Here is a 72,089-nt window from a genome sequence, read left to right as displayed (position 1 = left end):
CATCCCAAGTATGCTGCTCAGTCACTTCAGTCATGTTCGAGTCTGTGCAACCCTATGGATGATAGCCCACCAGGCTCCTCAGTCACTGGATTCTCCAAGCAAGAATACCGGAGTGGGTTGCCATTACCTTCTCCAGTCTATCTTCCCTACCCAGAAGTTGAACCTGAGTCTCCTGTGTCTCCTGCACTGGCAGGTGGGTTCTTTACCACCAGCACCACCATCTGAAGTGCACACGGCACTGAATTGCTTTCTGGTGATTCTTAAGTTGGAATTGGACACATACACAGAAGAATCTACACAACCTCTAACTTCAGGTTGAGAAAAGGTACCTGAGCTGACCCAGAACCCCAGGGTTCCAGATCCTGAGAGACCCCAGACTCAGACACCCCCCAGGCTCTCTGGGACCTTCAGGGCCACGGAGCACACACAGGGAGGCAGAGCTGCCAGGTGACTCCCTGACTGCACGAGCTCTGGGCGCCCGTGTCTCTTTCACTCTGTTCCCGGGAGCCCAGGACTGGGGAGGGTGGGGCCGCCCGAACCTCTCTCTGCAGCTGGTGATGAACTAGGGGTTCCCCTTGCTGCCTTTGGGGGGTTGGAGGGCAGAGCTTGGTCCTGCAGAGGGAGATGAGGAAGCCCCCAGTGGGGATCTTCAAAAGGAACACGCTGCAACAGCAGCTCCTGGACTCCTGCACACGGTGGCCCCACAGTTCCCCAGCCTCCCTGCAAATGTAAGAGCTGCCGGAGGAGCCAGCCCAGCAACCTCGGGGGTGTCTGTGGACGGGACCTGTGCCCTGGGGAGACGTGCTAAGGGCATCCTCCACTCATCAGTGCAGACTGTTACCACCCTCTTGTCTCCACTTTTGTGGTCACACTCAGCAGCAGACCCCAGGGTTTTTGCTCATGTTTCTGAAGCACCAAGTGAGCTGGGGTCATGATGGAGACACATGCCCTCGTCTGCCTCACCTTTTCAACTCGGGCCCCACGTTCACACTTCCTCCTGGTCTTTTTCATCATCACTGAGGACATTTTTGCCATTCTCCAAAGAGCTGATTAGAGAGTTGTCTGATATCTGGAAGGAAGAGATCAGTCAGGCAGGTCCCAGAGCAGGAAAGCAATCATATGGAGTAGCTCAGGGCAGTGCAGACTTCATGGGGCTCCTTCAGCTGTGTGGGTCCAGACCTGCTGACTACAGCCTCAACTCCTGCTCAGGCCACTCAGCAGGTGACAAAGCCAGGTTCAAGGGTGTAGACGTGCGGTCAGGAGCCAGGGCAATGCTAACAAAATGGGGGAAGAGGGCTGCAGACAGATTTCATAGATTTTATATAAGCTTCCAGAACCCTAAGTGCCTACAAGAGACCAAGTCCTCCAGAAGGTTAATCACAAAAAGTTGGAAAGAGGAGATGGGGAAGGGTTACAAGGAAGAGTCTATGGATCAGAGAAAGATAAAATTTTTGAAAGATATGAAAGAAGAAATAAATGACCTCAGTATTCTTGCTCACCGTCTCTGAATCTTCATCATCTGCCAGGTACTCGTCTGGTGTCTGAGGGCAGCAGTCATATAGAGAGGCTGTGGGAAAGCAAATGGGAGACTTAGAGTCAGGATATGACCAGGGGACCCTGGTGCTCCTCACAGCCTGGCTTTGGGACCCCTGGTGTACTTGCCTCAAGGACCTCCCAGGGCCTCAGAGTCTCACCTCTGCAATGAAAAAATGGGTCTTTGACCTCCAACATCCTGTTGCCACCCTCAACTTGTCTACATGTGACCAGAAATGAGGCCAGAAATGTTCCTCCTCCAGGTGGTCACTGTCTCCATGCATCTCTGCCCATGACCTCGCTTGCCTCTTTCTCCCACTATTTCCTCTCTCTTCCTTCCTCATTTCTCTCTTCTTGTCCCTGCTCCTTTCCTTCCTCCTTGAACCTCCACCAACCCTAGAGTTCTCCAACAGGGGCACATTGGAAGAAGGACCATGGGTATATGACCAACATCTCCAATCAGCCCATTATTGAATTAACCAATCCATCCCTCCCAGGGAGGACTTGGCATGGATCTGAGAGGGTTTTGACCCCTGCGGGAGGGAAGGACAAAAATTCCACACAACAGAGACTCTCCCGTTGACTGGGGTGACCTGAGGTCTCTGGGAGATGCTTAATGTTCACAGCAACACCTTAAGTTTCCCAAACCCTTAGAGAGGACAGAGGCAAATGCTTCCAATTTCATTTAGCCAGAATGATGTGGCAAGGGTCCTCCATGAACACCTGGTAGCTTCCAGGTTTGCACTGAGACTTGGACAATTGGAGGGATGAAACCTGGGAAGGTGTAAGGAAAGGACAGAGGACAGAGGATGGGGCAGGCCTGGGACTGGGAAGAAGGGGCAGGACTCTCTGGATGCAGCAGTGGGTTATGAGAGCAGAAGTGACCCCAGGACCTGCTGCCCTGGGACTGCTCAACCCCAGGACAGCAGGTCAGCAGGGCTGTGAAAGCAACTGTGTGAAGAAGCCCCGTGGCCCCTTCACAGACTCTAGAATCTGCAGCCATTCTCTAGGAGCAGCTGTACGTGGACTTCTCACATGGAAGCACATCAGCCTTGGCTGGTGCGGAGGCTGAGTTGAGCGCCAGGAGACCGAGCCCAGAGAGGGACACTAGGACCTGTGTGCTGTGACTCATCCACCCCTGGGAGCGACCTCTACATGAGGAATTAACAGTGAAGGCAAACATGAGGGGAAGTCACAAGTCCTGAAAGCTCAGGAGGAGAGAGTTCACATCTCACACACTACCTCACATGCGCTACAAGTACATGGTTTCCAGTGTCAAGTGGCAATGACAGTTTTGTGCCCACTAGGATATGGCCATCAGAGTTCAACATGCAATAGAAAACAGACTTCAGTGCACAATACCCGAGATGTGCTGACCAGAGACCAGGCTTCCATACTAGTGGAAAAGCAGAAAAGAGCAGCTCGTATGGGCAAAATAATTTTTGAAGAGTAAAGCAACAAAAGGTGTTTCTAAACAGAGCACAATGCAAGTCCGGGACACAATTTCTCTATCATATCATGAAAATATGAAAATAGTAAGTCAGAACTGTACACAGAGTTCCTTCTTCCTAATTTAATGTTCACCTTCCTTAGGCTCCAAGCAGGGTATTTAACCCTAAAGTTCCAGGAAGCCTCTCCCATCAGATCCCAACTGAATATTGTTTCCTGCCCGTGTCCCCTTCCTCATCACTGCACCAAATGCTCTCCACAACGCATTCCATAGGAACACAACCAGGAGCAACAAGGTGATTAGATGAGCGACCCACCCACTTCTGCTCCAGTTGAGGCCCCGCTGGCTCTCACAGCATCACCCTGAACTTCTTCCTAGGATTCTAGAAAGACACTTCACCGTGGATAGCAGATGGCAGTCATCTGTGCTCTGTGCAGTCAGAGACCTTCAATAAGACACTGATCTCAGTTGCAAACCTAAAGATAGAGATGCTGCAAGAGTCAATTCCAACCTCTCACTTCTACAGGCCCATTAGACTTCTCACCTTCATGCTAACCAACCTGAAATTCCAAGTGTTTTTGACACATGTAAAACATGCCTTTAAGCAAATTATAACAGTCATATCTGGCTAGTGGCTACCACACTATAACACACAACAACCACTATATAAGTTTATACACGTGCATGTGCTTAGTCACTGAGTCATGTTCAACAATGTGTGACCCTATGGACTGTAGCCCACCAGGCCCCTCTGTCATGGATTTCTCCAGGCAAGAACACTGGAGTGGGTGGTCATTTCCTTCTTGAGGGGACCTTCCTGACCCAAGTTCCAAACCCAGGTCTCCTGCATTGCAGGTGAATTCTTTACTGTCTGAGTCACCAGGGAAGATTGAATGAATCTGGAGATCAGTACCACTTGTTCTAACACTTCTGATAGATTGTGGTAGAACAGTTTTTGGAATGCCAGGGTACTTTGTTACAAGGGAGGATGTAGGGCTTCCCAGGTGGCTCAGTAGTAAAGAATCTGCCTGCCAGTAGAGGAGACATGGGTTGGATCCCTAGGTTGAGAAGAGGCTTTGGAGGATATGGTGAATCACTTTAATATTCTTCCCTGGAGAATACATGGACAGAGGAGCCTGGTGGGATATGGGTCCATGGGATCTCAAAGGGTCAGACAAAACTGAGTGACTGAGCATGCAAGGCTATATATAGGATGTTACCACCCCTCTGTTGTTTTCCCTCTCCTCTCTCTTCCCTCTGCAATTTCTGGCCATTTCAGGATGGCTGTTTGCTGATAGATTAACAAAGACAAGACTTCAGCCCCATGAAAGTCTTTAGCCTGAGGGGCTAAGAGAGGGATGTGATGCTCCACTGGTTTCCATGGTAACCAATTCAACCAAGGAGCCAACCTGCTGTTCATTCCCACTGTAACTGGTAGACTTCCAACCCCCCCGAGTGAGGAATGCTGCAGCTGCTGTCTTCTGCCTGTCCCCTGCTATCCACAGTGGGTGTCTCTCCAGGATCCTTTTACTTCAGACATGGAAATCACCCCATCTATTAAACCTTTGATATCTCTGTCAACTCTGGGATCTTTCTTTGGTCTCAAGTCTAGATAAGCACAGGACTTGTAGGCCTGTGAATTGTACCCCAACAGTTTCTGCAGAGCATCTATCCGCCTGGCTTGATTTGATTATTCATTTGTAGGTATTTCCTGGGCTCATGCACACATCCCAGGTACTCATGAGCCTTTGGGACACTGAAACAGCAATGTCAACACCCAGATCTTAGAGGAATTCCCAGCAGGTATTCCTCTTGAGGGGACAGGTATGGATACAGGGCCCAGGGCACCTGGGCTGAACATCATCAGAGAAGAGGTGAGGAGGGAGGGAGAGACACTGTGTCTCCTCACAAGCCCATCCCTCCACCACTGACTCTGAGATCAGGGAAGGAGGGACACAGGGCCTTCAGAGAGACACGACCAGCACACTGAACACTACACACCACACTGAGAGAGTGACTCAAGGACCGAGGAATTGACATGACATTCCATGCTCAGAGACTGGAGGCTTAGTACTACTGACATTTCTGCAGTACCTAAACCTAAGTAAAGATTCATTGCAATACCAATCAAAATATTAATGTCATTTTCATAGAAATAGAAAAAAACAATTCCAAAAATATGCATGGAACCACTAAGAACTCCAAATAGACAAAATGATCTTGAGAACAAAGATCAAAGTTTCTCACCTCTTGATTACAAAACACATTACAAAGTTACTGGAATCAAGGCTGTATGATACTGACATAGTAATAGATGCATAGCCCTAAATACCAGAATAAAAAACAAAGAAACAAGTAAACTCATAGATTCAATGTGAAATGAAATTCACAAAGGTTCTAAGACAACAAAATAGGGAAAGGGTAGTCTCTTCAACAATCAGTAGGATGAAAAGTTAACCTACAGAAAAATTGCAAACCATATATCACATTAGGAACTCATACTCAAAATATATCACAAAATCCCAAAGCTCAAATGCAAAACAAACAAAAAAATAAAAGGTAAACAAATGAGTTGAGGAGTGTGCAAAGACGGTGATCAAAACCACCTGGAGCTTTGGTCTGGAGGGAGTAGTGGTTCTAAGGGGAGCAGTCACCCCGGGTCCTGCTGCTCTGCGTCTCTGACCTAGGTCTGGTCAGTCCCAGGAGACCAGGTCAGCAGTACTGCTAGAGCAAATGTGTAAAGAAAGCCAGCGGCCCCTTCACAGTCTCTAGAATCTGTGGATATGCTGGTCTCTAGGGGCAGCTGCACATGGACTGCTCTCACGCAACACAGCATCCTTGGGGAGGTGTGGTGCGGAGATGAGCTCCAGGAGACTCAGCCCAGACAGGGACACCAGAGCACATGAGCTTTGACTCATCCAACTCTGAGAGCACCCCTCATACAAGGAACAAACCGTGAGGACCAACATGAGGGGAAACCACAAGTCCTGAAAATGCAGAGGGAGATGGGTTCACGTCTCACCCGCCACCTGACACTCACTGCCAGAACTTGGTCTCCAGTGTCAAGTGACCATGAGAATTGTGTGTCCACAGCATGTGGTCATCATAGGAAAATTTAAACAAAAAGCCAAAGTTCCTTGTACATAAAACCCTGCAGGTATTGACCAGAAGCCAAGCTTTCACATTTAGCAGTGAAAGGGCAAGGAAAGAGTAGTCTTGTCAGAAAGGAGATTTTTAAATGGACAAATAAAAAGAGATGTCTTGAAGCACAGCACGATATAGCACATGATCACATGGGTCTATAAAATCATTAAAATATGAAAAGAACAAATAAAAATTCTACACCTATTTCCTTCTACTTCCTCAGTTGATATTCACCTTGCCTCATCTTCAAAGAGCTAAGTGTAACTCAAGTGGTCCTGGAACCCTCTCCCTGTTAACCCCACCTGAGAGTTGTTCCCTACCTGAGTTCTCTTCTGCATCACTGTTGCTAATATTTTCCAGGAAGCAGTCTGCAGAAAGACAACCAGGAGCAATAATACAGTTATTATACAAGTTGACCCACCCATTTCTCCTCCTCAGCTTGGCTCACACAGCACTGCCCTGGTCTTTCTTCCAGGTTCACAGACCTCCCCTGTGTTTGTGGAGTCAGAGCCTCTCAACAAGATGTCGATCCCAGTGCAAAATTTCATATGAGAGAGAGATGCTGACAGAATCACATTGTAACACTACACTTCTACAGGCCCAATATAGCTCTTACATTCAAGCTTACAAAGCTGAAATTCCAACAGCTGTGGACACACTGGAAATATGGCTACTGTGATCAACAAATGTGTGTTTTTTGTGATTTTTTTTAAATATGTTAATTATTGTTTCAATATGTTAATTATAGATAGGGAGACGTGACTACTGCCTACTACGTTGGAAAGTTCAGCTCTCATAGCTCCAAAGACGAGGAAAAGGTAATTAATTGCCTCTTCAGGTTTTTCTCTGTTGTAGACAATTTGATGCCCTGATGAGATCATTCATATATAGGTATACTTGGGGCTCTTGATCCTAGGCCAGGGACTAGGAGAGTGCTTGTGAACATTCCAATAAATAGTAAGGTGAACACTCAGATTCAAAGCAAATCCCCAGTAGGGGGCTCACTTGTAGGCAGAGGTGAAGGGCATGGCCCAGAGTTCCTGTTTGACAAGTAACTAGAGAGTAGGTACAGAGGGGAGGGAAGGGACATTCACAGTCTTCAAGAGCCCATATTTCTCATCCCTGACTCTGGAGGTCCCAAGCAAGGCAACAGAAAATGCCCCTTAGGAAGTGAAAGATTTGTGGACTGAAAACCACAGAATGCTTTTGAAAGAAAGACGAGACAAGTAATCAGAATACCATACTATATTCATAGACTGGAATATTGAGTGTTGTTTACCTTCCTATACTCCTAAAAGTGATGTACATATATATTGAAACCACTCACAAAGTCTCATGTCATTTTTATAGACATGGAAAGAAAAAATCCCCAAATACTGAAATTTATGCAACCGAAGAGAAACCCAAAGAGCAAAAACAATCCTGAGAGCAAAGAACGACAATGGGGCCTTCAGGCTTCCGGAATTCAAAACAGGTAAGAATGCCACAGCAGTCAAAACTGTGTTCTACCTGCAGCAAAACAGGCAGAGAGACCAAGGAATCATAAGAAGGGAATCTTGAATAAATTCACACACGTGAGGCCAAATGATCTTCGCCAGGGTTCTAAAATGACCAAATCAAGAAAAGATGGTCTCTTCAACAATCAACAGAAAGGCTACTGATGGAATGAAAGGAAGTATCTGCAAACTTTGCATCTGAATAAGGGGCCAATATCCAGAATATATAGCAACTCCTACAACTCGGCTTCAAAACAACAAAAGGCAAACAACTGACTTTTAAAAATGGGTAAAGGCTTCAATAGACATTTTTTCATAGAAGACAGAGAAGTGATCAATATACATAGGAATAGTCCTCAACATCACGAAGTATCAGTGAAATGGAAACCAAGTCAAAAAGAGACATCACCTTTCAGGTTGTGTATTCTAAAAAGAAAATAAAAGATTTTGGCAACAAAGTAGCAAACTGGACCTTTTGTACCTGTTGGTAAGAATGTGAAATGACATAGCCATTATGGAACAGTTTGGAAGTCCCTCAAAATAGTATTAAGAGACTGATCATAAGATCCAGAAATCACTCTTTTGAGTTTATGTCCAAAGAAGATAAAATGAGAATGTCCAGGAAATATCTACAATCACATATCCATTGCCATCTTGTACACAAAATCCAAGAAAACTGCCCAGTGTCTACGGGCAGATAAATAAAAAAAGAAAATGGGGTGTACACATACACTGGAAGCCTTTCAGCATTTAAAAATGAAGGATACCTTGTCATTCGCAGCACTGTGAATGAAGCTCAAGGATCCTGGTAAGAGTGAAATAAGGTAGTCAGTGAAGGACAAATACTGCACAGTTCCATTTACCTCAGGTTTCTAAAGGAAAATTCAGAGAAGCAGAGAGTAGAAGGGTGGTTCCAAGAACTGGGAGGAGGTTGACAGAGGGAGTGTCTGTTTAATGGGTATAACATTTTTGTTGCAGGATGGAGAAGTTCTAGAGACAAGCTGAACAACACAGTGCACTGAATTAACAGGACTGACTGGACACTTCAAAGCTTAAGAGGCAAAGCTGGCCTGAACTTCATCTATGCTTTTAGGTTCCTCCTTTCTCAGATTCCTCTAGACCTGGGTGTGGCATGTGGGTACCACCAGGGATCCCTGCAGAAGGAAGGAGCCTCCCCAGTACTGGGGGCCTTGGTTGAGGGGGAAAGACTCATTCTGAGGCTCTAATAGGAAACAGCTTGAATGACAGAGGAATCGTGACCACTCAAAATGTTATAAGACCTAGTAAGAAATGGGATTTATGACTAAATGAAGGTGTGATTGACCCAGGAGGGGGATACTAAAACACAGTTTTGTTTTTTAAGAATCGTATAGGGCTTCACTGGTGCCTCAGTGCTTAAGAATCTACATGCTAACGCAGGAGATACGAGCTCAATCCCTGGTCTGGAAAGATTCCACATGCTTTGGAGAAACTAAACCCGTCAGTGCACCACAAGGACTGAGCTGTGTTCTAGAGCCCAGGAGCCACGAGTGCTGAGCCCACCTTCCAAAACTACTGAAGCCCAAGAGCCCTAGAAGCCATGCTCTGTAGCAAAAGAAGCTGCTAAAGTGATACACCTATGCACCACAACTAGAGAGATGCCCTCACTCTCCACAAGCAGAGAAAACCCTGTGCAGCAATGAAGACCCAGCAGAGCCAAGAAGAAATTCAAGAAAAATTAAAAAGACTCTGGGGTCAACATTTTCCTGGGTAGTGATGAGATTTGTCTTTCAGGGTATCGGATGTTCACTTGGTATAAAATCAATGGATACAGTGAATGTGTATACTTGGTTTAATTTTTATGTACATACTCATTAATGGTACACGGTGATGGGAAATTCTGGGGGGAAGTTGACACCAGTAACAGTGATGTTTAGGGTGACAAATATCGAGGAAAACACAAGACAGAAAATTCACAGACACATGGAGAATCACACTATTCATTACACACAGAGACACACCCAGTCCCATGGACACAAACCTACACTATTAACCATAGTACAGGTTCTTCCTGGAACTACAGTAATCAGCCACATTGCTCGACTTATACATTACTTTCTGTCACTAGGGCCCCTACACTCATTGCCAGCAGGAATTTGGAATCAGTTTGGCCTCTACACTAAAACCAGAGAGAAAGCCCCAACTTTCTCATCTACAAAGTTTTTCTCCCAAAGTGAATGATTCTAGAATACATACCATTTTCACATTCTGAAAGGGCCACCTGCAAGTACAGAAGAGAAGGCACTATGAGGATAAGATCACATAGATGCACACTCTTTGGTTCATTTAGTGACAGATCCTGATGAGGAACACTGGTGGAGTTCAGCAATATCAGAACACACATACTCAGGATGAAAGGCAAGACCTTTGCCTGGAGGATGGAACTTCCAAGATCGTTTGGGTTGGAAACTGCAGAATTCTTTTCTTAGAGGAAATCTGACTGCAGGAGAGAGAAATCTGTACTCAACAGGATGTAATGGATGCTAACAATTTTAATATCCTGTGGACTGAGGCATCATGATTTGGTAATAAGTATCTCACTCCACATTATCCCAACCAAGGGAACTGTCTCTATCTGAAACAAACACCTTCAAAGACTCATAACTTAATTCTACTGAAAAAGAAATGAAACAGTATTTCTATCTCAGACCAGAGGAAAAAAAAAAAAGAACTTTCCTTGGAGACATATGGAGTCTCTTCGGTCCTGTCACAAGCTGGGTTGACTGGCAGGTCCTCAGTGAAACCTAGGGCACACAGAGTAGCTGTTAGAATGCTAGAGAGGAGGCTGAGGAATCATGCAGGATTTTTTCTCTTCGTGTGGACATGGGGTGGTGTGTATAGATGTGGGAGGTTAATAAGCATGGACTGAACTTGTGTTCCTCCATCCTCTTTGGAGGAGGAAGGAAAGTAAAGGAGAGGAGGAAGGAAATGAAAACACATCTTTGGCTTTCTAGCTAGAGGAATCTAATCAACATGAAATATTCAATCTAAAAGATGGAAAACTCTAAAATGTGTGTACTGTTCAATGAAAGAGACCCATGACTCCTCCTGCTCGTTTGCTGCTGCTGCTGCTGCTGCTAAGTCACTTCAGTCATGTCAGACTCTGTGAGACCCCATAGACGGCAGCCCATCATTTGAGCTCCTGCTAAATCGCCACTGTCTCCTGATTTTTCCCAGATCACTCTTCCTCCGAGATCCACAGTTGCTGCTACTCTGTTCATCATATTTTCTATGAGACTTTGTACTTGATTTAAAGTAAACTGTGTTAGAGGACTGAAATCAATCCTGGGTAAAGTATGCTATTCTATTAATTCACTAATTACTTGTCTTAGAGAAAATCAAATACACAAGATTTTATATTACTGAATTCCTACCATTTATAAATAGCTATTAGGAATAATATTTTTCTATCAATATTTTCTTTTTTTTATGTGAAGGTACTATAATTTTATTTTTTCTGGATCAGGAACTAAATTGCCATTTGGAATTTAAGTCTTTCAAATTATAGAATTATAAAATGCTAGTTGGTCCCCTTTATTGCTTCTTCACAATATTCATTTTCTATAGTGTGTACATGCCCACTGAGCCAGTAGCTGCTCATACTCACAGGGGCCATCTGTTTAGTGGGACAGCTGGTTATAGAAAGCACAGTTCCTCCACCAGGTCTTCCTGGGGAGCTAGAGAGACAGAGTAGCTCTTAGGACACTGGTGAGGCTACTCACCAGTCACTCAGCCTTTTTTTTTTTTTTTTTTTGATAGGGACAAGGGCTGAAGTGTATGCATGAGGGGGTAAGTAGCTATGGACTAAGCTGCTGTTGAATCATCCTCTTTGCTGGATGAAGGAGAATAAACGAGAGGAACGGGAAAGAATTGAAAGAGAGCCTCTGCATTTTAACAAGTGATCTAATGATAACCTAAACAGTGGGGAAAAAAGAAACACTAAAATGCATTCCAGCTTTAAATGACAGAGATGAACGTCCCTCCTGCTTGTTTGGAGCATCTGCTAAATCAGCCCAGGATTTCTTCCTAGATCACTCCCTCCCCAGGATGCAAAGTTGTAGCTATTGAAATTACCAAGTTTCTATGAGATTTTGTTCTTGATTAAAAGTAAGCTCTATTAGAGGACTGAATTCAATCCTGCCTTTACAAATATCTATTATCAATCATGTGATATTTTTTCCCAGTCTTCAATTTCCAAACAATATTTGCATGTCCACTGAGACAGTGGCTGTCCACAATGAGAGAAGTGATACATTTAATGGGACAGACAGTTCATTATGGAGAGGAACCAAGGGTGAATGCTGACTGTCTCTGACCCAGCGCTTTAGGAGATTACAACGACTCATGGTCATGAGGCTAACTATCGAAATCGAATGTGAGATCTATTTGACACGTTCCCTAGAGTGTATGTTACCAGGTTTAATCAATGTAGGGCTTGTGGTAATATCATCCAGTAAAATGAAATATCTCCCTGATGATAATCTGCTTTATTCCTTGTTTAAGCATGACACTAGCACCAAGAGATAGGACCAGCATTGTCTACACAAGGCCGCCAAACTCTAACAATCTGTGAGTTCACCAGGGGATGCAAACCCCGAGGTGCCTTTCACAATAATGACTGTGCCAAAGTTAGCTGTTAATCCGCTTTGCTTGCCCTGGTTTTGGGACCACTGTGCCAACCTTATAATGATGGGCAAGGTCTGGACCTCGAGCTTATAATACCTCCAGGTATAAACATAGATGCAGGGACCCCTTGTTTCATGACTAGGATTTCAAGGATGAGTGATCAGTTCAGGTGAGGTTTGCAGACCAGAAATACTGGAAGCCCCCTAGGTTCTCAGTTTGGTTTTTCCACTTAGGAGGACAAGGGCTTGGGCCATTTTTCTCAGCAGCATCTTCATCTGAGGAAAATGAATATTAATGAAACTTGAGGAATGGCTGAGTTGAGGAAACAATCAGGTAATGTATAATCAGTGGGCAGTGGTGATGAGAAGTGTTTAGAAAGTTCACAGTTGACTTGTGCCGTGTAAGGGGGAAAAAAATCTCCTGAGGAAACACACATACACACACCTTCAGAATCACATCACAGGGGCTTACACATGGGCCCCCAACCCTGATTCACACAAACTCACATCATCTAAAAGATGTGGTTGTTTCCAGGGACCATAGAGCACAGACATTGTTCTTAATGTGAGATCAGTCTTTTCTCAGAACCCCCAACCCTCACTCTCATTAGGAATCCAGCATCAGGGTGACTCTGCAAAGCTAGCTGGCAAGAGAGCCCCACAATCATCAGCTAAATTGTTCCTCAGCAGAGGTATGGTTGCTGAATATTTACCATGTTCACTGGCTTCTCCGGCTGCCTGTGATTAGAGAAAAGAAAACAGAGTGAGGGTGGCAGCATCGTGTGTTCTCTGCAGTAACTTTTATGTTATCTGATTTTTTTGTTTTCCTCAGGTAACTAAACTCTTTAAAAAATCAATCGTTCCAAAAGAAAACAGAGAGGACCCTTGTTGCAAAGGCTGGGCTCTTTCACTTAAGATCTTTCAGTTTCCAGGAGGAAAAAATTCTACTGAGGAATGTACCTACAGTCGGAATTGATGCTATTTTTAGTGTCCTTTTGGATCAGTTCTGTTTTGATAACAGATTTAACGTCAATATTTCACCAGCAACGAACTGCATACATAAGTGCTAATATACATTGTCAGATGACTATAACTGTATTTCGCTGAATGAAACATAAAGAGGTGAAGCAGCAGCCTTTGTGAGACACAGACAGTTGAGCTTACCTCCAGGGGTGGCAGAGGCGGATCCTCAGCCCCGGCCTGGGGCAGTTCCAACACCAGGTGCTCCTGGGGAGCTAGAGGGAAACAGAAGGCCATGAGGACAGAGATGAGGCTGTTTACAAAGATCTCAGATTTTTTGTGTGTTTATTGGATGGGACATGGGGTGGAATGTGTACAGGAGAGAGGCTAGTAACTATGGACTGAGCTGCTCTTGAATCCTCCACTCTGCTGGATGAAGTACAACCAAGGAGACAAGCAAGAAGGCAATGAAGGAGATTGGCTGCATGTGACTGGTGATAACCAAACCAATGGGGAAATGTGAAACATTACAATGCATGCCAGCTTTCAATGACAGAGACCCATGACCCTCCTTTCTGTTTAGAGCTTCTGGTAAATCACACCTATCTTCTGGATTTCTTCCTAGATCACTGCATCCTCAGGATGCGCTGTTTCAGCTATTGTACCTACCAAGTCTGGGAGACTTTATTCTTGATTAAAGGCAAACTCTTGTTAGAAGACTGAATTCAATACTGCCTTTGCTAATAGCTCTTATCAAACATGAGATGTTATTTCCCAGGCTTGATTTTCCAATGTTTGCATGTCCACTGAGTCAGTGGGGGTTCACACTCACAGAAGTCATACTTTTAGGGGGACAGTTCATTATGGAGAGGATGCATGGAATAAAGCTGATAATCTCTGACCCAGCTGTGCATGTGATTTACAAGAGTCATCGGCACTAGACTATCACGTTCCATTCTGAGTTTTATTTGATAATATCCCTTGAGTGTTTACTGCAGGGTTTAATCAGTGTGAGGTTATGGTAATGTTACACAGTACAATGAAATTCATCTCTTTTGATAATCTGCTTTTGTCCTTGTGTAAACAAAGACAGGAACACCAACACATATGACTTCCACTCTACGAAAGGCCACCCAACACTCAGAATCTGTGAGGTTACCAGGAGGATATGAGTACCGAGATTATTTTCCCAATAATGATGTTGCCAAAGTTGGCATTAATCCACCTATGGTTACCTTGGGTTTCTTGACCACTTGCCCACCTTATAATGATGGGCAGGATCTGGACCCCTGGATCTGCTAATACCTCCTGGGATGGATATAGACGCTGAGACCCCCTTTCCGCATGACTGAGGATCACATTGGTGACTTGTAGGAGCAAGTCACTCCTCCAGAGGAGCCAAACTGAGATCAACCCTAGGTACTAAGTTCGGCTTTTCCACTAGGACATTAAGAACTGCGGCCATTTGTCCAATTGCCATCTTCACCTGAGGAAAATTAATATTAAGCTATTTTGAGGAATGTATTCCCTGATACCTCAGTTGTTAAAGAGTCTGCCTGCAATGCTGGATACCTGTGTTATATCCCTGGGTTTGGAAGATCCCCTGGAGAAGGGAAACGCTACCCACTGCAGTATTCAGGCCTGGAGAATTCCATGGACTGTAGTGCATGGGACCGCAAAGATTTGAATACAAACTGAATGACTTTCACTTTTGCTTTTGAGGAAAGACTGAGTTGAGGAAAGAATCAGGTAATGTATAGTCAGTGTGCAGTGGTAGTGAGAAGTCTTTAGAAAGTTCAGAGTTGACTAGTGCGGTGTAACAGGGAAACATCTCCAGAGGAAACACACACAGACACAGAGCTTCAGAATCCCACCACCTGGGCTCACACATGGGCCCCCAACCCTGATTCACACAAACCCACAACATCTAAATGATGTAGTTGCTTCCAGGTATCATAGAAAAAAGACATTGTTCTTTCCTAGGAAATCATTCTGTTCTTTTCACCTACAGCCCACACCCCAAGTAGGAATCTAGCATCAGGGCCACTCTCCAACCAGAGCCAGTCAGAGAACCCCACCTTTATCAGTTGGATTGTCCCTCAGCAGAGTGATGATCCCTGAATATTTACCGTGTTCATAGGCTTCCCCGGATTCCTGTGATTGCAGAGAAGAAAACAGAGTGAGTGTGTCAGCATCTTGAGTTTTCTGCACTAAGTCTTCTGTTATCTGGTTTTTGTCCTCAGGTAAGTAGCACTCTTTACTTAAGTGGCTCCAAAATAAAACAGACAGTCTCCTGTTGGAAAGACTGGTCTGTTTCACATAAGATCTCTCAGTTTTAATTTGACCAACGTTTACAAATTGTTTTTCAAGAAAGAAAATTTTCTGCTGAGCAAAGTACCTACAGTTATAAGTGATGCTGTCTTATTTACATGTCCTTTTGAATCAGGACTGTGTTGATAATAGATTTATCCTCTCTACTTGCCCAGCCAAGGATTTGCATGCCTCAGTGGTAACATAAATTCTCAGATTACTATAACTGTGTTTGACTGAAAGGAAAATAAAAAGTGAAACCGCAGCCTTGCCCCCATTAAGAAAGATGCACTTATGTCCACCGTCCTCAGAGGCTCGCCCTCAGTCCAGTCCTGGGGCAGCTCCACCACCATGTCCTCCTGGGGAGCTGGAGGGACACAGAACAGCACAGGGACACAGGTGAGGTGCTCACTAACCTCTCAGGAGCCTTATTCATTGGAGGGGCATGGGGTGGAGTGTGTGCATAAGGCATTAGTGACTATGCACTGAGTTGCTGTTGAATCATCCTCTTCATTGTATAAATAAGAGCAAATCAGAGGAGCAGGAAAATTCTGTATTTTAACTAGTGATAACCTAACAGTTCGGGAAAAAAGAAACACTGGAATGCATGCCACCTTTCGATGACAAAGACTCATGAAACACCTGCCTGTCTATATCTTCTGCAAACCCACTCCTATCCGGAAGGATTTCTTCCTAGATCACTGCCTCCCCAGGATTCAGTTTCAGCTGATGCACTTACTAAGTTTTCTGTGAGATTTTGTTCTTCATTATAATCAATCTCTGTTAGAGAACTGAATTCAACCCTACCTTGCCAAATAGCTATAATCTATCATGTGATGTTTCTTCCTAGTCTTCATTTTCCAAACAATATTTGCACGTCCACTGAGTCAGTGTCTGTTCACACTCAGTGAAGCCATACATTTAGATGGACAGTTCATCATGGAGAGAAAGCATGGGGTAAACGTTGACCTTCTTGGACCCTGGTGTGCAGGAGGTTTACAGCAAGAGTCAAGGTCACCAAGCAGAGTGTCAAGTTCCACTGTGAGATCTATTTGACACCTTCCCTTAAAAGTGTGCTACAGGGTTTAACCAATGTAAGGCTTATGGTAATGTCACCCAGTACAATGAAATATCTCTCTGTTGACACTCTGCTTTTGTCCTTGGTTAAGCAGTGACACTAGCACCAACAGATGTGGCCTGTACTGTCTAAATAAGGGAACACAACTTTCAGATCTTTGAACTCACCAAGAGGATATGAATCCCAAGGTGCCTTTCACAATAATGACTGTGACAATGTTGGCAATAATCCACCTACGTTTGCCCTGGGTTCCATGACCACTGAGCCCATCTTACAATGATGGGCACAATCTGGGCCTCTGGAGCTCTAGTACCTCCAGGCATAAACGTAGATGCAGGGACCCCCTTGCTCCATGACTGAGGATCCCATGGTTGAGTGATAAGTGCAGGTCAGGGGTCCACAGCAGACACACTGGGACCACCCCAAGGTTCTCAGGTTATTTTTTTCCCACTTAGGAGGTCAATAGCTTGGTCCATTTTTCTCAGCACCATCTCCCTTCGAGCAAGATGAATATTAACCGAACTTGAGGAATGACTGAGATGAGGAAAGAATTAGGGAATCTATAGCCAGTGCACAGTGTGTTGAGAAGTATTTAGAAAGTTCACAGTTGACTTGTGCTTTATAAGAGGGAAACATCTCCTGAGGAAACACACACAGACAGCTTTAGAATCACACTGCATGGGCTCACACATGGGACCCAAACCCACGCATCTAAATGATGTAGTGGTTTCCAGGTACCATAGAGCACAGACATTTTCTTTCCTGGGAGATTAGTCTCTTATCTGCACCCTGTGCCTTCACCCCCTTTAGGAATCCAGTATCAGGGTGACTCTCCAAATAGAGCTGGCAAGAGATTGCCACCTTCATCAACTAGATTATTTTCATCAGAGGGATGATCCCTGAATAATTACCGCGTTCACTGGCTTGTTCACAGGCCTGCAATTAGAAAGAAGAAAACAGTGTGAGGGTGTCAGCATCTTGAGTACTGTGCATTCAGGTCTTTTGTTCTCTTTTTCTTTTCAGAAAACCAAATGGGAATGTGCCGTTGAGTCCGTAGCCCCAAAAGAACACATAGAGGACACCTGTGGGAAAGGCTGGAGCTCCTCCTGGAAGAGCACTCCAGCTCATTTTCACCAGTAATTAAAACTTTCATTTCAGGAAGGAATAGTTTCTGCTGAGGAAACTGCTCCCGATTCCAGTTTTTAATTTATGTTGTCATTTTTGAAAAACATCCTTTTGAATAAGTTATCTGCTGGGAGAAATTCATCCATCAAATTAAAAACTGTTTATATGAACTGTCTTGAATATTTTGAACCTTTATCTGAATTCCGCTAGAAAATAGAGTCACGAAGCAACACTTTTATCTCAGATGAATAGGAGGCACTTACTATGGAGCTGGGCAGAGCCTCTTCCTCCAACGTTGAAATGGATAGCTCCTCAAGCTGGTCCTCAGGGAGCTCTAGGAGGACATAGAGGAATTGTCAGGACATTTGTGATGCTCATTGGGAAGACCTTGTTAATGTGGACACATCGGGGGAGTGTGTGGATACGGGTGGTTAATAAGTGTGGGCTGAAATCTGTTGGCTAACCTTTCTCATGGGTGGAGGAAGGCAAAGGAGATGAACGTTTCAGAAATGAGTCAGAGAGCCTTAAGCTTTCTGGCTAAGGGGAACCTGATCGCCTTGAAACTCGGTCTGACAGAGGGAAGCACTAAAAATCACACTATGCTTCAGTAGTCATGTACATTTGTGAGACTTGGACCGTTAAGAAGGCTGAGTGCCAAAGAATTAATGCTTTAGAAGAGTGGTGCTGAAGAGACTCTTGTGAGTTCCTTGGACAGCAAGGAGATCAAACCAGTTAATCATAAAGGAAATCAATCATGAATATTCATTGGAAGGACTGATGCTGAAACTTCAATACTTTGGCTGCCTGATGTAAAGAACAGGCTCACTCAAAAAGCCCCTGATGTTGACAAAGACTGAGGGCAGGAGGAAAAGAAGGGGCCACAGAGGATGAGATGTCTGGATAGCATTATCAACTCAATGGACATGAATTTGAGCAAACTCAGGAAGATAGTGAAAGACAGGTCAGCCTGGTGTGCTGCTGTCCATGGGCTCACAGAAATATACTAGGGACTCAGCATTGTCATCAAAAATAAATTGTATTTATTCTTCTCATAATTTTTAAGAATTACAAAGTTCCATCAGTTCAGTTCAGTTGCTCAGTCGTGTCCAACTCTTTGTGACCCCCATGAATCACAGCACACCAGGCCTCCTTGTCCATCACTAAATCCCAGAGTCCACCCAAACCCATGTCCATTGAGTCAGTGATGCCATCCAACTGTCTCATCTTCTGTCATTCCCATTTCCTCCTGCCCTCAATCTTTCCCAGCATCAGGGTCTTTTCAAGTGGCTCAGCTCTTCACATAAGGTGGCCAAAGTATTGGAGTTTCTGCTTCAACATCAGTCCTTCCAATGAACACCCAGGACTGATCTCTTTTAGGTTGGAATGGTCGAATCTCCTTCAAGTCCAAGAGACTGTTCAAAGTCTTCTCCAAAACCAAAGTTCAAAAGCATCAAGTCTTTGGTGCTCAGCTTTCTTTATAGTCAAACTACCACATCCATACATTACTACTGGAAAAACCATAGCCTTGACTAGACGGACCTTTGTTGACTAAGTAATGTCTCTGTTTTTTAATATGCTGTCTAGGTTGGTCACAACTTTCCTTCCAAGGAGTAAGCGTGTTTTTTAATTTCATGGCTGCAATCACCATCTGCAGGGATTCTGGAGCCCAGAAAAATAAAGTCAGCCACTGTTTCCCCATCTATTTCCCAGGAAGTGCTGGGACCGGATGCCATGATCTTAGTTTCTGAATGTTGAGCCTTAAGCCAACTTTTTCACTCTCCTCTTTCACTTGCCTCAAGAGACTCTTTAGTTCTTCTTCAGTTTCTGCCATAAGGGTGGTCTCATCTGCATATCTGAGGTTATTGATATTTCTTGAGGCAATCTTGATTTTTCTATATTCACAATTTAATGTACCTATCAACACCATCTACATCTTTTTCATCAGATCCAATATAACCTCTGTACCCTTTAAGTCATAATCCACCTTCTCCATTGCCTCCTCACTTTGGTAATTTCCATTTCCAGCTTCCATGAGTTAGCCTATTCTGTGTACCTTAACCCAGTGGAATCATGCAATATTTATCTTTCTCTGCCTGCCTTATTTCACTAACTATAATAAATGTTTGTATTAATCGTCCATCCATTTTATAGCATATTTCAATCCTGAATTCATTTTTATGGCGGGATAGTATTCCATTCTGAGTACATACCACATTTCATTTATCCATTCATCACATGATGGTCTTTGGGTTGTTTCTAGTATTTAAGTACTAATAATACACTGTGAACATTAGTGTGTAGATTTCTGTATGGTACTATAATTTAAATGTGCATATTTAAAATATCACTGAATATAACAATACAAAGTGTGAATGTTAGGTGAACTAACAATGTTAGACTTTGAATTACTAAAAATATATTTTCTCACTAATTGTAAAAAATGTAGCATAGATATGTTATCTGTGAGTAGAATTTGATAGCCGAAACTGAAGTGATATGATATTGGAATTTTCTGTATAATCCATACAACTTTTATGTCAATGTAATCCTGCTTTAAATAAAGTCTAATGATTTAAAGAAATCTTGAAACATGACTTCGGGGGGAACACATCACAGCTAGTGTTAAAACATTAGCTAATGTCCAAACCATAGCTAGAGACCATTTCCACTTTTAAGCATGTACCAAATGTTGAATTTAAAATGCATCTTTCCTTTCATAGTTAAAGCAGTACCAACTGATATAGTTTCCATTTGAACACATGAAATAAAAGGACATTGCTTAATATTTCTGTTTTTTTTTCTTTAATATCAGGCCCTGAACATACTACAATTATCATTCTTGAATGAACTTCATGAGAAAATTTCCACAGTACCTTCAGTTGAGTCAGTTATAGGGTGCACCCTATTATGTGGCCAAAACGAAACTCTCTTCAACCAGCTGCTTCTTGATGTTCTTGACATTTGAGGGGTGTTCCTTCTCTCCTTCTGGATGAGACATCCTGTGAAATGATGAGAGCTGTCGACATGTTGCCGGCAGAGGACCACCCAGGAACTAATAATAATTGATCCATAATTCAATCCTCTGGTCCCCTTCCTCACCAGATGCCTCGCAAGGCCTCCTGAATCCAAGGTGGACTTAGGAAGTTCTGCAGTTTGATGTGCACTGAAAACATCCAACAGACTGGCTGTGTGTGCAAATACCTCTATTTAACTGAGATCTAGAAGCTCAGCAAAGCATGGTTACCATGCCTGATGGACTGGATTCAAATCACATTTAGGAGAAGCAGGTACTTGGGAAAGACATATGGATCCCTCTTTGCCTCAGTTCCCTGTCCTGAGTTGGAGAAATGTTAACATGGCCTATTTTTAGTATTATGAGGCCAAGAATGATTAAATACAGGTAAAATATTAGAAACCTAAAGGAGGGACTTCCCGGGCAGTCCAGTGGGTAAGAATCTGCCTCTCAACGCAGGGGATGGGGTTTGATTTCTGGTGGGCAAACTCTGGTTCCACATGCCTCTGAGCAATTAAGCCCACATGTTGCAACTACTGAGGTCAAGCACCACAAGTAGAGAGTCAGTGCCCTGCAACGAAAGATCTGCACAATGTGATGAAGATCCCACATGCCACAACTAAGACCCGATCCAGCCAAATAAATAAATGATAGACAGACAGATAAATAAATAAATACAAAAGTAAATGACTGGTGCTTCATAATTTCTCTGTTAAGTGTTCAACCTTGAATGATGGCAAGAATAAGATGGACCTTCAGTAGTGGTTGAAAGCAGAGAGGACATTTTGATGGCTCCAATAAGTGGGGATGGAAGCTTATTCTTCAGCTTTTTCACCAAAACAAGTTTTTAGAGCGCATGGAGAGTATCTATTATCACCTCTTCGGACACTCAGCCCTGTTCAAGAGGAAGGGTGGACAAAGTGTGGGCTGTAATCCATATGTTACATTAGATGGTGTTGAAATTTAGAGAGAGGAAGTGATTTTCCAAGGGTCACACAATAATAAATAGTGAACCTGGGGCAGGATTGTAGATGGTTCCCTGAGGACACAGATGCCTGCACCCCTGAGACCTGTGCTAAAACCCCTTACCCAGGACCTCAACCCTACCTCCAACTCAAATTATCCTGCCCCTAGTTTTCTGTGGATAAGAGCTGATGCCCTGAAGAAGATGCCTCAGCCTTAAAAAGAGCTCAAATCCTCCTTCTACCACTCATCTCTATATCTCAGTTCCTGATCCAAAATACAAGTTTCCTCTGAGCAAAGCCCCTCAGAAAGACCACAGGATTCCAAGTCTGTCCATCCTCCAAAGCTTCTTCACACACTCAACCATCTCACGAGCAGCCTTCCCAAAGCCCAGTTCACCATGCTAAGTGACCAGCGGTCTGTTTGGCCAACAAGTTGGCTCAGAGCTCAGAACCGTCTAAACCAAAGGCCACATGATGGTTCTACCAAGAATTAACTTCCCTTTAACTTGAGCAAGTCTGGATGAGCAGTTAATGTGAGTTAACTTGGGAGGTGGGCATCTGTGCTGGCCTTTGGTGGCTTAACTAAGTCTGAGATGCTCAAAGTCTCACAGCTGATCTGAACACTTATTTGAGCAGCCTGGACCAAGTGCTAGCTAAGAATGGGCAGGAGTTCAATCTTTCCCCACTAAAATTCTGACTCTATCAACTTCTCATCATGCTCTAGACCCTGTAGTGGAAGACAACAGAGCCCCATATTCTTTTTGAAAATCATCTCCATCCTCACAGCCTGGAGACCGTAACCCTAGATTCTCCTTGAGGATCAACAGACAGGCTCTTCTTCCCTCAGTGACCAAATGTTATTCCTACCAACCCAATAGCACTATGCCATCTCACTAAACTCCTTGGCAACAGACAAACAATGATCCAGCCCACATCCACCCATGGGAATCCCACCAGTAAATTCCAGTTTCTTTCCTTGTTAAGTCTCTAGATTTACACTGCTAGTGTTTGTAGATTTGGGCAGCAGCATTTGAGAACAGTTGAGATGTAATTCCCTTTACTATAATGTCCGATGTTGGGGAGACATCATGGTTCTCCTCTGTTAGTTCTTTCCATCTGTTTCTGGTGTACAAAACTGGCATTGGGAAATTGGAAATCTAGGAAGATATTTAAGGCAGCCAGCTGACAGGAGAATCAAAATATAATTTAAGGAATAATACAAAACTATAAAACACAGTTATAACTCTGTAGATAAATTAGAGTGATGGAAAAGAAAAATAATAAAAAAAAAAGATGAGGAAAGTTCATCAGTAAAGATTAACCAGCCCATTTGAAGGAGCAGCCTTCAGAGGATCAGTGGGAACTTACCTCCCAAACAATTCAGGTTACCCATTTCTCTTTGCCACCATACATGAAGCTCTCAGCTCGAAAACACACTGAATGCAGAATGTGTATCACCACATTACCATGGCGACCACACATCACAGAACCTTCAGAATTAACTGAACTCTGCACAGGATGAGTCCAACTGCCACTGTCCAACTGCTACTGTGATTCTATGGACAAGTTTGGCTTTTCAGAGTAAACATTTTATTTCAAAAATTGAATCTCAGGCTCACACATTCCTCTCTGATTATGAAAATAATTTATATGAATTAAAATGTTCTGTCCCCAAGTATAGCTGATAGTGAACATTTCGGGGTGAGGAGGGACAAATCTAACACATTGAGAATAAAGAGATTCTATTATTGATGAGAATATCATCTTGGTACTGATCACAAGTTTGTGCTCCTAACACACAGTGAGGAGAGAAAGCCTTACTGCAGGGCCACACAAGGAGAAAAGACAGACAAACAAAAAAAGCTGAGCACCCAGAAAACGTTCAGCAAAGCACTTTTCTAGGAACGCTGAGGGAGTGGCCTGGTACTTCTGGGGTCAGAGTCTTTGTTCTTGAGGTCAGGTCATGGTCAGGTCATGATGTTCTTGTGGTAGTGGTGGTGGTTTAGTCACTGAGTCAAGTCCGACTCTTGCGGCCCCATGGACTGTAGCCTGCCGCGCTCCTCTGTCCATGGGATTCTCCAGGCAAGAATAGTGGAGTGGGTTGCCATTGCCTTCTCCAGGGGACCTTCCCAACCCAAGAATCAAACCCAGGTCCCCTGCACTGCAGACAGGTTCTTTACCGATGGAGCCAAGAGGGAAGCCCTAATGTTGCTGTAAACCTCCCCCCCCAAACAAATGCTACTCTCAGTTCTGAAAAGCAAGCATCAGGTCCCAGGCACCACCCTCTACCTCTGGGGTCCAGGCCCAGGCCAGGAGGAGGGGGTCCTGGGCGTGCAGGGTATCCGGCACCCAGTCGGGGTCCTATGTCCAGTGCCTGGCCCTGGCTGAGGGGGCAGGTCTCAGCGGGCAGCACCTCAGAGCCAAGTCCCAGACCCCATCCAACTTTCATCTCTCTGGGTCCTGGCGCCTAGGACCCAGCCGGGCCTCAGGCTCTTCATTTAAGCTGCAGAGACACACTTGTAGCAATTTCCAACTGGGTTAATCTTTAGTTCACAACAATTACTCTCTTTGAAAGAAGTCCCAACCACAGAGGCGAGCCTGAAATGATGTGTAAGATCCTTGCACACCAACCTAACCTCCTGCCACCTCCTGGGGGTGGACAACCAATCAATGCTGGACCAAGTGTGGAAACGTGAATGGAGAACAGGAGCTGGGAAACTCTGTCCTTAGTAGCCAGGGTCATATCCTCCAGCTGCCCAGGGCTCTGGGGACCATGCCCAGATCGTCCTCTGCAGCTTATAGGTCATGGAGGCAGGGACTGGGGAGAGGTTCACTGCTTTGTGTTGGGAAGAACCCCTGCAGAAGGGAAAGGCTACCCAATCCAGCATTCTGGCCTGGAGAATGCCATGGACTGTATAGTCCATGGGGTCGCAAAGAGTCAGACACTACTGAGCGACTTTCACTTTCACTTCAGCTGCTTTGTGGCCTGGATCTGGCCTGTGGGCACCCATGGCAAGGGCTCTGGGACTCTGTGGGACACAGTCCCCAAACTGTCCTGGGCCCCCATCTCACCCATCTGCCCTGAGGCCTGAGGGCCTGGATAGCGCATGGAGAGGCCTCTGTCCCAGACTCATCAAACTCTGGTGAGGACTGCTGACAGGTTTCCTGTTGGTGGAGCATGACCTCTAACCCTAGGCTAAGGGTCCCACTGAAGGTCTTACAATATTGACTGTGCGCCCACCCCTCCCCTAGTACAGTCTCCTCTACCCATTTCTACTCCTTCTGAGTCCCCAGACTTTCCTAGAAGAAACAAAGCCTAAGATTTAATCTTATAAACAAAATTAAGTTTCACACCTAATGTATCCACTTGTACTCTTTATTTGGATCCCTGTAAATTCTTCTCACAAAAATGAACGTTTTTGCCGTGTGTTGCAAGCATGTTTTCAATTTATCACTATCTTTAATTTTTTTTTTAATTTTTGTTTATTTGTTTTTGTCTATGCTAGGTCTTCCTTGTCATGCTTGTCTTGTCTCTAGCTGTCCTGAGTAGGGACCTGTCTCTTGTTGTGGAGCATAGGCTCTAGGTGCACAGGCTTCAGTAGCTGTAACTCGCAGGCTCTAGGGTCCTGGGTGAGTAGCTGTGGTGCACGGGCTAGTTGCTCAGCGGCATGTGGGATCTTCCCAGACCAGGGATCAGATCCATGTCCTCTGCACTGGCAGGCAGATTCTGAACCCCTGGGCCACAAAGGAAGTCCCATCACTGTCTTTGTACTATGGTTACTTTTACTTCTATCATGAAGACATTTAGTTTCAAAAACATCAGTAATTTAAATATTTTTGTTATTTTGGTTGTGAGAAGGAAAAGGGGAAGGATGGTATGACTAATATTTTTATTAAGGGCCAAGTACTCCTTTAAAAATATTTTAATAACTAGGAAAATAACAGCAGGTGTTTAAAGACAACTTTTCTATTAAACAATTCTAAATATTTCTAAAGATGTTTGTCAAAATGGACTAATTAATTTTTTAGGGTAATGATAGAAAATTTCCCCCAGAAATGATATAGAGTAGAAATATCCTGATGAAGTCATAAATGGAACTGCGTGTTTTGTAAAGCACATGTGATCATTTATGTCTCAAAAACCTGAAAACATTTTGGAAGTGATAATGATGGTATATCAATGATTAAGTCATTTTAACAAATTTCATTTACAATGTGTCTATTCATCAGATAATGAACTTGCAGTTGTTTTCTGAGAAAAGAGGGGCACGTTCAATTCATGTTAGTTAAAGAACTTTAAAAGAATTTGTGATTAAATTTGGTATGTCCTATTAATGATTTCAATGATGGAGAATTCACTGAGTTTTACTACAGCTCCAATTTGCCAAGTCTATTTGTATTTCTTTGACCAAGCAACATATTGGACTTTTTGCAAGTTTTCCTACAGTTGATTCAAGAACTATTTATAAAAGTTGGTGAATATTTCTAATAATTAAACAGGATAAATTATGTAAAACAAGGAAATGGGACCAACTTAGAGAATATCACTCTGTTAAGTGCATAGTACCTCGAACATCCTAACTAAATTCTGCTGACTATAAGTAGTGTGAGCTATTATTGTTATGGACTAAATCTCTCTGTCCCCACATAAATTTATATGTTGAAACCCTAACCTCCAGTGAGAGGGTCCCAGGAGGTGGGGCCTTTGGGAGGTAATTACATCATGAGGGTGGAGTCCCCATGACATTATCATCTTTCTAAAAAGAGGAATAAAGCTCGTCCTTTCTTTCTGCCACATGAAGATAAATGAGAAGGTGGCAAAATCTAAGGAAGACACATTCACCAGAACCTGACCGTGCTGAATCCTGACCTTGACTCTCAACCTTTAGACTATGAGAAACAAATAATTATTGTATAAGCACCCTCATCCAAGGTATTCTGTTACTGCACCCCTAACTGACTGAAGCACCTATCATTATGGGTTTTGAGAGTAAGAGTTTTCTTTAGCTATTTAGTTAATAGAAAGGAGCCACAGATCCTCCCAAAAACATTGCACTGGAAAGAGTTAAATAGGCAAGGAAAACTTTATTCAAGACATTGTGATAAAGGTTGAGACTACTGGAAGGAGAAAGATTGAACTCAACTCCCCTGAAACAAGTGACTGGGATAGGGGGATTTGTAAACACTGAGTGAGCTAATGAGAACATAACACAGGCCCTCAGCCTCAAGGTTCCCATCTGTGCTTAGTCATTGGCACTTGTGGAAATGAAGCTTCCGCCTTTCTACACAGACTGGGATAAAGGGACCCATTTTTCAGATGATCACTTTTAGGAAGGCGGGCTCACAGGTTCTCGAGAAAGACATTCCTGGGTTGTAAAATGTTCACATACCATCATGGTAGAGAAGGAATTGACACACCTTCTGAAGTAGATGGTCAAAGAACAAGGAGATCAAGAAAAAGTGTCTGGAATAAATTGGGAGATTGGGATTTATAGTTATACACTTATATACAAAGTAGACAACTAATAAGGCTCTAGTATACAACACAGGGAACTCTATTCAATACTCTATGTGCTGTGCTTAGTCAATCAGTCGTGCCCAAATCTTTGTGACCCCATTGACTGTAATCCATCAGGCTCCTCTGTCAATACTCCATAATTTTTATATATATATATATATATATAGAGAGAGAGAGAGAGAGAGTCAAAAATGAGTGTATATATGTAACAGATTCACTTTGCTGTGCAGCAGAAACTAACACAACATTGTAAAGCAACTGTACTCCAAGACAAATTAGTTTTTAAAAATGTCTGAAGTTTATACAAACTGTGGGGACTCTTAAGGCCCTTTTCGTCAAGTCCTAGTTCTTGCTTATTAACTCTTGATAGAAAGGCAAAAATAAACAAAAGAAAATCTTTTGATCTGGTAGACATGCACTGCTAATCATTTTACATTGTGGTTTATTCATGAAGAAACTCTGAATAAACGAAGCAGTAAAAAGAATCCCTCATCATTCTTGATAATATCTTTTATTAATACATACTTTACAATTCTACATTTTAATGAAGGACAAATACGACAATGACAACAAATCAAAGCTTTTGGATGTTTTGCTCAATGATATGAGAGTATATATTATAATGACTAATCTTGTAATGGTAACAGTGTGAGGGGCTAGAAGTCATGCCAGACTGCTATCAGCTTGGGATCCCCCTGAGACACCCAGACCCCTGAACACATACAGATATGTGCGTATTCCTATTTGCAAGCGCATTAGCCAGAGTAAAATTGAAGAAAACTTATTAAAATACAGTTTCTTGTTGTTCAGCCACTAAGTCATGTCGGACTCTTTGTGACTCCATGGACTGCAACACGCGAGATTTCCTACTCCTTCACTTATTATGGTATTTGTATCATAATTAAATCCATTAGTGAGTACCTGGCATCACATATTTCTCACGTCAGCTTTCAATGATAGAGACCTATGACCCTCCTGTCTGTTGAGCTGCAATGTTGGGGTGTGTTACATTGATTTGCAGATATTGACGAATCCTTGCATCCCTGGGATAAAGCCCACTTGGTCATGGTGTATGATCTTTTTAGTGTGTTGCTGGATTCTGATTGCTAAAATTTAACAATAAATATAGGATCAAAACCTTGAACTTGCAATTTCATTTATTATACTGAACTCAGTTTCATCAAGTCAAAGCCATGATCAAACAAAATTACAAAATAGTGGGGGTTAAAATGCATCCTTTTCCCCTTCATTAAATAAAGAAGAACTCTTTAGGCTGCCCTTCTCAATATTGAAGGTTTGTGAAAAGACCTACAACTGTGAAGTGACTGAATTACAATTTAAATAGTGGAGTCATAACTGAATATGGTAATGCTGCAGCAATGGAGGAATGTTCTCAGTATGTGAAAGTTTTCCTTAAAATTAATTTAAAATTAAAATAATTACCATTATTCTACCTATATTTGGAATTATTTACATTCTAACTGGCTTCCTCTGACAAAAAATGAAGTTATTTTATACAATTAAATAATAAAAGAGTTTAGGACGGGCCAGATACTCATTGCTATTTATATGTTCCAGAATAATCTAAACCTAATTACTGTAACAACTCTGTGAGGTATAGCTTATCATTCAGGCTACTGAAAAAAGTGAAAGTCACTTATTCCTGTCCAACTCTTGGTGACCCCATGGACTAAAACCTCTGTATACTGGATTCACCAAAGAATACTGGAGTGGGCTGCCATTCCCTTCTCCAGGGGATCTTCCAGACCCAGGGTACAAACCCAGGTCTTGTACACTGCAGGTGGATTCTTTAGCATCTGAGCTCTTTACTGTGGAAACCCATAAAGTTACTGAAGCACATGTTAAATAGCTAACCTATGTCACCAAGGAGTAAAAGGTAGAGTTGGAATTTGAACCTAAGAAACCAGGTTCTAGGATTAACGTTTTCAGGTACTACACTACAGCTACACTACTAAATAAACAAATAAATACAAAAATAAGGTCTAAAGTAAAGTAAGAAAGAATGAAAAATTCATTTCTTTTAAAAGCAGATACCACTACGCCAATTATCAGAGTGGTTAAACTCCAATAAACAGAAAATCCCAAATATTGGTGAAGATACAGAGCAAAAGGAACTCAAGTTATTAACTGTTGTTGGAATGTAAAACGGTACAAGCACTTTATGGGCTTCTTATGAAGCTAAATATAGGCTACCTATCATGTCATACCGCAATCACACTCCTAGCTAATTATCCAAATGCACTGAAAACATGAAAGCTTCCACCCAGATGTTCAGAGCAACTTTATTCATAATTGCCCAAAATTGGAAGGAATCAAGTTGTCCTTCAGTAAGTGAATAAACTGTGATGCATTCATACAACAGATTAGTATTTGGTAGGTAAAGGAATGAGTTACTGAGCCTTGAAAGAAATGGAGAAGGTTTAAAGAACTATTACTAAGTGAAAGAAGTCATTCTCAAAATCCTGAATCAAAAGGCATGCTTTCACCTATATGACATTCTGGAAAAGGCAAAGCTCTACAGGTGTTGAAAAGATCAGGGACTGCCAGAAGTTTGGTGCAAGGGGAGGAGAAAGAGGAAGAATAAGTGGAGCCCAGGGGTCTTTAGGGTCCTAAAACTATCTATACAATATTACAATGGTGGACACATGGCATGATGCATTTGTCAAAACCCACAAAACTGTGCAACAGGAAGAGTGATGCCTAACATAAATTATGGTGCTTACTGAATCATCAGGTGACAACATTGGTCCATCAGTTGTAAAAATTATAATCAAAAATAAAGAAATGTAATTAACAAAAGTGCTTCTTGGGTTAGAAATAATCTCTAATAACATGAATTACTTTTGTGCACAGAAATTCAATAAAAGAAGCAATACTTATTACAAGGGACTGGTTCACCCATTTCTGGTAGCTGATTAAAGAAGAGAACTTTGGCAAGGCATATAGCCAGGAGCTAAAACTCATGACTGGAAACTATATGAAATGAAGCCTGGAATCTTTGGACATAAAAAGGGTCTATCCTTTTTTAACGGAATTTCCAATGTGGCTCAAGGCTAAGGAAGCCACCTGCTAATGCAGGAGACCTGGGTTGATCCCTGCATCAGGAAGATCCCCTAGAAAAGGAAATAGCAATCTGCTTCAGGATTCTTGGCTGGGAAACCCCATGAACAGAGGAGCCTGGTGGGCTTTCATTCATGGGGTCACAAAAGATTCAGACACATCTTAGCGACTAACACGCACACACCGTCTTTTAAAGGCCTTTGGATTAATTAAATTTGGCCCACCCAAGATGATATATCTTTTAATCAAATTGACTTCTTAGGCCTGATTCATTAAATAAATTTCATTGCAGCTTCAAAACTCCTACACAGCAGTGCAAAGATGAGTGTGTAACTAGGTCATTAGGAGGTGTGTGTTTGTGTGCACTATAAAATAGTTATTTCAAAGCCTCCTTGAAGTTTCACAGGACTGTAGCTCTTACAGCCTACCTGATGGAGAAACACACTAGAAAGGGAATTCTGCAGGATTTACTTCAGAAGCAAAGCTGTGTGGGAAACCATGACCGTGGATATAGCAGTCATGGTAGTCTAGGGGGAAGCACTGTGGACAAGGAAAGCAAATTCATTTTCTGAGTAAGGAAAGCAAGATGTTACCCACTTGGATAAAGAAAGGGATTTGATGTAGTCAGCCTGCCACCAGGTAGCTGGCTGATCACCTCAGAGAACTCAGGGTCAGTCTCCATTTTGGGGATAAGGACACTCAACAGAGTCAACAGCTAGGCCAGCCTTGGGGGTAGAATTCAGCGTTGGTAACCTCATGCTGATCCCATCCTTGTCACCAGAGCTGCTTTGTTCATGAGTCACTGAGCAAAGACAGAGGTGGCTGAACAGGATGCTCACAGACATTCATAGGAGAAGCCATCTTAGTCACTTGATTGCTAAAGTACCTCTTTTTTGTGTGTGTGTTTGTTTGGTTGGTTGGTTTTCTTTTTACTAATTCACATGGAACACAAATATCTTCCTATCCTGTTTCTAAAGACATCTACCTACAGACCATCTTCAAGATTCTTTTTCCATGAATCTTACAATTGTGCCCCTAATCATTCCACCAAACCATTGGCCACATTTCATGAATTGGTATCGAGCTGGTCATTTGGCATTTCGCCTTAAAGGCAAAAGCAAACAGGCAATTACCCTGACTGAAGCTCTGCCTTTTACTGAAAAACAAGTCCCTATGCCCAACTTACAGGAAGGCTAAACAACAACAGAAGGTCAGGGTGTGGAGCCCAGAAAGACGTACTGAGGGCCCTGCAAGGAGAGGAGTGGCTCATGCCTTAAAAACCCCAAACTGCCTGAAAGCTCTCAGGGAAGCCCTTTCCTAGAAAGCTGAGGCAGGAGCATGGTGAGGTGTTTAAACATCTTGCTGTCAGAGCTCTAGATCTGGGGGCCAGGTCAGGGTCAGGTAACTGTTCCCGTAAATACCTCATGAGTGTTAGTTTCTGTTCTGACAAGAAAGGGCAGGTCCTGAGGCACGGCTTACCCTCCAGGGTCCAGTTCTGGCAGAGTGAGAGCTCAGCTGGCAGCGCCCTCAGCGCTGGGTCCTCAGACCCTGCTCAGCTGTCATTGCTGAGGGAGCCAGGCGCCAAACGCAACTGGCCCTCCGGCTCCTCAGGCCAGCCATGTGGGGGGTGTGGGAGCAGGTCTTGCAGATGGTATCCAGGGCAGATGGTGCTGCCAGGAGGTGGCAGAGGCGGGGAGAGGGTCACTGCCTCCTCAAGGCCTGGCCGCGGCCAGTAGAGGCCACAGTGAGGGCTCTGGAGGGTCAACAGGACACAGACCCCCACATGTGCCCTGATGCCCCCAGATCACCATTGGTCTGAGGCTGGATGAACTGGAGCACCCTGGAGGGGAGGCCAGGATTGACTCTTACCTCACTATCCACGTGACAACCCCTGCTCCGCTGACCTTGCCTGGTTGTCCCCACTAACAGTCACTCACTGACAGTTGCTTCCTTGGGGGGAGGAGCCCATTGAAAATGGCTGAACAGGACTTGCTGCCTGGTAACAGGGTGCAGAGTAATAGCTCACAGGTACGGCTGTGCTGAGGTCTGCTCTTGGCTGTGCTCTGTGACAAGTCTCCTGGTCGAGCCTCCGTTCAGCCCTGTCCTTTAGAGGTACCCCCAGACAGAAACTAGATGGCCCCAGCTGTCAGCTTTAGGTGGTCTCTTTATATCCCACAGTACTGTCTTTCCTGGGCTCAAGAATGTGATATATGAGTTGGAGCCATGGGGATGTGAGCTACCTCCTTCACACAAGCTACTTTTCCTCAGCCCTGCTCAAGCCCTGTCTCCTTCATTCCCACTTCCATTTGATAATGGAGCACTGTCACACGTGCCTGACTTTGTGCCTTGGTAGGTCAGAGTATCTTGCCTCATGATAAACAGGAATAGAAGTATAAATAAGAAGAAGAAGAAGATGCAAAATAATTTAAACATCCTATTTCTACTCACATGTACAAGCAATACTCATTAAGAGTCAGAGAATATTCAGCACCGAGCTGAAGCTTAATGTCTACACGCAGCAGTCAGACAGGAAGACTGCAGCGGACTGGACGCCCAGGGGCACCAGCTGCAACTGCTCTGCCACTAAAGTCCCACGGGTCAGCAGATCTAATGGGGCTCGAAGCACTACTGGCAGAGAGAGAGGTTACTCAGTGCCACTGCCATCACCGACTCGATGGACATGAGCTTGAGCAAGCTCTGGGAGGTGGTGAGGGACAGGGAAGCCTGGCAAGCTGCAGTTCATGGGGTCACAAAGAGTCAGACATGAGTGCGCAAATGAACTGAACTGAACTGAACTGAAGTACACGGTCAGTTGTTTGGAACAATTACTTTGTTTTATGTTATATACAATTTTAATGAAGAAATTACTAAAAATGCTATGTGAGATATAAAATAAATTTTAAAAGATATGAACTCTGAAATTAGGCTGTTTGAGGATGAATCTTTAGTTTACCATTTACTTGGTCTGTATCCTAGGAGTGGTTAGTCATCCTTTTCCTATCTTGTCTTCCTTAACTGAGACATAATAACATCTATTTCATAAAACTGTTGTGAAGAAAAAATTATGTGTGTGTGTTTCAACTAGTTGCTACATCTAATGAGTGTAAATGTAATTCTTATTATTCCTGTACACAAGGGAAAATATACAAAAGAAATTACAGAATTAGATTTCAATACAGAAAATAGGTGAGCAGGTAAGTTTGTTAAGTGTAATTAAATGTACTTTTATAGTAAAGAATAAAATAACTGATAAGACATAATAAATATCACTTCTTTTGATCAGAATATGAACCCAAACTTTCTGATATAAGACAGAAATGTGACCAAGAAGAACAGAAAGAACATCACTTGTTTTTCTCTACAGAGCGAACTAGACTGTACTTTTCTGTAAGAGTCCTGTGTCCATACAGACCTTACAAAAGGTATGGACTCACACCAGTCCAGATGAAAGAAAGAGACACCAAGAGTCCTGTCTGAGAAATGATGCAAACCACATTAATTCTATGAAAAGGAGTAAGGCACGTATCCAAGAGCAGAAGATTTTAAAACAAGAAATCTCATTTTTATAGAAAGAAACATAAAAATTGGATAACACTCATTCACACTTAGAAAACACATTTTGTGGATCTAAATTAATATAGTTAATCTTCCACCTTCAAGTGCAAATTTTGTTTACATTCCATCTTCTGATATGCATAAAAAGTACTGACTAGAACTTTTATTTCAGAACATCTATATAATGTAGAAAATAATCATTTTATGGAATATTTTTAACTTTTGCTTTTTGAAGTCACACAGACTAACCAAAATAAAACAAGCTCTTATTTATTGCTTGGTAAGGGAAAGCTGCATTGCTGTCACACCTAATTTCCTTAAGAAAGTTAAACGCTGTTATTCCGGAGACGTCATGGCTGACATTAGTTTAGGATAATGAGGGTGTGTAATTTGTTTTGCGTAGATCGGCACTGTTGCAAGTAATGAACGAAGTTCTCAGGTGGGTCAGTGGTAAAGAATCTGCCTGCCAATGCAAGAGACACAGGAGAATTGGGGTTAATCCCTAGGTCAGGAAGATCCCCTGGAGGAGGAAGTGGTAACTCACTTCAGTCTTCTTGCTGGAAACATCCACGGACAGAGGAGCCCGGAAGGCTGCTGTCCTTGGTGTCACAATCAAACACACAGCATGCACTCAAGCAGAATAGTACATAGAAGCAGCCATTATATATTCCAGTCCATTGCTAAATTATGTTTTCTTAAACCTGAATTATCTGATGGAAGTAATCCAACTACAGGCCACTGGATTATGTAAGAAATAATTAGGTTAACATTATAACACAGTTCTTAAACTCGAATATACTTTTCAACTGGTAATGTAGGAGTTTTACAGTTTAAGTTTACAGTTTTACAATGCTTAATGTCAAAGAACTGTATCCATTTACTTGTAAATTTTTATCATCTTAAGAATGCTTTCCAACTTGTGACAGTTTGTAACAAATGTCACAAGTCGGATCCTTGTGTTTCTTAGTCATAAAGGTAAGGTATTTGACTAGGTAGTTCTTACTGTGGAACAAACACAGAATTCATGAATAGCTGAATACACTTATGACATGAACACTAATGATAGATAAAAGCTTAAGCTGAATCTTCCCAAAGAATATCAGTTCCTCATAGCATTTCAATCTCCAGTCCTGTCTGTACAGGCCACAGTGAGAGGCACCAGTTTTCTGGTTCCTATAACGCATTTTGTAAATTTAAGTAAGTTAATTTTTATGTCACTGTAATTGTTCCAAAAGAAAAAAGGAAATAAAATATATGTAACAGAAACAGTTCAAACTAAAAAATGAAGTTGCTGATATACTATACATACGAGTACATATGATCACACAAGCAATGCTATTGAGAAGTTATCCACAAAACTAGAAAACGTAACATTTTCTAATCTAAATAAATCAGCATAGATTAAAATGTCATTAACTGCATAAAAATTCTCGGTGGTTCCTCAAAATCATAAATTAGAAGGCAATATGACATAGAATGACCCTTTGTATACAGTGTAGGCTACCTATTATATTGTGAAAGTATATCGTACTTATTTCCAATAATTGAAAATTGCTTTTTCTATCGGATTCTGAAGCAGTTCTGAAACTCAGCCCAAACAACTGGCACAGTACAGAAAGTTTTTTCTAGCTTTGATGTTGCCCTTTATTTAAAATCAGAGCAACTATAAACATGAAGAAAGCTAACAAGGACGGTTGGGTTCATATATGAAATAAATCCGAGAACAAGGAGTTTGTCTATCACATGAGTATTGCTCCTTCTTGGTTGGTGTGCCAATTTATTGTTAGGATTATGGGGACCTCAGGTTAACTTAATACTCGAAGTCAGTATTTCCACTTCTATCAGTGAATAAAAGAAGGGAAAATAATTAAGTACTACTAAACATATCTCCCTGGATTGGGAAGATCCCCTGGAGGAGGAAATGTCAGCCCACTCCAGTCCTCTTGCCTGGAAAATTCCATGGACAGAGCAGCCTGGTGGGCACAGTTCATGGGGACACTAAGGGTTGGACACGACTGTGTGACTTAGCAATCACTCTCTCAAACATGTCTTAAAGCTGGAATTCCTTATGAGCTACTTAATTTCAAAATGCCAAACAGAAGAAAAGAAAAATAAAAAATCCAAAAGCTCTTGCTGACAATGAACTCTCAACAAAAGTTAAAACAAAACAATAAGAAAGGCAATCTTGAAAATCCAAATGAAGTTGACAGCTAAAAATTGATTTCTGATCAAATTAATCTGTAAAGAGCAACATTTCAAAGTCTTGAAATAAGTCTAAAAATGATGTTCAAAATTATATCTGAAAGCATAACTGACATTTAAATGAGTAATAAACTATGGAATAAAATAGAGTGAAATTAAACTACACTAGATCAGACATCTACATTCAATACTAATAATACTTTTGTAGTTCTTGAAATTACTGGTAAATGTTCATTTTCTAACTATGCTTCAATATTTATATATACATATATATATATTGCATGAGAGTTAAAAATAGACTGTAAAAAGTAACAAACTCTGAATACGTTTTATTAATTATTTTATAGTTCTTATTTACCACAAATAAAGCTTATTAAAAACATGCCAGGTTAGAGAAATTGAAAAAGACACATGTACGCCACTGTTTAAATTAGAGTACTATTTACAATAGCCAGAATATGGAAGCAATCTAGATGTCTATGGACAGATGACTAGATAAAGAAGCTGTGGTACATATATACAACGGAAGATTATTCTGTCATAAAAGGAACACCTGAGTCCTTTCTAATGAAGTGAATAAACCTAGAGCCTATTACAGAGTGAAGCAAGTCAGAAAGAGAAAGATAAATATGGTATCCTAACACTGTGTGGATCACAATAAACAGTGGAAAATTCTGAAAGAGATGGGAATACCAGACCATCTGACCTGCCTCTTGAGAAACCTATATGCAGGTGAGGAAGCCACAGTTAGAACTAGACATGGAACAACAGACTGGTTTCAAAGAGGAAAAGGAGTACGTCAAGGCTGTATATTGTCACCCTGCTTATTTAACTTATATACACAGTACATCATGAGAAACGCTGGGCTGGAAGAAGCACAAGCTGGAATCAAGATTGCCGGGAGAAATATCAATAACCTCAGATATGCAGATGACATCACCCTTAGGGCAGAAAGTGAAGAGGAACTAAAAAGCCTCTTGATGAAAGTGAAATAGGAGAGTAAAAAGTTGGCTTAAAGCTTAACATTCAGAAAAGGAAGATCATGGTATCTGGTCCCATCAGTTCATGGGAAACAGATGGGGAAACAGTGGAAATAGTGTCAGACTTTATTTTGGGGGGCTCCAAAATCACTGCAGATGGTGACTGCAGCCATGAATTTAAAAGACGCTTACTCCTTGGGAGAAAATTTATGACCAACCTAGATACCATATTCAAAAGCAGAGTCATTACTTTGCCAACAAAGGTCCGTCTAGTCAAGGCTATGGTTTTTCCAGTGGTCATGTATGGATGTGAGAGTTGGGCTGTGAAGAAAGCTGAGTGCTGAAGAATTGATGCTTTTGAACTGTGGTGTTGGAGAAGACTCTTGAGAGTCCCTTGGACTGCAAGGAGATCCAACCAGTCCATTCTAAAGGATACCAGTCCTGGGTGTTCTTTGGAAGGAATGATGCTAAAGATGCAACTCCAGTACTTTGGCCACCTCATGCGAAGAGTTGACTCACTGGAAAAGACTCTGATGCTGGGAGGGATTGGGGGCAGGAGGGGAAAGGGACCACAGAGGATGAGATGGCTGGATGACATCACCGACTTGATGGACATGAGTTTGAGTCAACTCCGGGAGTTGGTGATAAACAGGGAGGCCTGGCGTGCTGCAATTCATGGGGTCGCAAAGAGTCGGACACTGCTGACCGACTGAACTGAACGGAACTGAACACATATATATGAAATCTAGAAAGATGGTACTGATGGAAATATTTTCAGAGCAGCAATGCAGACACAGACATAGAGAACAGACTTATGGAAATGGGGAGAAGGGAGGAGGGAGAGGGTGGGATATATTGAGAGAGTAACATGGAAACTCACATTACCACGTGTAAAATAGATAGCTAGTTTGCTGTATGGCTCAGGGAACTCAAAAAGGGGCTCTGCATCAACCTAGAGGGGTGGTTTGGGGAGGGAGGTTCAAGAGGGAAAGGACATATGTATACCTATGGCTGATTCATGTTGATGTTTGGCAGAAACCAACAAATTCGGAAAAGCAAATATCCGTCTTTAAAAATAAATTAATTAAATAAACAAGCAAATTAAAAACATGCCAGGTGTTAGGGATTTCCCTGGAGATCCAGTGGTTAGGTCTCTCAGCTTCCACTGAAGCGGCACAGGTTCGATCTCTCGTTGGGTAACTAAAATCCCGCATGTCACTTAGTATGACCAAAAGGTTAGATAGATAGATACATAGATAGATAGATAGATAGATAGAATGTGTTAAGGAATAAAAAGATTTATTAAATAAATTAAATAAAAATGCCAAGTTAGTTCTCTATAAATTCTGAATATAAAAACGCGAAAAAAGTGATCAGAAAATGAAAAATCATAATAATATAACACAGAAAATATTAATAAACCACTTTGAAATTGCTCAGAAGTAACATTGAAGTTTAAAACAAAAATGTGCTCATGCAAAAATAAAGGTGATAAGTCTACAGTAACAATATCACTGATAGAAATTATTTTTCCTAAATAATCTCCAAAATAAACATCATTCCAATCAAAAAGAGAGAAGTACAAAGGGGGACTCCACCTACTAGACATCTAAAATATAAAACAACACTGGCTTTCCTGGTGGCTCAGATGCTAAAGAATCTGCCTGCAGTGCGGGAGACCTGGGTTCAATCCCTGGTTTGGGAAGACCCCCTGGAGCAGGGCATGACAGCCCACTCCAGTATTCTTGCTTGGAGAATCCCCATAGACCGAGGACCCTGGCAGGCTACAGCCCATGGGGTCACAAAGAGTCAGACTCGACTGAGTGACTAAGCACACACACAGAAGAAAAGATTTTATTTTTTTTAAAATTGACCTTAAATACTATGACAAATATGCAATGTAACTAAATCACCAATGTTAGTCTCAAAGATACACATTAAATGTGCACACACAAAAAGGGAAAAGACCAAGAGCATAATTGATGAAAACTTTGGACTGGCAGGTAATCTGCAGAAGAATAATCAAAATAGTCAGAAAACAAATAAAAGAATAATCAATTGCATTGATGATCAGGAATATTCAAATTAAAAGATTATATGATACCTTTGTCCACCTATAAAATGGAGTTACAATAGTCTAAAATACTAATTGTTAAGGCTGAGTGCTGAAGAATTGATGTTTTTGAACTGTGGCATTGGAGAAGACTTCAAGAATATCAAGTAAGTCAATCCTAAAGGAAATCAGTCCTGAATATTCATTGGAGGACTGATGCTGAAGCTGAAGCTCCACTACTTTGGCCACATGATGTGAAGAGCTGACTTCTTAGAAAAGACCCTGATTCTGGGAAAGTTTGAAAGCAGGAAGAGAAGGGGACAACAGAGGACGAGACGGTTGGATGGTATCGTCAACTTAATGGACCTGAGTTTTAGTAAGCTACAGGAGATGGTGAAGGACAGGGAAGCCTGGCATGCTGCAGTCCATGGGGTTGCAAAAAGTCAGACACAACTGAGCGACTGAACAACAAGGACAATGATACCACTATACACTTATTTAATATTGATTTAAAATAGTCTAAAATATTATTCTTTTATAAAAATGTAAAGGAAACTCTAACACACTGCTTGCATTTAAATAGAAATATTTTACGGTACTTTAGATTACATTTGGCTAATATCTGAGAAAGTTTAAGATGCCCTTGTACATGATCCCAAAACTCCACTTTCAGGTATATACCCTAGAATTGCTTTTATATAAAGGCTTAAGGACAAAAATGTTCACAAAAGAGTCGCTTAGGTCGGAAAAATTAGCATCAGTGTTGCAGTGAATACTGAATATGCATTAAATAGAATAGTGTGGAATGCTTCCATTGACCTCTTATTTCTCTCTGGTTCCCCAGGATAATTGTGATCTTTTTCTTTCACAAGATTTGACACCTAGCCTATGTGTTCACAGGTCATTATCAGAAGAGATGAATATTGGTTTCAACTAACCACACGTCTGTGGACATTCAACTTTCTTATTCCTTTCCTTCTAAGTCACCATGAATTCAGTATCTCTCCAGTCCCATGAATGGAATTGCCCTTTGGGGAAGCTGGACATGGAAGTAATGAAAAATGATCTTTATCAGTTTCATGACATCATGTAGCTGTCTTTTATTGGGCACTCATTTGTGCATAAACTAGAAAAGATATGTACAAGTTCGGGTCTTGCCTGCAACTGTTTCCCCACCCACAAATTTACACAACAGGCTGATATTCCCAAGGACTGCATCTGAGACTCTGACAAGGATTGGGCTAGCCATCAGACTGCTCAGTAGTTATATAATGCAATATTTTATGTATTTTAAAAACATGCCTAGTGAGAATGTTACAGCACAGGGAACTCTACTTAATGCTCTGGGATGAGCTGAATAACAAGGAAGTACAAAAGGGAGGGGATGTATATATACGTATGCTGATTCACATTGCTATACATTAGAAACTAACACAGCATTGAAAAGCAACCACATTCCAATGAAACTTCTTGAAAAATCACAAAAAAAGAAGGCTAGGATAAAAATTTTTATCAACTAGATCACCTTCAAATATCAGGGGATAATTCATATATTTGTGTGTGTGAATATACACATATATATACATCTGTCTATCCCTGGTGGCTCAGACGATAAAGCTTCTGCCTGCAATGCGGGCGACCTGGGTTCAATGCCTCGGTCGGGAAGATCTCCTGGAGATGGAAATAGCAACCCACTCCTATATTCTTGCCTGGAAAATCCCATGGACGGTGAAACCTGGTAGGCTACAGTCTATACGGTCGCAAAGAGTCGGACACGACTGAGTGACTTCCCTTTCTTTCTTTGACTTTACACATCTGTATATACATATGTGAGTGTGTGTGTGTGTGTGTGTGTGTGTGTGTGTATGTATGTTTCTCATACACTTTCCTCTTCAGAAGATTTACCCCATAAATATTTACATTTAAATTTGTATTTGAAGGAGTAATGAGAAGAAAAATTACACAACTACATGGATGTTAAGTTATATGAGAATGAATATGACCAAGTATATAATAATTTGTTTTCTTGAAAAATTAATCCAGGATAAAAAGAGAAAAAATAGAAACCATATGCTACAGAAGTGATTCCAGGAAAGAGACCCTTAAAGCTGGAATCTGGAATACGTTGTCTAATCTGGTTAGGTTAGAGGATGGCAATGGTTTATTTTGCACGGAACTGGGAGAGTGGAAGTCAATGTAATTCAGTGGCAAACAACAGCAACAACCACAAAACTTATCCCTTGTACTCTTCTGGAATCATGCTATAGGTTTTGGGCCAAAGAACATCTTCTGTGGGCACGCTCAGAGTCTCTAATTTCTTGGAAATGCAGAAAACACATCTATCTGAATTTAAGTTCTCCATTTTAATCCTGAGAGTAGCAATATTATAATGTAATTTCAAATGATCATTGGCTTGAAATTTCTAGTTTGGATTGGGAAAGAAGGCCCTGAGAATGAGTTGTAACTTTGATAGACTCCTGTCAACCTGCTTACCTCCCATCTCTCTTCCACCCCTTCTCCCTCCTTTGGGGAGATTAGAGGACCCTTCCGTTCCTTGTTTTGTCATTAAGTCATGTCCAACTCATTGGTGATCCCATGCACTACAGCCCCCTAGGTTTCTCTGTCCATGGGATTTCCCAGGCAAGAAGACTGAGGAGGGTTACCGTTTCCTTCTCCAGGGATCTTCCCAACCCGCAGACTGAAGCGGGTCAGCCTGCTTGGCAGGCTAAACCACCTGGGAAACCCTAGAGGCCTGTGTAATGGACATGAGTTTGGGTAAACTCCAGCAGTTGGTGATGGACAGGGAGGCCTAGCGTGCCGCAGTTCATGCGGTCATAAAGAGTCAGACACGACTGAGTGACTGAACTGAACCGAACTGATGTATCAGTTTGGTTCAGTTGTTCTGTCATGTTTGCCGGTACTGCTGCTAAGTCGCTTCAGTTGTGTCCGACTCTGTGCGACCCCATAGACGGCAGCCCAGCAGACTTCCCGGTCCCTGGGATTCTCCAGGCAAGAACACTGGAGTGGGTTGCCATTTCCTTCCCCAATGCATGAAAGGGAAAAGTGAAAGTGAAGTCACTCAGTCCTGTCAGACTCTTACTGACCCCATGGACTGCAGCCTACCAGGCTCCTCCATCCATGGGATTTTCCAGGCAAGAGTACTGGAGTGGGGTGCCATTGCCTTCTCTGTCTGTCATGTCTAACTCCTTGTAATCCCGTGGAGTGCAGCACATGAGGCTTCCCTGTCCATGACCAACTCCTGGAGCTTGCTCAAACGCATGTCCATCGAGTCAGTGATGCCATCCTACCATCTCATCCGCTTTTGTCCCCTTCTCCTCCTGCTTTCCATCCTTCCCAATATCAGGGCCTTTTCCAATTAGTCGGTGCTCCGCCATCAGGTGGCCAAAGTATTAGAGCTTCAGCCTCAGCATCAGTCCTTCCAAAGAATATTCAGGGCTGATTTCCTTTAGGATGGACTAGTTGGATCTCCTTGAGCTCTCAAGATCTTGAGAGTTCAAGGGACTCTCAAGAGTGTATATACATACATACATTTTCAGAGAATATTGTATTTTGCAAAACATTAACATACATCATCATAGCCGTCAATACAACCATCTGATTAAGTAGTTTTTTTTATTATCAAGATTAGTAAACACAATTTTCGGAGAAGGCAATGGCACCCCACTCCAGGACTCTTGCCTGGAAAATTCCATGGACGGAGGAGCCTGGTAGGTTGCAGTCCATGGGGTGGCTGAGAGTCAGACACGACTGAGCGACTTCATTTTCATTTTTCACTCTCATGCATTGGAGAAGGAAATGGCAACCCACTCCAGTGTTCTTGCCTGGAGAATCCCAGGGACACAGGAGCCTGGTATATCAACTGCTGGTATCATCATCATTTACCACCAGATATCAAGGCTCTTATAAACCATTGGTAAATAAGATTGTGAAGCCTTAGTATAAAAAGAGGAAGAAAAACAAATGGCCAGTAAAACAGAAGACAGACAAACATATATTAATACTTTACAAAGTTATGTTATGTGTAAGAAATGTTCCACTGCAGTGAAGTGAGAGGAAATTCTACTATTTTTAAGAAATTGAATGAGTTTGTTTAAATAAGCACACACAAAAAATAATAATAATGTAACCACCTACCTCATACTAAGGGCTTCCCAGGTGGCTCAGTGGTAATGATCCACCTGCCAAGCAGGAGACAGGGGACACAGGTTCTATTGCTGGGTTGGGAAGATCCCTTGGAGGAGGAAATGGCAACCCATTCCAGTATTCTTGCCTGGAAAATTACATGGACAGAGGAGGTTGGAGGGCTATAGGCCATGGGGTCACAAAGAGTTGGACTTAGTGACTAAACAACAACAGCAACCTCACCCTGAACACAGAAATATATTCTAGATAGATTATAGAGATAAGTGCAAATAAAAATAGAATTGTCTCTTAGAAGATAAAGCATAAGGAAACATTTTCAAAATCTTGGAGTAGGAATTATTTCTTATCCAGGATTTGAAAAGTAATAACTACACAGGAAAATAAAAGGAACTGAAATATATTATGAATAAGAACTTCTGCTTACCAAATGCATTTTCTGAGTAAATACACAGGCCAAAGTATGAAGAAACTTATTTGAAATATATATTATTCTAAGAAAAGACTCATAGTCCCAATTATTAAGAAGTTTAATGTACTAATACGGCAAATAACCCAACAAAAGTTTGGCCAAAAAAAGTGATGACCCAAAAGCTTACTTGCATAATATCATTAGTCATCAGGAAACATATGTATTCAAGAAAATTAGGACCCATTACATACTCAACAGGATGAATAAAACAAAAAAGAAAAAAAATTACCCAAAGGTGATGAATGTATTAAACACCTGAAATTCATCTCTGTTACTATTTGGAGTGTAAATCTGTAGTATACGTTTGGAAAACAATGCAGCAAAATATCTTTATATTCATGAAACAAATTCAAATCATTCTACTCAATCAGCTGATAGTATACATAAGGGTCAGCGGTTCCAACCTGCCTCTCAAAATCCTTTAACAGGTGTGGACGTGTTTTTGTTTAAAAATAGCAATATTCCTACTTGAAAACTAGGTGGCCGGCCGTGACTCAGTCTTTGTGATCACCAGACAGCGCGCGTGCCCCTGTCCCCCGGCCCTCCCTGTGCGTGTTTATTGCTCTTCCCCGTCACTTCCAGCTTTTCCCCGCTCCCGGCCTGCCCCACACCGGTGACCGCCCAGTGCCCCCTTACCCTGTTTAGGACCTAACCCGTCTCGCCTCATGTGGTGTCCTTCCCTGGCCTCCATGGCTGGTGGTGTCTCCGGGCACAGAAGTGCCCTCGGTCCCCGAGGGGGGAAGCTGGGCACAACAAGTTGCACGTGAGGGCTGTGGAGGCACCGGTACATGGCTGGAGAGTGCTCTCCCGGGCCACTTGTGGCTCTGGGTGTTGGCGGTGGTCGGCTCAAGCCCCGATAGGGGAGCTCCATGGGGGCCAGGAAGGGCAATAGACATCCTGGGTGCCAGGGGAGCGCTCCTGCGCTGGAGGTTTCTTGCGGTCAGATTCCGTGGCGTGACGCAGAAGCAGCTTCGCTTCCGGGTCATTCAGAATGGCTTCCGGGCCCCTCGCAGTAGCTGGCGGCCACCCCACCTCCACTGTCGGTTCTATGCCTCTGCTGCATCTATGCCACGTGGGCTACGTGGCAGCACTCCATTTGTGCCTCGTTCGTCCTATCCTCTGATCCCTGGGCCTGCGCCCTGGTGCTTCTCGCTTCCCCGGCCCGCCTTGCCCCGTCTCCATTGCCCTTTGCCTCCTTCTGTCCGCTGATGTTGTCGCGTGCTGGACCAGGAAGAGCGCCTAAGCCCCCGGCGCGAAGCCCCCTGCGGTGCGCTCGTCCAAGTGTGCACAGGTCACCGGCTGGCTACCATGCCTATACCGCCACCCCTGGGGAGGGGGGGTGGAAGTGAGGGGCCACGGCCGTCCCTGATGTGCCCGACTGGTGTCCTTAGCCCCACTTCCAGCGCCCGGGCCCTCGAGGAGGGTCTCCCCATCAGAACTTTGGGGAAGGATGCTGCATCCCTAGTGGATGGAGTGTGGGGGATCCTTCGGCCTCCCCATGGGAGGAGCAGATCACCCGGCCTCGGCTGATCACCCTCCCCCTTCTTCAATTCGTGGAGTTTTGCTGCCACGGCCCTTCACCCCACGCCAAGCACGCCAGGCGCCCTGTGCTCACTTGGATACCCAGGTGGCACAGTAGAAAAGAATCAGCCTGCTAATGCAGGCAATTGCAAAAGATGCAAGCTCGATCCCTGAGTGGGGGAGATGCCCTGGAGGAGGAAATGGCAACCCCCTCCTGTATTCTTCCCTGGAAAATCCCTTGGACAGAGGAGTCTGGCGGGCTGCAGTCCAAGGGGTCGTAGAGTCGGAGAGGTGGACACGACTGAGCACAGGCACATATACACATGAGAAAAAAGAGAATCCCAGTTACAACTCAACCGTTGTGTAAAGAGTTTTGTAATTGGCTTTCCAGAAATGCCACCTTTAGTAGCTGACTTAGTAGAAGGAGGACCCGGATTACACAGGAGGGTTGAGAAAGTGGCTCCCGTATCCAGTAGGAATTTAACAGGATGGCCTCTTCTAGTTAGAGTCACCTGAGGCTCCTGTGTGGTAATGAGGACAGAAGCCAAAGTGGGAAGCCCTGGGCCCCGTGAATCTTGATCTTGTGTCTGAGTTTCTGACCCCTGAAACCTACGTCCCTGGGGATATTACTCTTCCAGTGATCTCCCTTGCAAGTGGGGCAGGGCCTTGGTGGTGGCCTCTGCTTGCCTTGGGGGCATTGTCTCTTAAAGTGTCCATTCTTGCCACAACAAAAAAAGACTTCAGGTTTTTGCTTGTATCCTCCCACCTTTGTAGCCCTAAAGTTAACTCCCTTTAGGGCCATAAGGAGAGCTTTGGCCTTTCTCTTATCTCTATTCCCTTTTTCTTTAGGTTCTTCCTGATTTCTGTTTAAGAATACTGATGTGGCAGCTCTTACCAGTGTAGGGTAAGGGAGTTAGAGGAGGCGAGGTTCGGAAAAAGAAGGAGACCGGCACTTTACGGAACGGATTCACCTTTAATGAGGCAAGAAGGAGCAGCATCAGATTAATGACCTGCTGCGCTAACCCAAGAAAAGAGTAAGTATATATAGGCATATATGTGGACATCTACTGTTACGGGTGCCTGTTCTTCTCCAAGGTTGTTTGGAGTGAGTGAAGTCTCTCAGTCATGTCCAGCTCTTTGTGACCCCATGGACTGTAGCCCTACCAGGCTTCTCTGTCCATGGGATTTCCCAGGCAAGAATACTGGAGTGGGTTGCCATTTCCTTCTCTAGGAGATCTTCCTGACCCAGGGATTGAACCCGGGTCCTCTGCGTTGTAGGCAGACACTTTACCGTCTGAGCCACAGGGAAGCCAGGGAAGTCTTCGGAGTAGGTATTTCTTAAACAGCTGGGGCAAGGAATTCTGGAGACCAGCTGGGACCAGTTAGGAGCTGGGTGTGATCAACCTTATTGTCCATTTTTTTTTCTTCAGGTCAGAGTTCTTTGTTTTGCATAGAATGGTGAGGAGGACCTAGAAAGGCCAGTTTTAGGAGTTTCCTCTGACTATCTGGAGCCAACTGATTAATAAATTTCTCTTTAAGAATAAGAAAGCCGTGGTACATGTACACGATGGAGTATTACTCAGCCATTAAAAAGAATACATTTGAATCAGTTCTAATGAAGTGGATTAAACTGTAGCCTATTATACAGAGTGAAGTCAACCAGAAAGAAAAAGACGAATACAGTATAGTAACGCATATATATGGAATTTAGAAAGACGGTAATGACAACCCTATATGCGAGACAGCAAAAGAGACACAGATGTATAGAACAGTGTTTTGGACTCCATGGGAGAGGGAGAGGGGGATGATTTGGGAGAATGGCATTAAAACATGTATGCTATCATATAAGAAACGTATCGCCAGTCTAGGTTCAATTTAGGATACAGGGAGCTTGGGGCTGGTGCACTGGGATGACCCAGAGGGATGGTATGGGGAGGGAGGTGGGAGGGGGGTTCAGGATGGGGAACACATGTACACCTGTGGCGGATGCATGTTGATGTATGGCAAAACCAATACAATATTGTAAAGTAAAAAATAAATAAACATGTTAAGTTAAAAAAATTTTAAACATTAAAAATAGCAATCAGTGAGGCAGAAAAACAATGAGAAGATGGTTCCCAAGATGCTAATGAAATAATATTCTCAAAAAGAAGTAAAGTATATATTTTAAAATGCATACAAAATGTTGAATATGTATAAAACAGAATGTTAACAGTAGTTGTTTTAATGCAGTAGATGTGTCAGTGATTTAATTTTTGGTTTTTTGTTTCTATTTTCCAAAAATGTTCTGCAATAAATTCACAACACTATTGTAACATGAAATGAGAAATATAAAACTAGTTTTGTAAATATCAGACCCTTTCTTGATCTTCTGTAAACTCGATGCATGATACAGGATGCTTGGGGCTGGTGCACTGGGATGACCCAGCAGGATGGTATGGGGAGGGAGATGGGAGGGGGGTTCAGGATGGGGAACACGTGTACACCCATGGCGGATTCATGTTGATGTATGGCAAAACCAATACAATATTGTAAAATAATTGTCCTGCAATTAAATTAAAATAAAAAAAAAACAAGTCAATAAAATGAAATCTTAAAATTTCCATTCTCTCTGGAAGATGCCATAGCTAAGCATCTTAATTTCAATATAAGAAGATTGTTCTTGGTACTCTGATTCATCTACCACAACTGAATAGCCTGTGGCCTGACCCTAAGAGGACACAAGGTTCAGAGACTTAATTATTACAAACAGTATGTCTTCTGTTTTAATTTTCTAACGGAGAGTAACTCTAAGACCCTTATGCAGGGAACTGACTTATGTTTCATGGCCTTGAAAAATGTTGCCACCTCAGTTAAATTAACGGTCTAACAGCTTTGACCATTTGGGGAGAACTGTCAGTAGTTAGATGTCCTAAATGTGGCCAGTTTCATATGAGCATTGTTAAGACATTACAGGACTTCCTCAGTGGTCCAATGGTTAGGACTCTGAACTTTCACTGCCCAGGCCCAGGATTGGATCCTTGGTCAAGAAACTAAGACCCTGCAAGCCACGAGGTGTGGCAAAAAAAGAAAATAACCCCACCTCCCTTCTGAAACATTGTTAAACCTCAGAACTAAGTTGTGCTTGTCACGGACATCATACTTAGGAGTTTTTCTATCACGTCAAAATTTTCATTGGCACTACCAAATTTTAGAGCTAATGGATTTTGTACTATATATATATTTACTACATATATAGGTTTACTATATATAAGTATCATAAATGGCTTAACTTTTTCATAGAATTTGTCCTGTGAATTTTCAGCCTTATCATGACACTGAGTAATGCTGTGTGTCTTCAATAATGTTGTTTTTGGTTGTGGAATGTGGGGCATACTTTTTCTCCCACATTCAAGAGAGAACCCCTTATAAACTCTCCATTCCTAAAACCTTTTAATAAACAGAGGATATTTTTCAATTCCTATGCAATTAGATTTTATAGAATAGTTATTATATTTTTCATATTGATATTTTATAAATCTGGGGAATTTCCAACTATTCTGAGGAATACCACTGGAAAAAAACAAACAAACAAAAAAATCAAATAATAATTCCCTGTACTACTTTGGGTTCTTATCTTGGCAGTGAAAAACACATTTCTAAGAAAAGTTAATTTCAACAACAGTAATATCTTTAAGGTAAATATTTCCCGTAAACTTGCCTATCATACAACCATACAAAAACTAGATAGATTTAAAAAAAAAGTTAGAATTTTTTATCTGATTGGTCAGAGCCAAAGGGCAAGTGATTCTTTTTTTTTTTTTAAATATTAAACTAATATATAAAATAGAGTGAAACCTACTTTTGTAGTCTGTAAGTCAAAGCCATCTCATAAATGATATTATATTTATCATAATAAATTTTATTTTTTATGATATACTTTCCAGTTTATTTATTCTTTAAATTTATAATGGTTTTGATTTGCATTTCTCTGATAATGAGTGATGTTGAGCATCCTTTCATGCGTTTGTTAGTCATCTGTGTGTCTTCTTTGGAGAACTGTTTAGTTCTTTGGCCCATTTTTTGATTGGGTCATTTATTGTTCTGGAATTGAGCTGCAGGAGTTGCTTGTATATTTTTGAGATTAATTCTTTGTCAGTTGCTTTGTTTGCTATTATTTTTTCCCATTCTGAAGGCTGTCTTTTCACTTTGCTTATAGGTTCTTTCATTGTACAAAAGCTTTTAAGTTTAATTAGGTCCCATTTGTTTATTTTTGCTTTTATTTCCATTAGTCTGGGAGGTGGGTCATAGAGGATCCTGCTATGATTTCTGTTGGAGAGTGTTTTGCCTGTGTTTTCCTCTGGTTTCTGGTCTTACGTTTAGATCTTTAAACCATTTTGAGTTTATTTTTGTGTATGGTGTTAGAAAGTGTTCTAGTTTCATCCTTTTACAAGTGGTTGACCAGTTTTCCCAGCACCACTTGTTAAAAAGAGATTGTCTTTTCTCCATTGTATCTTCTTGCCTGTTTTGTCAAAGATAAGGTTTCCATATGTGCGTGGATTTATCTCTGGACTTTCTATTTTGTTCCATTGATCTATATTTCTGTTAAATTTTCAAACCCTAGCTTCAAACAATATTGAAAACAGATTAAGAAAAATTACTAACACCTTTTTGGATATTTTCTTTTTTCAAACGATAGCGAATGGTGGTTTATTTTTTTTAATAAATTCTGTACAATTTAGAAATACTTTCCATATACGCTATTCTTGGACATTTTCTTACAATGGTAAATATTCAGAGCACTTCACAATATTCCACAATGACATTTTTAAGTTTGTTTTCCATTCTATTCTGATCTATTGTGTATATCTGTTTTTGTGCACATTAAGGAAAATGTCAAAGTGGTTTAGTAGTACATTTTCATTACAAAAGGTAAGCTTCCATAAAGGAAGAACTGTGAAAAAGATCAAACAGTATCAATTTTCTGTTTTATAGCCCTCCAAAGCAACCTGTGGAATTAACTAATTGCAATTTTGACTTCTATTGCAAATGATCAATCAGCAGAGACATATTAAAAACTCTTATTATGACTGACAAAGAAGATACAATTGGCCAACAAAATGGCCAGAGATTGATCTTAGTTTTTAAAATCTTTATTTGCTCAATGACAGATATAAGTCTTGGGGATGAACTCGGCAGGCAGAGAAGATGTCTAAAGCAAAGGCACCCCTGTGTGGATGTGCCTGCCAGGAACAGTGAGGAAGTCAAGGAAGTTGACATAAACTGAGGTGTTAGGTGGTGAATTTGCAGAAGTCAACAAGAACACAGATGGCCTGACCTGAATTACTGTGTGTGTGTGTGTGTGTGTGTGTGTGTGTTTAGATCTGTTTAATCAGAAAGGGGTTAGGAAAAGTAGCAAGGTATATATCTGTGTGTGATCTTATTCTTCCCTACTAACAGTGCTAAGGAGAAGGCAATGACAAGCCACTCCAGTATTCTTGCCTGGGAAATCCCATGGACGGAGGAGCCTGGTAGGCTACAGTCCATGGGGTCGCGAAGACTCGGACTCGACTGAGCGACTTCACTTTCATTTTTCACTTTCATTCACTGGAGAAGAAAATGGCAACCCACTCCAATATTGTTGGCTGGAGAATCCCAGGGACGGCAGCCTGGTGGGCTGCCGTCTATGGGGTCGCCCAGAGTCGGGCACGACTGACATGACTTAGCAACAGCAGCTTAGCAGCAGCAGCTTAGCGGCAGTAACAGTGCTAGATTCTTTATCTGATTCTTGGAGTTGCCTGAGAGCTCAGTTGGTAAAGAAACCACCAGCAGTGCAGGAGACCCCAGTTGCATTCCTGGGTTGGGAAGACCTGCTGGAGAAGGGATAGGCTACCCACCCCTGTGTTCTTGGACTTCCCTTGAGGCTCATTTGGTAAAGAATCTGCCTGCAATGTGGGAAACCTGGGTTCAATCCCTGGGTTGGGAACATCCCCTGGTGAAGGGAAAGGCTACACACTCCAGTGTTCTGGCCTAGAGAATTCCATGGTCTGTATAGTCCGTGGGGTGACAAAGAGTCTGACATGAATGAGCCACTTTCACTTTCACTTTTGATTTCATTAAATAACTCTCCGTGTTAGAAATTTTCTCTCTTTTACATGTGAAGAAATGGTCTTCAGATTCTTTTTTTTCTGTTTCTTAAACCACATCCTCTTACCACCTGCCACAACAGTCTTTCTAGGATCCCAGGGAGGCCAATGAGAAGTGCTAAAGAAGGCCTTCAAGGCAGGATGGTGTAGATAGGGTGTGGACATTGGCCCCAGATTTATCTGGGTTTGAATCCCAGTGTCACTACTAGTTAGCTAAATTGACACTTATTCACAGAGCTACACAAATATTTCAGATAATCATTGGTTTCATTGTCTATGAAATGAGTGTAATAATGTCATGTATGTAAAGATGGGCTTCTCAGATGGTACAGAGGTAAAGAATCTGCCTTTCAATGTAGAAGAAGCAAGAGACTCAAGTTCAGTCCCTGGGCTGGGAAGATCCCCTGGAGAAGGAAATAACTGCCCACTCCGAATTATTCTTGCTTGGAGAAATCCATGGACAGGAGAGCCTTGTGGGCTACACTCCATGGGACCGCAAAGAGGTGGACCCTACGGGCACACACACAATTAAAAAGGGAGCTAGCCTAGAATCACCAGATGTAGGTAATACCAGTTCCTTTCTTCTCCCTGCCTTTAATTAGAGATAATGGGGATCGGGGAAATTGATGGAGAAAAAGAGCATGTGTGGGACTGCCCTGTGAGGCAAAGCCCCCTTGCTGGAGGAGAGTTGAGATGTGAGGTCTGATCCTTTTTATGGTTTGTGGTTCAAGGACTGGAAAGAACTAATGTAAGGGGAGATTTGATTCAGAATTGGTGGAGGTGGAGGTTGGGTAGGTGGTCTGAAGGTTGAACTAGCAGATGTGAAATGGGAAGTGAAAGAAAGTGAGGGATTAATCATGATTATCAGCTTTTTGTCAAGAAAACACTGTAAGGAGTCTATGGGACTCTGAAGTGAGGCAGATTGCAGCAGAGAAAGATCCCTTCTCTTGAGTTGATGGCACACTTGAATACGACTCACAAGTTCCAGGCAGAAGATTTGGGAGCCCCAACAAATTGGCATTGAAATAGGAAACCAAAATGCATTAATTGCTTAGACAACAAGATGAAGTCATTTTCATTTTCTATTTACTTACATTGTAATACTGTGAGAATTTCTAAGGGTGTTATGCAATTCAAAATTTTTCATTTCAAGAAAAGCAATAATATTCTAACAGACATATTCACGAAGAATAGTATTACCAGAATGAGAGGAAAGTAAAAATAAAACGAGAAATTATTTGAATAATATTTTGTAAATTTTATGCAAGCGAACTTTCTCTAAATGCCTTGGACTATTAACTTTTTCTCTTCTCATTGTCTTTGCCCCTATCTGTATAACATGAACCTTGACGGGATTGAGTTTGCTGTTTAGGTGCAAAGTTGTGTCTGAGTCTTTGCGACCCCATGGACTGTAGCCCACCAGGCCTCTCTGATCATGGGATATTCCAGGCAAGAATACTGGCGTGGGTTGTCTTTTCCTTCTCCAGGGGATCTTCCCAACCCAGGGATCAAAACCACATCTCCTGAATTGGCAGGTGGTTTCTTTACCTCTGAGTCACCAGGGAAGCCCTGAGAATGAGTTCAATGAGTAGGTCATTGGAATTGGAAGTCACAGGAAAAACATACCAAGAGAAAATAAAATTCATAGGTACGTACACCATTGTCTCTAGATTATTTCACTCGTTCGTCAATACATTGTAATTACAAGCTATATAAATAAAGTAATTTAGATTCAAAGATGTTTTAGAGTCTTATCTTAGTTTACTAGGCCTGCCATCACAAAATACCACAGACCCGGTTGTTTAAAAGACCGAACACCATTCTCTCATGTTCTGGAGGCTGGGATTTAAGGTCGAGTTGGATTTTCTTGAGCAGTCCATCCTTGGCTTTGAGATGACGGCCTTCTCCTAGGGTTCTCTCATGGCTTTCTCTCTGTGTAGATACAGAATTAAGACTGCAACAGAAAAGTGTCGGATGATAATATTAAGTTCAGAACACTCACATGGCTATTAAACAATGAAACTGGGATTTTCCTTCTCCCAGACTGCACAGTGCAAGCTGTGCACGTGTAGTGTTTGACATCAGAGTGAGGCCTGAGACTAGAGATAGAGGTAGGAGCATACAGTGGGAAGGGAGCAGGGGTCACTTGAACAGTCTTATGTAGTGGAGATATATAAATGCTGATACTGAAATTATTGCTTACTCTGCTTTGAGTCAAATTACCTGTAGGCCATTTAAAAGTGTGTTTATTTTTTGAACTAATATTTAACTTTGATTGAAGTATAGTTGATTTGCAATGTTGTATTAATTTCAGGTATACAGCAAAGTGATTCAGTTATATATGTATATCTATATCTATATCTATATCTATCTTCATACGTATCTGTGGGCTTCCCTGGGCTTTCCTTCTGAAGTAAAGAATCTGCCTGCCAATGCAGGAGATGAGGATTCAAGTCCTGGGTGGGGAAGGTGCCCTGGAGAAAGAAATGGTAACCACTGGTAACCACTAGTTTGGGCTCTCTATCTATGAGTCTGCTTCTTTTTTGTTACATTCACTAGTTTATTGTGTTACTGATATTCCACACATAAGGGATATCATTCAGTATATGTCTTTCTCTGATTTATTTCACTGAGCATAATACCTTCCAAATCTATCCATGTTGCTACAAATGGCATATTTTAATTTTTATGGATGAGTAGTATTCTATTGTATGTCTGTGAAGATATATATATATATATATGAATACACACACACACATACACACACACACACACACACATAACATCTTCTTTATCCATTCACTGGCTGCTGGATACTTAGGTTACTTTCATATCTTGGCAACTGTGAATAATACTGCTTTGAACAGTGGGCTTCATGTACTTTTTTGAAATAGTGGTTTTGGTTTTCTTCAAATATCTACTCAGGAGTAGAACTGCTAGATCATATGGTAGCTCTATTTTTATTTTGTTGAGGAACCTTTATACTGTTTTCTGTAGTGTCTGTTGCAATTTACATACCCACCAACAGTGTGGGAGGGTTCACTTTTCTCAGTATCCTCACCAACATTTGTTTTTTGTATACCTCATTGGTTGTTTTTTTTTAATCTGTATTTCCCTGATGATTAATGATGCTGAGCATCTTTTAATGTGTTGCTATGATTTTTAAACTGATATGTACAGGTATAAATCTTAACACCTATGCAATTTCTTTTATGTTTCACCCACTTAGATGTGGGTCTAGGCCCTTTCTTTCTTTTTTTTTTTGTTACAGTAGGAAGTTTAAATTTTATTTTATTTTTAAACTTTACAATATTGTATTAGTTTTGCCAAATATTGAAATGAATCCGCCAGAGGTATATCTGTGTTCCCCATCCTGAACCCTCCTCCCTCCTCCCCCCCGATACCCTCCCTCTGGGTCGTCCCAGTGCCCTTTCTTTTAACAAGAGTTGATACAGAGTGATGAGGGCTTACTTACCACTGACAGATGTCCTGGAAATAACACTGTGTAATGTCCACAGTTAAGCCTGAAAAGGCCATGAGCCACTCAGGTCAACCTCCTGCTGGAGCCGTCCACCACCCACAATGAACTCGGCGGTTCTGCCTTCTAGGAGGAAGCCCAGGCCTCGTGGGAAGGCTTCCTGAATCTCCGCCAGCAAGCCCGGCTTCAGCTGCAGACGTGGCAGTGACGTCACCTCCAGAGGAGTCCAGCCCCTAGTGTTAGTATCAACCCCAACTGGTGAGTCTCCTCTCCTGAGACCCCAACATCCTAGAGCAGAAATAGCCATCCCCACTGCACCCTGTCTGAATTCCTCACCTTGGGACCAAAGTGGGTGTCACGTGCCATGACGTGGGGCTTAGTTTATACAAATATTTTATATTAAAAGCATCGAGAATAACACACTTGTGGAAAATTCACAGGTTACAACAGAATGTATATTAAAATCTCTTTCCTTCCTTCCGTAGTCTATAGCCTTCTAGATGCTGTCTCTGGAAGTACTGTTATTTTTTCCAGACTTATTAATGGAACTATCAGATAGTGCTGACACTCTGACGTACATGTTTCTAAGAGCTGTACCTACATTTACTCATTTGTTCTTCGTTCACCATGAGTTCTCAGGTGGTAACTGGAAGGGAAGTCTTCTGCTTCATTCTGATTTCCTTCCAAAATTGGGTGTCTGAACTGCTGTCCTCAATTCCCTTTTGAATTATATTCCTCCAATATATTTGAAAATACAGTCCCTAGGCAGTATTTGCCTGGCAGTCTAGTGGTTAGGATTTGCCCTTCCAAAGTAAGGGGAGTGGGTTGTGGGTTCAGTCTTTAGTCGGGAACTAAGATCCCACATGCCTGGGAGCCAAAAATCCAAAAACATAAAAAACAACTAAGCAATATTGTAACAGATTCAATACATACTTTAAAAATATTATTAAAAAAGAAATAGATTCCCTAATTCTTTTTTTAATTTTTATTTGTCAGTTTGCTTATTTATACACACACACACACACACAGACACACACACACACACACACATTTTCCATCAAGCTGGGAAGCACTAAAATTGTTCATTTCATTTCAGTTCAGTTCAGTCACTCAGTCATGTTCGACTCTTCGCAACCCCATGAACTGCAGCACGCCAAGCCTCCCTGTCCATCACCAACTCCCGGAGTTCACTCAGACTCACGTCCATCGAGTCAGTGATGCCAACCAGCCATCTCATCCTCTGTCGTCCCCTTCTTCTCCTGCCCCCAATCCCTCCCAGCATCAGAGTCTTTTCCAGTGAATCAGCACTTCCCATGAAGTGGCCAAAGTACAGGAGTTTCAGCTTTAGCATCATTCCAAAGAAATCCCGGGGCTAATCTCCTTCAGAATGGACTGGTTGGATCTCCTTGCGGTCCAAGGGACTGTCAAGAGTCTTCTCCAACACCACAGTTCAAAAGCATCAATTATTCGGCGCTCAGCTTTCCTCACAGTCCACACTTGGTTCATATCTCAATTGGGTAATCCTACACTTTCACCTAACCTACAGCTGAAGACACAATGAATTGTTTTTTGTTACTTGCTCAGTAAATAGCCAGGCTTTACACACAATAACAGATAAATTGTTAAATGAATTGGCGGAGACTGAGAGATAAGTAAGTGTATACATGTAGATGTATCCGGAGAAAAGGAAGTAATATATGTAAAGGAGAGAAAGATTTACATAATTTGATAAGTATATGTATTTTACAATCAGAATATGACATTTTGCAATTGAATTTCAATTACTGCTGCTTTTTATTTTTTTATTTTATTTTTTCTACATACCAACTATATTAATTAATACACTTCCAAGGGTACAATACAGGGGATGTGGAAACTTAGCGGCAAGCATATGCTCAACAATGAAATCTTCTACTAGTTCTATTCTGACAATTTCTAACTCTCCGAGAGGCTCTATACTATTTGAATATCTTAAACTTCCCATGCCTCTTGCGGTTGGGAGACTGTAAACAATCGTATGTGTAGCTGTAGGAGTCCGGGTAAACCTGTCAGGCAAGTTAGAGAGCCATCTGAGGGGTTTGTGAACTAAAACACTCATGTCACGCCCAGGAACTTTATTAACTAGAGCTGTAAGTTAACTCTTTTTCAGAGGGAGAGATGGTGGTGGGGGACGGCCCCCCATAAAGTCAGAGGTGTAGGTGAGAGCACAAAGCAGTAAAGTAGGCAGACTCTGGTTTCGGGGTAGATGCTCAGGCAGGCCCAGAGGGATATAACTAACTTGGCATTTATTTATCTTGTAGATGAAATGAATGATCATCAAAATACCCTGTCCTACATGGGGATAAACCCATCCCCAGACACCACACTGGAGCTGAATGATGTTGTGTAGGTTGATGTGTCTCACATAAGGCCTGTATTTTCAGAAAACCACACATTTATTTATTTTTATATTTTTATTTCCCCATAAAGCCCCATATTGTTTTTGTGATAGAAACACTTATAAAATTGAAGTCTAATTTTGGTGTTCAATAAACAAATGCATTTTGTGTACTGCATTGTGTATTGCTGTGTGTCATACTATACAAAAGCATCCTAGGATGGTAGAGGTATAGAAGACAACTTGAATTTTGTTTTCAGTATATTTCAATATATTCAATATATTGAAATACATTTGGACAAATGATAGAAAATCTGTGGAATAAAAAGAAGAAAGAAGTTCAAAGGAAAACCTAAAATATCCCACACTAGCTAATTCTAAATCCCTTAGACTTTTCAAAGCCAAGGTAAATGGGTCAAAATCTTTATTAGGAAAGGGTCTATAGTAGGAATTGGTATTATTCATGTTCATAAAAGTGTTAAAGTGCTGCTTTAAAAGTGTGGTCTCTATAGCATAACTGTCACATGAGTTAAGCATGCATTAAATGAGATAGTGTTTTTCTAAACTCAGGGAAAAAAGGCATCATTGTGAGTTACTCTGATTCTAAAGATGGAGGACTTGAACTAGACTCTTAGGGTAGATAGGATTTGTGCAGGTGGAGAGGAGAGATCATTGCAGAACATGGAAATGGCTTGAGAAAATGCAGTACCTAGGCATCGCATAATGTGTGCCAGCTGGCAATACTACAGAGCCTAGTGTGACCAGAGTAAAAGCTTTGTATTGTTAGCATTTGCATTGCAAATAACTAGTTAAACACGATATTCAGTTCAGTTCAGTTGCTCAGTTGTGTCCAACTCTTTGCGACCCCATGGACTGCGGCATGCCAGGCTTCCCTGTCCATCACCAACTCCTAGAGCCGCCTCAAACTCATATGTCTATTGAGTCGGTGATGCCATTCAACCATCTCATCCTCTGTCATCCCCTTCTTCTCCTGCCTTCTATCTTTCCCACCATAAGGGTCTTTTCAAATGAGTTAATTCTTTGCAGTATTGGAAACATATTAAACCTGACTTTGGAAGGATTTTAGATTAGAAAATAAAGGATTTATGCTCAATCTTCTAGGTAATAAGAACACTTGGATATATGAGCAAGAAAGTGGCAAAAAGTTAGAAAAGTCGTTTTGAAGCTGTTGATGTAAGCCTAGGAGAGAAATTCCTTATGAGAAGCTGCCGGGAGCCAGCAGGGGAGTCCCGACCCATAACAAAGTTATGTGGGAGAGTTTTGGTGGGCAAGGCAAGCCAGATCTCAAGGGTGCCCCTCTGGGCCTGCCTGAGCATCTACCCCCAAACCAGAGTCTGCCTACTTTACTGCTTTGTGCTCTCACCTACACCTCTGACTTTATGGGGGGCCATCCCCCACCACCATCTCTCCCTCTGAAAAAGAGTTAACTTACAGCTCTAGTTAATAAAGTTCCTGGGCGTGACAAGAGTGTTTTAGTTCACAAACCCCTCAGATGGCTCTCTAACTTGCCTGACAGGTTTACCCGGACTCCTACAGCTACACATACGATTGTTTACAGTCTCCCAACCGCAAGAGGCATGGGAAGTTTAAGATATTCAAATAGTATAGAGCCTCTCGGAGAGTTAGAAATTGTCAGAATAGAACTAGTAGAAGATTTCATTGTTGAGCATATGCTTGCTGCTAAGTTTCCACATCCCCTGTATTGTACCCTTGGAAGTGTATTAATTAATATAGTTGCTATGTAGAAAAAATAAGTAGTGGCCTTGGTGTTAACAACTTTAGACCCTTAAGGTAATAAATTCTTTCCTTTGTTGTAAACCCATTGCACCTTTGCCCTATAGGAATGCAACTTTATCTAACACCTTTGGAGGATGGTGTCAAACTTTAAAATTATTACTCTTAGAGAAAATAAGTCTTACGGTTGACAAACCTTGGTCAGAGTCATGAAATGTTAACAGGCCTTCTGGCCAGAAGATGATGTAAATCACCTAAACCATTTGTGTATGGTAAGTTTGCAGAAAAGAAACCCTGGTTTCGATAAGGATCAAAGACTGCTGACTTTGCATGATTTCATACCCCCATTATCCTTTATGTGCAACTTAGGGTATAAAAGCCCCTGTTGAAAATAAAGCTAGGGGCCTTGCTCACCGAAGCTTGGTCTCCCCATGTCGTTCTTTCTCTCACCTTCTGGCTGAATTCCCATCTGGAGAAAGGAGGCTCGTTAAGCCTACTAATTTTGCCTGGGCTTCTAAGATCTAACTGGGGAGGGCTTACTGTCTCCTCTCCTTTGGGAGAATGGGAGGATGCCTGTGGCCTACGTAGGTGACACAAACTCCTTGTCTTGGAGTTTTATTGGTTTTCCACATAAACCAAGTTATTCAGCCTCTTTGCTCCACTGAATTTTCTCACTGAGCTATCCCTATTTAACCACTCTTTATACCTCTAGTTAATACTTAACTAAGCTGTCGCTATTCTAATCACCGACACCGTCATCCTGAGGGAATCCCTGGATTCAACCAAGGCAGGACCCCGATAAGAAGCTACCACCGAGACCCACGGTTCTAAGGTTTTTCTAGACCAAGGCCTGATTACACAGGGTAGTTAACTCCAGATTGTATTAGTGACATAAAACTAATGCCAAAGATTAACTTGAATTGGTGGGTGTTAGGTCCACAGGATGTGTGTGTGCGTCTATAACCAGGAAAATAAGCAATAAGGCCAGTGACTCGGAAGGGTGAGGACATTCTGTGATGCAGAGCATACAGTGGATCTATGCAAGTTGTTTAGAACTAAAGTTGATACTAGTAATATGCCAGCAATTAGAAGCCTACTTGTAGATATTGCCAGTTTTCTGGGAGATTTCAGCTGGGATTGAAAGGGTTCAGTTTTTTGAAAGAGCTGTCTATGAAGGAATGGAATTGATTGGCAGGATGGAAATAAGATTCTGTCATAACATCTAGATGAGGGTTGTAAAGACAAAAGCCTATGGAATAAATTTATGGAGGCCAAGTGTAAGACTTGTTCTTTGTTCTGGGAATTGGAAAAGAATGGCTCTCACATGGCTTTAAGAGTTAAAATCTATGGTTACAAAAAAGAAACAAACAAAAAAAAAACACCTCTCTAATTGAAACAAGTCATGAAGGTGAGGCACTTTTCCAAGCAGAAAAGAGCAGTCTTTGGGTGGGGAGGAAAGAGAGGTGAGGAGCTGGGGTTTCAGTACATTGTTCAATGCGCTAATGGAAATGTCTAGAAAGCTTATGGGGATATAGTGCTGAGCTTTGGAAAGAAGCTAGTTCTACTTAGAAATTAGTTATTTTTTCATCTTTTAAATGAATGAAACTTAAACGAATTATTTTTTAAAAGAAAAGATACTTAAAGAAGAAAAAGTAGAAGAATGAATGTTGGCCTATTGAGTAGTAGTACTCAGTTTTAGGGCCAAAAGATGAATGTTCTTGAAACACTCCTCAGAAAAATAACATGAGCAGGAGTAACTCTGACCCAAAATCAGTGTGAAAAGATTTTATATAAGGCATCAAAGATACAACTAGCAAGTATAATAATGCTTTTTTTTTTTTTTTTTTGCCATCTGATAGTTAAAATTGGAGACAGCAATGGCACCCAACTCCAGTACTCTTGTCTGGAAAAATCCCATGGATGGAGGAGCCTGGTAGGCTGCAATCCATGGGGTCGCTAAGAATCGGACATGACTGAGTGACTTCATTTTCACTTTTCCCTTTCATGCATTGGAGAAGGAAATGGGAACCCACTCCAGTGTTCTTGCCTGGAGAATCCCAGGGACGGGAGAGCCTGGTGGGCTGCCATCTTATGGGGTCGCACAGAGTCAGACACGACTGAAGCGACTTAGCAGCAGCAGTAGCAGAGAGTTAAAATGTTAGAACTTTGAGGAATCAGATGATGATAATTCCAGCTGCTAATGTTCTTAAGGCAGCTGTCAAAATTTATATCCAGTGGTGATGATGAAGTGGAACACTTTAAGTTCGATTAAAATATCTTATTTGTGGTACACCTGGCTTTCAACTGCCCATTCTGGAGACTGCACTTCATATATAATTAAAATATGATAAAACTGCTCTGTTTTTCTTGTGTCTATATTTACACATATCTTTCCTCCTTTGACCCATAAAATCAGGCAATTTCTGTTAGGTATCCAGTCTGCCCTTGTAGTCCCAACTTCTGCATGCCTCTTTTTCAAAGTTTCAATTATATATAGTTTTAAATTGATTGTACCTTATTTCATAAAAAATCATGTTTTTTTTTTTTTTGAGACTAATATGATTCTTTTCCATGATTATTTTTCATGAAATGGTAAGATCATGTTAACCTTGTGAGTATATGTACCTAGCCTTCCATCAGATAGATTTTGTAACTCAAAATAATTCCTGAAACTTTTTAAAACTCAAACATAAAAATAAAATATGGATGTTACAATATATACATGAAAAATAGGCATGGGGTTTTATGCCTTTTAGATACTATTATGTGTATTAGTTTTAAGCTAAAACATCAAATTGACTACTATTAAAAAAAAAAGACTCCTTTGCTATGCTCTGTATTTTGGGCATTGAGATAATTAAATTTTAGTATAACTGGAGCAAAAAAAAAAAGCTACCATGACAAGATGTACAAAAAGACATTCAAGAAGTATTTTTTTATTATACTCATAAGTTTAGTAGTGATTATAATATGGAAGGGGACTTTTGCAGCTAAATCAATGAATTTAGGGGATAATGGATTATACCTAAACTTTTTCTAAATGGTTTCTAAATAGAAAACCCACATGGTTTTCTAAAGAATTGCATGCAAAAGTTCATTTTAATTGAAGGCACAATATTAATTTGATTCAATTACAATAAATCACTAGATGATATGGCGATAAAAAATGTAATGGGCACTATTAGTTTTCTTCATTGATCTACCATGCTATCAATATTCACAGTAATTATAAAGCAGGCACATAGATAACAAAATCCAGTCGATAGATCCAAGGACACCGATTTCCTTTCATTTGATGGAAAAACATAGACTACAGTGCTTTAAATTGCTCTTCTCATTTTCATTAAAGGACATCAGTTCAGTTCAGTTGCTTAGTCCTGCCCAACTCTTTGTGACCCCATGGACTGCAGCATGCCAGGCTTTTCTGTCCATCACCAACTCCTGGAGCTTGCTCAAGCTCATGTCCATCAAGTTGGTGATGCCATCCAACCATCTCATCCTCTGTAAGCCCCTTCTCCTCCTGCCTTCAATCTTTTCTTTCACAGTTTCAGGGTCTTTTCCAATGAGTCAGTTCTTCATAACAGGTGGCCAAAATATTAGAGCTTCAGCTTCAGCATCAGTCCTTCTAATGAATATTCAGGATTGATTTCCTCTAGGATTGACTGGTTTGATCCCCTTCCAGTCCAAGGGACTTGCAAGAGTCTTCTCCAACACCACAGTTCAAAAGCATCAATTCTTCAATGCTCAGCCTTCTTTATGGTCCAACTTTCACATTCATACATGACTACTGGGAACACCACAGCTTTGACTATACAGACCTTTGTTGGCAAAGTAATGGCTTTACTTTTTAATATGCTGTCTAAGTTGGTCATAGCTTTTCTTCCAAGGAAGAAACGTCTTGTAATTTCATGGCTGCAGTCACCATCTGCAGTGATTTTGGAGCCCAAGAAAATAAAGTTACTCACTGTTTCAATTGTTTCCTCATCTATTTGCCATGAAATGATGGGACTGGATGCCATGATCTTAGTTTTGTGAATGTTGAATTTTAAGCCAGCTTTTTCACTCTCCTCTTTCACCTTCATCAAGAGATTTTTTAATCCATATTTGCTTTCTGCCATGAGGGTGGTGTCATCTGCATATCTGAGGTTGTTGACATTTCTCCCGGCAATCTTGATTCCAGCTTGTGCTTCATCCAGTCTGGCATTTCACATGATGTTCTCTGCATATAAGTTAAGTAAGCAGAGTGACAATATGCAGCCTTGACGTACTCCTTTTCCTATTTGGAGCCAGTGCATTGTTCCACACCCGGTTCTAACTGTTGCTTCTTGATCTGCATGCAGATTTCTCAGAATACAGGTCAGGTGGTCTGGTATTCCCATCTCTTTAAGAATTTTCACAGTTTGTTGTGGTCCACTCAGTCAAAGGCTTTGGCCTTTGTCAATAAAGCAGAGAACATCTATGATCCAATATTCATAATAAATATGTCCTTTAATTCGGACATTTTTTTTTAATTTTATTTTATTTTTAGACTTTACATAACTGTATTAGTTTTGCCAAATATCAAAATGAATCCGCCACAGGTATACATGTGTTCCCCATCCTGAACCCTCCTCCCTCCTCCCTCCCCATTCCATCCCTCTGGGTCGTCCCAGTGCACCAGCCCCACGCATCCAGTATCGCGCATCGAACCTGGACTGGTACTCGTTTCATACATGATATTTTACATGTTTCAATGCCATTCTCCCAAATCTTCCCACCCTCTCCCTCTCTCACAGAGTCCATAAGACTGTTCTATACATCAATGTCTCTTTTGCTGTCTCGTACACAGGGTTATTGTTACCATCTTTCTAAATTCCATGTATTGTTAGTATACTGTATTGGTGTTTTTCTTTCTGGCTTACTTCACTCTGTATAATAGGCTCCAGTTTCATCCACCTCATTAGAACTGATTCAAATGTATTCTTTTTAATGGCTGAATAATACTCCATTGTGTATATGTACCACAGCTTTCTTATCCATTCATCTGCTGATGGACATCTAGGTTGCTTCCATGTCCTGGCTATTATAAACAGTGCTGCGATGAACATTGGGGTACTCGTGTCTCTTTCCCTTCTGGTTTCCTCAGTGTGTATGCCCAGCAGTGGGATTGCTGGATCATAAGGCAGGTCTATTTCCAGTTTTTTAAGGAATCTCCACACTGTTCTCCATAGTGGCTGTACTAGTTTGCATTCCCACCAACAGTGTAAGAGGGTTCCCTTTTCTCCACACCCTCTCCAGCATTTATTGCTTGTAGACTTTTGGATCGCAGCCATTCTGACTGGTGTGAAATGGTACCTCATAGTGGTTTTGATTTGCATTTCTCTGATAATGAGTGATGTTGAGCATCTTTTCATGTGTTTGTTAGCCATCTGTATGTCTTCTTTGGAGAAATGTCTATTTAGTTCTTTGGCCCAGTTTTTGATTGGGTCATTTATTTTTCTGGAGTTGAGCTGTAGGAGTTGCTTGTATATTCTCGAGATTAGTTGTTTGTCAGTTGCTTCATTTGCTATTATCTTCTCCCATTCTGAAGGCTGTCTTTTCACCTTGCTAATAGTTTCCTTTGATGTGCAGAAGCTTTTAAGGTTAATTAGGTCCCATTTGTTTATTTTTGCTTTTATTTCCAATATTCTGGGAGGTGGGTCATAGAGGATCCTGCTGTGATGTATGTCAGAGAGTGTTTTGCCTATGTTCTCCTCTAGGAGTTTTATAGTTTCTGGTCTTACGTTTAGATCTTTAATCCATTTTGAGTTTATTTTTGTGTATGGTGTTAGAAAGTGTTCTAGTTTCATTCTTTTACAAGTGGTTGACCAGAGTTCCCAGCACCACTTGTTAAAGAGATTGTCTTTAATCCATTGTATATTCTTGCCTCCTTTGTCAAAGATAAGGTGTCCATATGTGCGTGGATTTATCTCTGGGCTTTCTATTTTGTTCCATTGATCTATATTTCTGTCTTTGTGCCAGTACCATACTGTCTTGATAACTGTGGCTTTGTAGTAGAGCCTGAAGTCAGGTAGGTTGATTCCTCCGGTTCCATTCTTCTTTCTCAAGATCGCTTTGGCTATTCGAGGTTTTTTGTTTTTCCATACAAATTGTGAAATTATTTGTTCTAGCTCTGTGAAGAATGCTGTTGGTAGCTTGATAGGGATTGCATTGAATCTATAGATTGCTTTGGGTAGTATACTCATTTTCACTATATTGATTCTTCCAATCCATGAACATGGTATATTTCTCCATCTGTTAGTGTCCTCTTTGATTTCTTTCACCAGTGTTTTATAGTTTTCTATATATAGGTCTTTAGATTCTTTAGGTAGATATATTCCTAAGTATTTTATTCTTTGCGTTGCAATGGTGAATGGAATTGTTTCCTTAATTTCTCTTTCTGTTTTCTCATTATTAGTGTATAGGAATGCAAGGGATTTCTGTGTGTTGATTTTATATCCTGCAACTTTACTATAGTCATTGATTAGCTCTAGTAATTTTCTGGTGGAGTCTTTAGGGTTTTCTATGTAGAGGATCATGTCATCTGCAAACAGTGAGAGCTTTACTTCTTCTTTTCCAATTTGGATTCCTTTTATTTCTTTTTCTGTTCTGATTGCTGTGGCCAAAACTTCCAAAACTATGTTGAATAGTAATGGTGAAAGTGGGCACCCTTGTCTTGTTCCTGACTTTAGAGGAAATGCTTTCAATTTTTCACCATTGAGGATAATGTTTGCTGTGGGTTTGTCATATATAGCTTTTATTATGTTGAGGTATGTTCCTTCTATTCCTGCTTCCTGGAGAGTTTTTATCATAAATGGATGTTGAATTTTGTCAAAGGCTTTCTCTGCATCTATTGAGATAATCATATGGTTTTTATTTTTCAATTTGTTAATGTGGTGTATTACATTGATTGATTTGCGGATATTGAAGAATCCTTGCATCCCTGGGATAAAGCCCACTTGGTCATGGTGTATGATCTTTTTAATGTGTTGTTGGATTCTGATTGCTAGAATTTTGTTAAGGATTTTTGCATCTATGCTCATCAGTGATATTGGCCTGTAGTTTTCTTTTTTTGTGGGATCTTTGTCAGGTTTTGGTATTAGGATGATGGTGGCCTCATAGAATGAGTTTGGAAGTTTACCATCCTCTGCAATTTTCTGGAAGAGTTTGAGCAGGATAGGTGTTAGCTCTTCTCTAAATTTTTGGTAGAATTCAGCTGTGAAGCCTTCTGGACCTGGGCTTTTGTTTGCCGGAAGATTTTTGATTACAGTTTCAATTTCCGTGCTTGTGATGGGTCTGTTAAGATTTTCTATTTCTTCCTGGTTGAGTTTTGGAAAGTTGTACTTTTCTAAGAATTTGTCCATTTCTTCCTCGTTGTCCATTTTATTGGCATATAATTGTTGATAGTAGTCTCTTATGATCCTTTGTATTTCTGTGTTGTCTGTTGTGATCTCTCCATTTTCATTTCTAATTTTATTGATTTGATTTTTCTCCCTTTGTTTCTTGATGAGTCTGGCTAATGGTTTGTCAATTTTATTTATCCTTTCAAAGAACCAGCTTTTGGTTTTGTTGATTTTTGCTATGGTCTCTTTTGTTTCTTTTGCATTTATTTCTGCTCTAATTTTTAAGATTTCTTTCCTTCTACTAACCCTGGGGTTCTTCATTTCTTCCTTTTCTAGTTGCTTTAGGTGTAGAGTTAGGTTATTTATTTGACTTTTTTCTTGTTTCTTGAGGTGTGCCTGTATTGCTATGAACTTTCCTCTTAGGACTGCTTTTACCGTGTCCCACAGGTTTTGGGTTGTTGTGTTTTCATTTTCATTCGTTTCTATGCAAATTTTGATTTCTTTTTTGATTTCTTCTGTGATTTGTTGGTTATTCAGCAGCGTGTTGTTCAGCCTCCATATGTTGGATTTTTTAATAGTTTTTCTCCTGTAATTGAGATCTAATCTTACTGCATTGTGGTCAGAAAAGATGCTTGGAATGATTTCTATTTTTTTGAATTTACCAAGGCTAGCTTTATGGCCCAGGATGTAAATTCGGACATATTTATGAATATCTTCCTTTTGGTCTTTAAGAGAAGAAAAAATCTTCAATTTAGCTCCCAGTTTCTCCATGTATTTGTGTGACTCGTAACATTATTACAAAGTGATGAAATACTCATTGCATTTGCATCTGAACAAGACATTTTAGGAGCTGTGTTACATGTATTCACTTTCCACCTCACTTCCAAGTGCTCATGGCTTCCCACTGCCTCTAGAAGAGGAATGGAAACTTATCCTGAAGCTGAAAGTCCTTCATTAGCATCTTTCTAGGTTCTTTTATGAATTTATCTCCTGTTGTTTCCTGGTCTAACCAGTCCTCTGAAGTCAAACTCATTTTCTGAACATGCCAAGGCCATCCCTGGGATGGAATTTTTTTTTTTTTTCAGTCGTATTTCCACTCCACTTCTACCTGGAGAGACATCAACCTAAGCCCCTCATAAAACATTCCCTCATTTTCTGCTTTTCTTTTCATCTTTCTGTGGTGTTTGGAATTTCTTTTTCATGCTTTTATCTGCTTCATAAATTAAATTCTCTGCAGGGGTCAGAGAGTATGGCTTTTCATATTCCCAGATCCAGCTTGTAGTCTAGAGAAGCTCAAGAAACAGACACTCATATCATTAGGCAGTCTGAAGTAAACCATCCTTCTTGAAACAAATTCTAACATGGAAATGTGTGAGCTTGGCAGATGAACATTTACCTATTTATTGATAGAGTGAATTAAGGATAATGTTTTTGTCTAATTGCTTAATATAGCACAACCTGAATATTAGGTTAATTAATTTAAACTGGTATCTATGCACAATGTTCTTCATAGCATTTCTCAAATCATTAATTTCTTTTTAGAATCATAGAATATTTAAATTAAAAGACTATAGAAATAATTTGATCAAATTATTAATAGTTATGAATGATAAAACTAAGAACAATCAAGTGATATATCCATGGCTAGAATTTAGGTCTCCTTGATAGAAAAATAGCCAAAATAAAGAATAATAAATCAATATATTTCAAATGGACAACCAACAAAGACCTAGCGTATAGCACATGGAACTCTGCTCAGTGTTATGTGGCCGCCTGGGTGGCAGCTGGGTTTCGGGGAGAATAGTATATGTATGACTGAGTCCCTTTGTTGTTCACTCGAAACTATCACAATGTTGTTAATCGACTATACCACAATACAAAATAAAAAGTTCAAAAGAAAAAAAAAGAATAATATAGATCAACAAAATACTAGAATAAAACATAAATGCTTGATAAGGTGAACGTGGTGATGGATTGTAATCGAATGATAATGATTCATCATTCATCCATATTCATCTTCACAACATTTTTAGATATAGAAATAATACAAAACTTTACAACTGCAAAACTTTACAGACCAAATAATCAGCAAGTCCTACCACCAACATTATACAGAAACAAGTGTTGATAACCATAAACACTAAACAAATAAACTTTAAGTAACAGTCCAGAGCGTCAGGTGGATGAGCGTTGCCTTTAGTTGTTACTGCAGTCATTTGCTTTCTTTTACTAGATACTTAATCCAACCAGATCCACTGGCTTACCTACCCAACAGCGAGCCCAGTCAAAAAAACAGCATCTGCAACACCAAGGCTCAGGACTGTTGAGAGGAAACTCAGCTTTGATTTAAAAAATAAATAATAAGCTGTTTTTTTCCCACCACCCCCCCCAAGTATGTTGCTTGAAACAACTTTAGATCTTAGGAGAGAAAAAGCATTGCTGGCATGAAATAAACTAGATTGGAATATATCCAGTTCTCTCATATTTAAAAAAATAGATTCTCCTGGAAGTATAGCGTATTTTGAAATTTGAAGTACTGCTTGTTGATACCCCTCCTATTAATATTTGAAAGACATCAATGGAATGGTTTTGAAAACCTAAATCAGAACACAAAAATTTAAACTTGACGTTTCCTTGTTTGACAATGATGCAAGTTGTAGAAACCAATTTTTTAAAAAGTATGAAGGCTTTATGAAAGTAAACTAGAAATCTATGTTTGGTGCATCCCAATGGACATAAAAGATGGTTGTTCCTCTTAAAATTAAATGTGTCCTATTACATTGCTGTTCTATAAAAACAGCTCATCATACTGTGTCTAGTCTTCTTTACACAGATAAACAATTTTACGTGGCTGACTTCTGTGTAAGAATCATAGTTTTCTTTAGAATATGAATTCTTCAGTCATTTTAACCTTTTTGTTGCCTTTTCATATGATATGATATCCATTTTAGAATTTGCCATGTTGATAGCATGTTTTATTACTCTGAAGAAATCAAAACCAACTAAAATAAATATTAACTACATGAAATGTTCCCTAACTTTATGTTTGACACACATTACATGCCAAGAAAAGTATAAAAGCAAATATTTCTTGCTCTCCTAACATATTGTTCTCCTGAGAGTATACCTAACATAGGGAACATACTTGAAACACATTTGTCTACTTAAATTTAATCCAAGAATTGAAACTGAAGTGTTATGTAATGACTTTCATTAAAATTTTGAGCTTTAACATTTTTTATATATCTATATAGTATATATCATTAGAAAGATACTTAAGAGAAGTATAATTATGCTTTTTATAGAATACAAAGACTTTCAAAACATTCTTTGAATTAGAAGTCCTCATTTATGCCTTTAGCATTAATCATATTCCAAAAAATGCTGTATCAAAAGTTTTATCTAATTTAACTGTACTTTAGCATTGTGTGGAAAACATAGACAATAAAAATAGGTGGCTTGGGGGAATGCCCTGGTGGTGTAGTGGTTAGGCCTCTGTGCTTTCACTGCCAAGGGCCTGAGTTCTATTTCTGGTCAGAGAACTAAGATCCTGCGAGCTGTGTGGTGTGGCCGACAAGAAAAGGTAGTTTCTGCCATTTAAATGTAATGCAGACCATAAAGAATTGGACAGTTATAAAAGAAAGGTTGACCCTGTGTGACTCCAGTGCTCTCACCTGTATTGCGTTAGTCCCCTTCAGCAACGGGTTGACAAACACAGGGCTTAGTTTGGAGGTAGTCGGAACGTGTTGTTATTCCCATGAAATAGATACTGACAGATTTTAAAAGATATTTTTGTTCCAAATTTTTTTTTTCTGAATTTTACTTTGAATTTTAATTCAACAGAAAGTAGAACATTTAAAACTAGAAAGAGACGTGGTATCATTTCTTTACACAAAGAAGCAGATACATTGAAAAGAAAATAAGATTAAAGGTAATAAATAAATAAAATCTAATATTCCCCATAATTCTGTGAATATAAATTTAAAGTATAAAATGTGAAATTATAGATTATAGCTATTGTATAATTTGGCTTTGAGTCTATGAAATGCCTTTTTGTTGTTGTTTTTGTTGAGTGTTTTATATTACTTTCATTTTAGAAGAACATGACCACCAAGAATTTCCCCTAAAATAGGGAGACCCTATATTTAATTCTCTTTAACTAAACAAGGAAATAGAAACATAGCTTAAAACAAAGACGGTATGCCTATACATGTGTATATGTTATGAACACAGGTGAAATACATTTGATAACATATTCCCATATAAATTATTCAAACTGAAGGCAGAATTGAATTAATATATGTAATGGAGAACAATAATAAACTTAATGAACTCGTTTCATATTTGCACATTGAAATTTAAATATGATGTTTCTCTGAGTTGCCATGTCTTTACCTGTGCAGTTGTGTTTAGGAATAAAGGCAAGGTTTTATGAAATCTTCTATTTCCTCCATATCTCAAATGAGTATTTTGCATTATGGACCGTTGCCAAGACTAGGATTTTATGCTAGGTAGGACCTGACTATATTTTCTATGAAAATAAAGATTTGTTTCATAAATTTTAAAATAATTATTTTGACTATGAACATTAGTCCAAATTTGAAATTCAAACAGAATTCAGATCAGCTTGCTGATAGTTTATTAGTTTATTGTCTTTCTGTTATTTAAAAAATAAACACACTTATAAAAGCCTTTTAACAAATGGTTGCCTTTTTAAATTACTTACACTTGCACATGCAAGTAATTATGAAGTCAATATTAGTTCTTGTAACCCCTATGGGATTTGGGGTCTGTCTATTGTCTATGTGCCATGTTTGCTACCAGTTACATTGCTTTAAAATAAATAATAAAATTCTTTCTGATGATGAAAACATTTATTTTGGCAAAACTTGAGTTGTGTAGGCAAATTATATTTTGATTTGCCACAATTGTATTTTTACTCTGTCACTTTAATATTTCAAAACCAATATAACATGAAGGTTATATCACTGGAAAGTTAGTGTAAAATAACAGTGTTTAAATTACTTAAGGAAAGAAGGACCAGGAAAGCCAGAGAGACAGAGGCGGAAGGTGAACAAATGGAAGGGAGGGAAAAGTAGAAAGGGAAAGAGATGAAGCAGGAAAAAAGAAGGCAAAAAAAAAAAAAAGGAAGGAAAAAAATAAAAAAGAAACACCAATGTAGGTGCCAGAAGAGAAAAAAAAAACATTTTTTTTTGTTTGTTTGTTTCTTGCTTTTAAAACCTAGAGGATAATGATTCAAAAGAGTAATTTAAAGGCCAGAAAAACAGTGCTTAGAGAAAACCAATTTTAAATGCAAAGCTGGACTTTTGGTCAGGGAAATGGAGTAGAAACTTTTCTCCTTACTTCTAAGTGCAGCTGAAAACCCTAGATATGAAACTGAGCAGCACCCTCTGGGCCTTCCCAGGGACAGACACACCATCCTGCATGTCCTAGGAAAACAGTCAAGCAAGACAAAATAGTATTAACTTAGCCAAAAAAACAGAGTCAAGGACACTTCATTCCTCAAGAGCTCTTAGTCATATTCTGAGCCATACCTTGGAGTTGTTTTGCAGATATTGAAACCCCCACTAGGGAAGAAGTTGACTACACGCTGACCACCAGAACATAGATCCCAGACTAGTGGGAACCAGAAAATTGATACTTGAGATTCCTGGAAAACCATTCTGTTACCTCAGCCCCAACCAACCAGAA

General features: G+C 41.0%; 3 long non-coding RNA genes across 4 annotated transcripts; 1 reads left to right on the top strand and 2 right to left on the bottom strand.

Moving 5' to 3' along the window:
- Positions 1-31,844: 31,844 nt before the first annotated feature.
- LOC123332124 lies at positions 31,845-43,338 on the bottom strand. Its single transcript, XR_006641112.1, has 2 exons — positions 43,283-43,338; positions 31,845-34,355 (listed from the first exon to the last, which is right to left on the bottom strand). It is a non-coding gene; the product is annotated as an uncharacterized LOC123332124 (long non-coding RNA).
- Positions 43,339-44,941: 1,603 nt separating this feature from the next.
- On the top strand, positions 44,942-57,472 carry LOC123332125. 2 transcript variants are annotated; one of them, XR_006641111.1, is made up of 4 exons: positions 44,942-45,051; positions 46,131-46,315; positions 54,925-55,142; positions 57,185-57,472. It is a non-coding gene; the product is annotated as an uncharacterized LOC123332125 (long non-coding RNA). The 2 variants fall into 2 exon arrangements; XR_006641110.1 differs by lacking the exon at positions 44,942-45,051 and having other exon boundaries at positions 46,185-46,315; positions 55,015-55,142.
- Positions 53,148-55,020, bottom strand: LOC112582714. Its single transcript, XR_006548908.2, has 2 exons — positions 54,882-55,020; positions 53,148-53,360 (listed from the first exon to the last, which is right to left on the bottom strand). It is a non-coding gene; the product is annotated as an uncharacterized LOC112582714 (long non-coding RNA).
- Positions 57,473-72,089: the final 14,617 nt, after the last annotated feature.

The sequence above is a fragment of the Bubalus bubalis genome, chromosome 5 (assembly GCF_019923935.1).
Source record: "Bubalus bubalis isolate 160015118507 breed Murrah chromosome 5, NDDB_SH_1, whole genome shotgun sequence".
Taxonomy (NCBI): Eukaryota; Metazoa; Chordata; class Mammalia; order Artiodactyla; family Bovidae; genus Bubalus; species Bubalus bubalis.
Note: the sequence above shows the minus strand (reverse complement) of the source record. Positions and strands in the feature narration are given on the sequence as shown.